This window comes from Palaemon carinicauda, chromosome 3 (genome assembly GCF_036898095.1).
Source record: "Palaemon carinicauda isolate YSFRI2023 chromosome 3, ASM3689809v2, whole genome shotgun sequence".
Classification (NCBI taxonomy): domain Eukaryota; kingdom Metazoa; phylum Arthropoda; class Malacostraca; order Decapoda; family Palaemonidae; genus Palaemon; species Palaemon carinicauda.
This window is the reverse complement of record NC_090727.1, coordinates 118,613,933-118,686,021: the sequence shown is the minus strand read 5'-3', so window position 1 is coordinate 118,686,021 and position 72,089 is coordinate 118,613,933. Positions and strand designations below refer to the sequence as shown.

Below are 72,089 nucleotides of genomic sequence, written 5' to 3'. Positions count from 1 at the left end.
AGGTCTAGGACTAGGAGGACAACAGACACCAGCAGTTGCACCCTCCACTGCACTTAACTTCACTGCACTTGCACTTGCACTTACACTTTCACCTTTTAATTGTTGCACATCTAACATCAACTGTGTCCTGTCCGCAGCCAAAGATTCAACTTTAGCGCCAAGAGCTTGAATCGCCACTAACATATCTTTTAGTGATGGTTCATTAGCAATTGCAATAGTGGGATCGGGATCTACCACTACAGGTGAAGGAATAGGATTAATGACATGGGAAGAAGAAATATCTCAAGATGAGCGAGAAGAACTATGCCTCAATCTATCCCTTTTGAGTTTACGTCTGTATCTATCAAACTCAATCCATTCATGCTCTGACAGTAAAACACATTCATCACAGCGATCACCTAAATCACACTCTTTACCTCTATAAGCAACACAGAGAGAATGGGGATCAAGAGAGGCTTTAGCCATTTGGGTCTTACACCCACTAGTCACACATAACCTAAAAGTTATAGGGGGGGGGGTGGCCATTTTGAAATTTTAAAGAGAATTCAGACAAGCAAAGGTCAAAAAATCTTCTAATCCAAACAAAATCAAGAAATATCCAAAGCGAGATCAATAACAAGCGGGAGTCAATAACCAAAGATTTGTACTTCACCAAAAAAACGATCAGTAATGACAGAGTAGAATTCACATGTCGCCGCTAGCGACGGCAGGGAATATATGAGGGTCACTGGAATGGTTCCCAGGTACCTCGCTAGGGTGCAGGGGTGGTATACCTGGCTATCCAACTGGCGGTTGGCGCGAGTTTCGAATTTTCTGCCGTTGACGTCGGGGATGTAAGCTATATATATAACTACCGGGTAAGTCTTGTGTTTAAAAGAAGTGTTTTAATTCTTTCATTCTACCTTATTTCGAGTATTGTTCTCCTGTCTGGTCTTCAGCTGCTGATTCTCATCTTAATTTGTTGGGCAGAAGCTTACTGTCTATTAAATTTCTTATTCCTGATCTAGATATTAATCTTTGGCACCGTTGTTCAATTAGTTCAATATGCATGTTGCATAAGATTTTTCATAACTCTGACCATCCTTTACATTCAGATCTTCCTGGACAATTCCATCCTGTTCATAATACTTGGCAGGCAGTTAATTCTAATAGCCAGGCCTTCTCCATCATGAAGCTCAATACTATACAGTATTTCAGAAGTTATATTCCAGCTGTGACCAGCTGTGACCAAGTTGTGGAATGATCTTCCTAATCGGGTAGTTGAATCAGTAGAGCTTCAAAAGTTCAAAGTTGCAGCAAATGTTTTTATGTTGAACAGGCTGACATAAGTCTTTTTATAGTTTATATATGACATATCTGTTTTGATGTTGTTACTGGTTTAGAATGATTTGTTAATTTGTTCTCACCATTTATTTATTTCCTTATTTCCTTTCCTCACTGGGCTATGTTTCCGTATTGGAGACCTTGGGCTTATAGCATCTTGCTTTTCCCACTAGGGTTGTAGCTTGGATAGTAAAAATAATAATAATAATATGATAACAGGATATCAATTGTTTTCTAGCTTGATACTGTAAACAGTTCCTATGCTCAGGGATAAAAAAATTAAGTTGCTTAGCCAGAAAGAAAGGGCTCACTTGACGGAAATTGTGATGAAATTAATATTTCTTTTACTAGACCATACTTACATTATAATTCATAATTTAATCTATAATTAAAATGATGTCTAATTACTATATGGCATACAATACGTAAAATGAAAGGCATCTCCAAGTGGATATACTCACATACATACTGTAGCTTTTGTCTTTGTATATCATTTGCATAAAAGAACGATCAAAGGTATTAGCTGGAATGAGTTGTCTCCAAATATTGAGCAAAGAACATTTCAAGGACTACCCAGTTATCACCAGTTCCGTGCTTTTCCAGTCTCAAGAACCTCGTAAATTCTTAAACACATTTGCAATATATTGAAATCTTGATAACTTGACTGATGTGTAATATCAGAATCGTAAACTATCGTCTCTACAGTTGTTATAGACCTTCAGCCTAGGGGATTGAAGGTAGACGAAGCAGGTACCAATAATTTCACACTTTGGCATATGGGGGATCACCTTAAACCAACAGAAATGGCAGTCTGCCAGGTTTTAAGGGGCCCAATGAACAGGCCTAAAATTGGGTCTGAAATAGATGAATAAGATACCAAATACTTTTGACACCACAGTGTATTTGCAAAGAAATTTGTATAAAAAATACAAAATACAGACATTTTTGCCATTGCTATAGGCCTGTCAGACTACTCTAAAAGGCCTAAAGTTTAGGGCTAGGTTAGACGAGAATGGGACCATGCAAAATTAGTTTCAAACAATCCGTTACATATTTAGAAACACAAAGTAGTTGGTATCAGAACTTTTATCCGTTCTATATGCGGTGTCAGACACCCCCCCCCCCCCCCGTTATGTAGCCCTAAGTCTGATGGTACAATTAGGCTAGCATAAATCCTGTAGATACCAGCTGAAAACGGATTTTGAGCGAAGCGAAAAATCTATTTTTGGGTGAGATAGCCATGTCGTCCTGATGGAAGGTTCCTTCAGTAGCTTCCTAGGGTATATTTAACTACAGTGGATATTCCCAGAAAATTAAATTAAAGGTTATCACAGAATTCTAACTTCTGGTGCGAGTACCCTAAAGGTTTCCCTCTAGGATATCGTATATCAGCAGGGGACGCATGTATTAACACGCCACATAGCTATCTGCACCCCATATAGAGTTAACGCTTCGATATGGGAAGGAGGCTAAGTAACTGCGGAGCCATTCCAAAGTTACTCTCATTTGTGGCTACTTTTGGTACTCGAGACGTAAACAAACGGGCGCCATTGCTAAATGACGTCACGTCCGTCTTCATCCTGAGCTCAGCTCCTACCAATCTCTGCGATACAGTAGGTCAGGGAGGGGCCTGAAAGGCTGAACTAGAATAGACGGGAGGGTCCATCAGGACGACATGGCTATCTCACCCAAAAATAGATTTTTTGCTTCGCTCAAAATCCGTTTTTTGGGCTCAAGCCATGTCGTCCTGATGGAAGTGTACCAGAGAATTAATGTATCGTGGATTTTTTCCCTTAATCCAAGTGCCAAGGGCTTCGAGCAATATTCCTATGGTCTGGAGACCGTAAAGACTATGACAATTTTAGTAATTGTCTTTACCAGAGATTCTATGATGAACTGGCTTCCTGCTCCCTTGGCAGGGAAGTCCTGGTGGACAAGAGGAATATCTCGAAGTGATCATTGAAGAACTACTCACCTGGTGGAGAGATCCTGCTGGTCTCGGAGACAGATCAAAGGTTAATATTCGAGTAGGAATATTATCAAGGCATAGATGAGTATATAATATAAATACTTATATTATTCATTAAATCAGACAGGAAAGGGGTAAATGAAACTATAACAATCGTATATTTCTTAATAAGGAATAGGAGCGAAAGGAGACGCACGTGGTGAATAAAATAGACATTTTATTTTTAAGATTGCAAGTCATTATAGTAGTAATTACAATAATGATTATAGAATTTATTTACAGTAATAATGAATAATGTACATAGAAAATGAAAGTCGGTGATCTTGAGTCTGAAAAGAAAATTTTGCTTTTAGAAACACAAGTTTCCAGGGGAATGCCAGTCTTTTTAAAGTTCAAAAAACACTTCATGCTCGAGAGCATATGGCACGCATGTAAAATTTCTATGACATTTCACCTTGATAAAGAACAGTCTATTAGAAACACTAAGTGTCCATTAAATCACTATGTATAACAATAGGGTCAACACAGGCACCCGTAGAGTTAGAGTCCCAAATAACTCACTGTTCTATGCAGATTTAAGCAGCAGGTTTCATTACACTACCTGCAGCTATCACAAAATGTTTTACTTCGTGCACCTGTTTTGCGTAGTGCTTGAAGAACACGCGCGATGATTTCCAGCCTGTAAAGCTCTTGAGGCTTTCGAAATCCATACTCTGGAAAAAATTCAGAGAAGAAGCGACTTTCCTTGGATCGTGACCTGCGGGTGTACTGTCAGGATCCGCTCTGCGAATGAAGTAGGTGATTTTCGCTCTTAGTTGTTTCAGTGACAGGTCGCTACCCGATGTTTCTCCTTTGAAGAGTTGTTCTCCACCGAAGTCTTAAGTTCTTCGAAGATAGACCTTAAGACTCTCCACTGGGCATAGAGAGACATTTTCTTTCAGGGGGCAGATTCTCCAGGGGCCCCATCTCTTGGTGGGTAATTCATTCTTGGCGAGAAACGTTGGATCGGGGAAGAGGGTAAGATCTCCCGTATCGGTGAATAGGATATGACCCTCTTCTCTTAATAATGCCACTATTTCACTGACTCGGGCTCCCGAGGCGAGAGCAAAAAGGAAGATAACTTTTTGAGTCAGGTCTTTCGGAGGGCACGAATCGTTGTCCAGGCTAGAAGCAAAATGGAGCACCTTGTCCAGGGACCAGGAGATAGGTTTTGGTGGAAGTGCTGGGCATAGTCTTGTGCATGCTTTTGGCAGTTTATTGAAGATGTCACTGGACAGATCAATCTGGAAGGCGTATAGGAGTGGTCTAGTCAAGGCTGATTTACAGGTGGAAATCGTGTTGGCCGCTAAGCCTTGTCCATGAAGGTGAATGAAGAAGGACATGCAAAAATCAATGGTGATCTCCGTAAGATTTTTTGCCTTGACGAAGGAAACCCACTTTTTCCAGGAAGATTTGTACTGCCTTCTGGTAGACTCTGTCTTGTACTCCTCGAGGAAGTCTAAGCTTTTCTTCGAGATCCCAAACCTTTTCTTTACGGCTAAGGAGAGAAAATCATGGGATGAAGGTCCGTGACTTTCAGTGATGAAGCGAAGACAGTCGACTTCTGTACTTGTTGAGAGAGAACTGGGCCCGGTAGGGGGATCAGGGTGGGCCGCAGCTCCAGGACCGGGGGATACCAATTGCTCCGGGGCCAATTGGGAGCCACTAGAGCCGCTGTCCCTTTGAAGGTTCTCAGTTTGGATAGGACTTTCAGCAAAAGGTTGGGTGGAGGGAACAGGTAGATCTTGGACCATCTGTTCCAATCCAGGGACATGGCCTCCACTGCTTCTGCCTTGCGGTCCTCGTACGGGGCCACATATTGAGGAAGTTGATTGTTGTCACTCGTCGCGAAGAGATCGATCTGAAGTTCCGGGACTTGGCGAGAGATGAAGGAGAATGATCTTGCGTCTAGAGACCATTCCGACTCTATTGGGCTTGTCCTTGATAGAGCGTCCGCTGTCACGTTGCGGAATCCTTGTAGGTGAACTGCAGACAGGTGCCATTTCTTCCTTTCTGCCAAAAGAAAAATAGGGAGAAGCACCTGATTTATCTGGGGCGATCTCGAGCCCTGACGATTGAGACATCTGACTACCACCGAGTTGTCCAGAGTCAGACGGATGTGGACCGAGGGAGGCGGGGAGAGTTTCTTCAGGGTGAGAAGAACCGCCATGGCCTCCAAGATGTTGATGTGAAATGTCTTGAATAGGGGAGACCATGTTCCTTGAACCTGCTGTTGGTGGGAATGACCTCCCCAACCCTCCAGTGAAGCGTCCGTGTGGATGTTGATCGATGGAAGCGGGTGTTGAAGAGGGATGGACCTTTTCAGGGCCTTTGCTTCTGACCACAGCTTTAAAAGTAAGCGAAGTCTGTTCGGAAGCCGTCTCTTGAGGTCTCTTCGAGCGATGGATGCGAATCGTCTCCGGACTCCCGCGGCATCCTTTAGCTGTGCGCGAAGCACTGGGTTTGTCACTGAGGCGAACTGTAGAGAGCCGAGAACTTGTTCCTGTTGGCGTCTTGAGATCCGTTTGGATTTTAGAAGCCTTCTGACAGACCCTGCTATTTCCTTCCTTTTCTTCGGTGGAATGGAAAGGCGGTGTGACTGAAGGTCCCAATGGATTCCCAACCATTGGAACTTCTGAGCTGGAGAGAGGCGAGATTTCTCAGCGTTTATCTTGAAACCCAGATGCTCTAGGAACTGGGTGACTTTGTTGCAGGCTCTCAGACAATCTTCGGGCGATGTCGACCAGACTAGCCAGTCGTCTAGGTAGGCCATCACTTGGACGCCCTGAAGACGTAGTTGTTGGACGATTGAGTCTGCCAGCTTGGTGAAGATTCGTGGAGCGACGTTGAGCCCGAAGGGCATGGCCCTGAAGGCGTAACTTTTCCTTTGGAGTCGAAATCCTAGGTAGGAGGAAGCGTAGTGATTCATTGGAATGTGCCAGTAGGCATCCGCCAGGTCTATGGAGACCGTGTAGGCCCTGTGAGGCAGAAGGGTCCTTATTTATTGCAGAGTCAGCATCTTGAATTTGTTGTTCGCAATGAACTTGTTGAGAGGGGACAAGTCTAGAATGACTCTGAGTTTGTCTGAGTCTTTCTTGGGAACACAAAAGAGTCTTCCTTGGAACCTGGTTGACTTTACCCTCTTGATCACCTTCTTGTTCAAGAGCTCCAGGACATATTCTTCCAGGAGGGGGGTGGACTGTTGGAAGAATTGCTGGAAGGATGGGGGTGGTTGAGTCCAGCTCCAGCCCAGTCCTTTCTTGATGTGTGCCCAAGGATCGAAGGTCCAACGATCCTGGAATTGGCGGAGTCTTCCTCCCACCGGAAGCACTTCATTGCTTCTGGTGTCCCGAGGGTTTGCCACCTTGGCCGCTAGCTCCCCTTCCTCCTCTGCCTCTAGAGGGACGGCGAGAAGAATCTCTGCCGGAGCCTCTGCCTGAGCCTCTACCTCTGGGATGAAAGGTAGTGGAATGCTGCTCATAGGCAGGGGTGAAGACCGGTGACTGCGACACCACCGGTTGGGGGACCAGTTGGAAGGTCTGCTGTGGCTGTGCAGCCACTTGGGGAGTAGCGGGACCCGGAAACTGACGTCTTAGTTGACGTTGCTGGGGCCTAGGCTTCGAGGATTTCCTCTTAGGCTGAGGGCCATCGTCCTGAGAGGACTTCCTCTTTCGGGACATGCCCCACTTGTGGAGAAGGTTCCGATTCTCCGTGGCGGCTTTGTCCACTATCTCTTTCACCAAGGTGGATGGGAAGAGATGTTTGCCCCAGATGTTGGAGGAAATCAGCCTCCGGGGTTCGTGTTTCACCGTTGCATTAGCAAACACAAATTCTCTACAGGCTCTGCGAGCCCTAGCGAAGCTGTACAAATCCTTGGTCACAGTCGCCAGGTGTGACTTTGCAAGGACCATATAAAAGTCCGGGACTCTGGTGTCCCCGGCCATGAGTTCTAGCTGTACCTGATGTGACAGCGAAGCAGCGAGTCTCTCCTTGGTATCCTGTTCCCTACGAAGGAGATGATCGTTCAGTCGTGGGAGGTCCTCGTTGAACTGACGACCGGCTACATCAGGTTCTACCTTCCCGACCGTAAAAGTAAGCTGGATGTCTTTCCAGTACCTGTCATCGGGGGAAGAGTGAGGGACAAGGATCTGCACTCCTCCAGTGCAGGGCAAGGTTTCCCTTCCTCCACAGCCTTCATGACCGCTTGGAAGGCCTTTTTCAACGAAGGGGAAGGTCGCAGTAGCTGGAGCAACAAAGGTTGGATGCTTTTTGCTCAGTGCTGGCATCTTGGAGTTGGTGAAACCACGACTCTTCACTGCATGAGCCAGCATAGCTTGGGCCTTTGTGAGATTGAACACTATCACCTCCTTAGGTTCGGTCTCTTCTTTTGAGGCTGGTTCGGACCTGAGTCGGATGTAACAGTTCGGATAAGCCTTGAAGTTCGGGAAGAACTCCACTTCTTCCAGAAGAATAGAGCTGACCCTTTCACTAATAAAGATTTTGCCAGTTGTGATTGGCATGTGCTCGGCGTATCTCCAAGGGTTAGCTTCCGAGCAGTGGGGGAGGTCCTTAACCGAAATCTTTTTCGGTTGCTTGAAGCCGACGAGAGTCGTCCGGAATTGTTCCTGAGTCTCACTCAGCTTCTTGTCCATGAGGGCTTCTAGCATCCTGAAGACCTCTTGAGTGGCCGATGGAAGAGGATCCAGGGTGGCGGAAGTTGATGGAACCGGTTCCTCGGATGTCACTGGGGCTATGGGGGGGGGGAGGGGGGGGGCTGGAGCGACCTCGTTCTCCGAATCAGGATATTCCACCTGATCTTCCTCATAGTCGAGCTCTTCGCCCATGAGGGTCTTCTCCGTACCTTCGGACACCTCCGACATACGTTCCACGCCGTCGGAATCGATGTGGCACGTACGCATTGACTGAGCCATGACGATGTCAGGTTCGACCACCAGTTGGACGGTGGGAATCTGTTCTTGAGGGATCACCGAGTCCTTGGATGCTTTCGGGAAAAGCAAGGCCCTTATATCTTCATTTGGAAGCTAAGGTCCAGAGGCATTCTTTTGGAAGCCTTGCACCCATTTGCGCAGCTTCTCTCTAGCAGTGTCCCTTACCTCCGTGGTAGGAGGATTATTGAACGCTTCATCGAGGAGACTCTTGCAGACTGAACAGTTCTGCGGATCTCAATATTTAAGGTCGCCTCTCTTTGCGGCGCAGGGGGCGTGGGTCCGGCACGCCTTGTGCCCATAGAAGTCCGGGCATTTAACTCCAGAGAAGTTGCTCTCACACTCCATATACTCCTCCTGTAAAAGAAAGAGATCATGAGTACATGGAAGGCATAAGAATGACTTACATTACTTTAGACTTAAGAATACTTAATTTATAAATAGCATATTAATTATATGTTCAAGATAGATGAGCAGGAAGGGAAGTAGATAGAAACATACTTGTGAATCCCGCCCAGCCGGTTACCGTAACCTTATCCGTAGACAATTCCTTAGGACCCGAGGGTTCCAAAGGAGGGAAAATCCGTATGGATGAGCCAAGCTAGGCCTCCTTAATAGAGGAATTGTCCGCAGAGTGTAAAAGGATCTGAGACCGCTCAGAGCCTAGTGAGGGAGAGGGGAAAATAGGATAAACCCCTTAGTAATACGTATGTTCCGGCAAGCGACTGCACTGAGATGCACAGAGTATGCTGGAAATGTTGTAATGTGCAACCATACAGCATAGCCACTATATTAGCTGGTATATCAATACCTATATGGAGGTGTCCAGGCTATCTGGCTGCATCAGATTGACTGCCGGCATGCCGGAGACCGGTCCTGCAGGTGGAAACATCAAGGAGGACACGCTGAGCGACCGAGATGGACAACACCACAGTGGCGACCGCCGGCACATCGGCGGATTGCCGGCAGGGGCGGCGGGCTCCGGCAGTCGGCGGCTGACGGCATGGTGACCCTTAGTTCAACTCATAAGATATATATATATATATATATATATATATATATATATATATATATATATATATATAGGGCGGATACCTAGAATGCCGGCAATCAATGCTGGCAGGCAGGGGGGGGTGGGCGGCAGTCGGCCGGCTGTCGCTAGGTAAACCAGGGGAAATATAAGGGGTGGGACGTCGGCGGTATGTCAACGGACGGCGGCAGCCTCCGGCAGGCGGTAGGCTGACGTCCTAGAGGGGAGGTATCTTATGAATAGAGGTCACCTGAGGTAGTGGCGGCTGTCGCTGGCACTAGAGGCGGCAAGGGACCGGCACCATAATTGAGAGAGAGAGAAAGGTAAGGAGTGAAGGGCAGGGTAATATCCTATATCCCGCCGGCATCCCTCCGGAGGGAGTGCACTCATGATAGGAGTAGGTACTCCTAACATCCGGCGGCAGTGGGCCGGCAGACGGCCGGGAGCCTGAGGTAACCCAAGGGAGGATAGAGAGCACTCAAAGAGGGGAAATCCTCCGCCGGCAGGACCGCCGCCGACAGGACCGCCGCCGACAACCACCCTTATAGAACGCTATGAAGGGTAAGTGTACCAGAGCGGCCAGTTCAGCAGAAGAACAAGGCTAGCCCTACCACTCCACCCAAGGGAGGAGTTGTAGGACCGAGGACAGGGGTGTGTAGGCAGGCCTACACCAAAGGGATAGAGTTGGGGGGGGAGTAGGGGTCTTTCTTAAAGTGGGTAGACTGTATGAGAGAGGCCACCAAGGCAAGGGAGAACACTCCCTAACCTAGGATAGGTAGCACAGATCAGGTACAGCACTGATTTACTGTCCTAAACTATAATAAGGCAGAATCTCCCCCCAGAGCCTAACCTAGATTAGGAGGACCATCTCCTAGGCTAGGAAGGCCTGGAAAGACACATCGCTAGTTGCAGGGAGGAAGGAGTAACCCAACCAAGTAAAACTGGGGAAGGGCAGAGCCCTTCCTAAGGTCTCAAGCACTACCCTACGGGGGGGTCATTCCCTTAGGGTAGGCTGAGAAGCGATAAATACTATGGGTGAAGTCAAGATTCTCCCCATTATAGAATAAAGGAGAATCAAGGTTACCCAGAGGGAATTACCCGTAGGTAAGGGGAATAGGAAGCATACAAGGGTTCCTACATTAGGTTAGGAGGGGGTTGGTACACGAACCAACACAGTCCCTTGTATGGTCCCCGAAGGCGAAAACACTTACATCACAGTAACTAGTATGTTTAAAAATGCCTAAATCTTCATAACTTAACTTAGGAACACTTATATATCATGCAGTAATATGAACACTAGGCTGTCAAGCCTAGGGGCTAGGCTAGCGATCTAGTATGTGGTCGGTCAACGACCGTTGTCTAACGAGCGCTAATACATGATATAATTACTTCCTAGCCATGAAGACTAAATAACTAATAATATTAATTAGTTAAAGGACTGGAGAGGGCTGTTCTGGCTAACTAAATAAGGCACGCGACATGAACAACGACGCCGTAATGGCGCGTCCGGTATCGGCACAGCTCCGCCACAAAACACAATATTTTACGAAAAGTAGAAGTTACTTTAAAGCCAGAGCTTATTTAAACAATACTAGGACCTGGTACTTAACTTTCCAGAAGAAGTCGAGGCTGAAGGCTAAGACATAACGGCGATGTAAGCAGATAAAGAAGCACTTGGGAAAAATCCGACTTAGCGTAGGAGCTACAGACGAAAGGATGAAGACGGACGTGACGTCATTTAGCAATGGCGCCCGTTTGTTTACGTCTCGAGTACCAAAAGTAGCCACGAATGAAAGTAACTTTGGAACGGCTCCGCAGTTACTCAGCTTCCTTCCCATATCGAAGCGTTAACTCTATATGGGGTGCAGATAGCTATGTGGTGGGTTAATACATGCGTCCCCTGCTGATATACGATATCCTAGAGGGAAACCTTTAGGGTACTCGCACCAGAAGTTAGAATTCTGTGATAACCTTTAGTTTAATTCTCTGGGAATATCCACTGTAGTTAAATATACCCTAGGAAGCTACTGAAGGAACCTTCCATCAGGACGACATGGCTTGAGCCCAAAAATGAACATTACATGATTCATCAATTATTTTAGAGTACAACTGGGTAAATTACAGATTTTTTTCATATTGCATTGGCCTTGACAGATGCATCTTTCTAGGACTAGTAAGAGAGTATTATAGAGCAGTAGTTGCAATTCTTAGTGTAAATCTGATATGAAGCTTAAGTTTAAATGATCTTGTGTTTAAAACAGTGTTCAAACCTGTTGTTCGAGTGCATGAGAGGTGTTTTCTGACCCATGCTCCCCCACCCATGCATTACAGTAATTGTCTCCGCCGCAGGTGACACACCTCTCTCTTTATTGGCAAGTCTCAATAATGAATGAATGATTTAAAGTTTTCAGGCATCCTGACATCTAAGGTCATTGACGCCGGTAACATTTAATTTATGTATACAAAAGTAAAAAAATGAAATAAAATAAAAAATTAAAGAGTATTCAATTAAAATCATAAAAATTGAATGTCATAAAAGTTAAATATTTTTCAGAAGACCTGCTTCTGAAAGAAATCTAAAAATGCCACTTGCATGGTAGGACACATCATTTCCAAGAATCTTGGCAAGGATGAACCTGCCACCCTCACCTCGAGCCTCAAACAAATATCTATTCCGCAAGATGTTATAATTGGGGCATTCGGTCAACAAATGCCTTACTGTTAGAGGTACTAAACAGTTGTCACAATACGGTTGGTGTTGGCCCTTCAGCAGAAACTCATGTGTCAACCGAGTGTGACCAATACGGAGACGACAAAGAGACGTCTCCCATTTTCGGGGCATCATATTATACCTCCAAGGAGATATGTCATTTGTTACTTCCCTCATTTTATTGCCATCTTGACTATCCCATTGCTGTTGTCATTTATTGCAAACCAATTTCTTGATGTCAGGTAAGAAATCATTACAGGGAATGGGATACATTCTTGGCAGCAACTCGGATGCAGCCTCCTTAGCCAGTGAATCTGCCTTCTCATTCCCGGACACACCTACATGTGCTGGAACCCAACAAAATTGAACTGTTATACCTCTCCGTCCAATAAGGAAAAGCCATTCTAAAATCTTTAAAACTAGAGGGTTATTAGAATTAAAAACTTCCATAGCTTGAAGGACACTCCTTGCATCACTAAAAATTGTAAAATTACCCTCCTTCTCCAACGCTATTTTCTCAATAGCAGTTAATATGCCATACAGTTCGGCAGTAAATATGGAAGCGGTCAGAGGAAGTGCACCTCTACAATTAAAACCATTACTATGTACTCCAAATCCAACGCCAGCATCAGATTTGGAGCCATCAGTATAGATAAAAGTTGATCCTCTATGTTCTTTAACATGTTCATTAAAAAGAGACCTGGCTTCTATGTCTGATATATTCTTCTTATCTCCAATAAAATATTTACAAAAAGATATCTCTGGTAACTTCCATGGAGGCGTTGATGATACCTTCAATGGAAGTACCTTATTTCTAATTGTATCCAGACTATTTAATAATTGTTTCACCCGAAAGCCATAAGGTTGAGGAGATTTTGGGTGCAACTCAAAGTATGATGCTTGTCTTACAAGGCTTGCAGTCTGAAAGGCTAGAGAGTTAGGGAGTCTTTGCAATCTAAACCAATACCGAAGAATGGAAGACATTCGGTAAAGGTCTAGAGGTAACTCTCCAGCATCAACAAGGAGACTTGGGATAGGCGAGGTTTTAAAAGCTCCAGTAGACAATCTAATACCTGCATGATGTATCGAGTCTAATATTTTTAACCGGCTTGGGGTGGCTGAAGAATATACCTCACAACCATAACTAATTTTGGAAAAAATCAAGGCCTTGTATAATTTTAAAATAGTATTGCGGTCTGCCCCCCATGATGTATGGGACAATACTTTTAAGATATTCAGAGCTTCAACACATTTAGCTTTTAGCGCTTTTAGGTGAGAAACCCATGTAAGTCTACAGTCAAATATCAAACCTAAAAATTGACCTTTAATGTATATATCCGGGTCTGGATGTACTCCCCGGATACGACAAAAATGGACAATGGTAGTTTTACTTGTCGAAAACTTAAATCCATTCATGTCAGCCCACTGGATAATTTTATCAATAGAGAGTTGGATTTTTCTCTCAACCATTGCCATTCTAGTGCCAGCAAATGATATTGAGAGATCATCCACAAATAATGTTGAGAGAACATCCTGGGGAATTGCTGAGGATATCCCATTAATTGCTAGTGCAAAAAGGGTTACACTCAGCACACTACCCTGAGGAACTCCTTCTTCCTGGCACTTACTCTCTGATAGAGCTTCCCCAACTCTCACTTGAAAAACTCTATGTGAAAGAAATGCCTGAATGAATAGTGGCAGCTCTCCTCTCAATCCGATTTCATGAACGGTTTTAAGTATACCATATCTCCATGTGGTATCATATGCCTTTTCAAGGTCAAAAAATACTGTAACATGGTGCTGTTTGGAAGCAAATGCTTCACAAATAGAAGACTCAAGTCGTATCAACACATCAGTCGTTGAGTGCATTTTTCGGAATCCACATTGAATCGGTGATAAAATACCTTTCTTTTCAAGGTACCATATCAGCCTTGCATTGACCATCTTCTCCATGATTTTACATAAACAAGATGTCAATGCAATAGGACGATAGTTTGCTGCTAAAAACTTGTCTTTACCGGGTTTTAAAAAGGCTAAAATAATGGCTAGTTCCCAAACACTTGGGTAACTATAATCATGCCATATTCTATTAATAATGCTTAAAATAAATAGCTTTGTATTAAAATATACATGTTTAATCATTGCATATGGAATTCCATCAGGTCCAGGGGCTGTTTCATTGCAATGAGCAAGTGCGGAATCAAATTCTCTTTCAGTGAAAGGAGAATTATAAGACTCTTCCCTTCTTGTTCCAAAATCTAAAATTTTCTTTTCTTCAACGCTCCTATACTGGTGACCAGGGGCTCCTACACACTTGCTGGATACATTTGAAAAACGACTAGCCAGGGCATTGCTAACATCATTTGCTTCAGTTACATACTGACCATTCACCTTCAACACTGGTGGTGGGTTGGGGGTGAATTTGCCAGCTATCTTTTTTACTTTCCTCCACACAGCAGATGGTGGTGTTCTACTGTTAATGGAGGAAACAAAAGACATCCATGACTGGCGCCTTGCTTCTTTCATGGCACGACGGAACTGTGCTCTACATTTCTTGTACATAATTAAATTCTCATCAGTTCGGAGTCTACGCAATCGTGTTAGAGATCTTCTTGTGGCTCTGTGGAGGGCAGTTAGTTCTGAAGACCACCACGGGACTGGTCGTCGTTTGAATAACCCTGTTGTTTTGGGAATTGAATTGACTCCTGCTGTATGGAGAGTTCCATTCAGTAAGTCTATGGCATCATCGATATTTTCAACCAGTTCAGCATCCCCCTCAATTTCGCTTAGCTCACGAAACTTTTCCCAGTCCGCCTTGTCAAGATTCCATCGGGGCGATCTCTGTAAAGGTGGACCATTGTTGGTGTTTATAATGATTGGTGCATGATCACTAGTATGCCAATCATCTAATGTCCTCCAATCAAAATCAAGAAGACAGTTAGAGCTTGCAATTGAAAGGTCAATGCATGACAAGGTACCTGTCTGAACATGGAAGTGTGTGGGCTCTCCTGTATTAAGGAGTCCCACATCCTCATTCTCCACAATTGATGAGATAATATTGCCCCTTGTGTTGGCCAAAACATCACCCCATAAAGGATTTCTACCATTCATATCTCCCAGTAAGAGAAATGGTTGAGGGAGTTGTTGAATGACCTCTGCTAAATCATCATATAAAATAATATAATTTGGAGGTAAGTACAGAGAGCAAATTGTATATTTTCTCCCTATATCAATTTGTACAACAACTGCCTGCAGGGTTGTACGTATAGACATAGGTATTTGGGGAACATCTCGACGAATGTACATGAGACTTCCGCCATGGCTCCCTGCTTGTTGATTATATGGTGTTCTATAGCTAACATACTCTCGAGGACTAGGAGTGTTAGAATCAAGCATACTTTCCTGTAGACATACAATTATGGGGGAATGCTCATGAATTAGGAGCTTAAGTTCTTCATATTTGGCCCTCAAACCCTGACAGTTCCATTGCAAAATGGAGGAGAAAACTATGGATTATTTCTGGAAGACATCTTGGATGAGGTCTTCCCATTAGCAGTTTTTAATCTAACATTATTACCTGTAGGTTTCTTCAGAGGTGGTCTTGTTATAATGGGTTTTATGTTTGTGTTTTTCTTTGTATCCTTTTGATCTATTTGTTGAGGTGGATGGTGGACCTCAACTTGAATTTCTGATTTATTCAGTTTATCTTCTGGTCCATTAGAAACATCAACAGACAAAACATCAAATTTATTTGATGTCATAACCTTGACGTTTCTAATGGAGGGTGGAGAGAGAGATGGAGGTCTCTCTCTTTTCCTATTTATCAGTGGTGAGGATTTACCAGGTTTTTGCACCTTCCCTACCACAGGTACACCTGGTAACTTTGTTTCGGGTGGAACTTCCATCAAATCAGGCAAGGACATGGCCTGAGAGAGGTTAGTACTATTGTTGGTAATGGGGGATGAAGTTTGTATAGAAGTGGGCAGTGTTGCAGTTTTAATACACAGTGGTAAAGCCTTGGAAGGCAATATGCTTACCTTGTCACGTAAAACTCTACTATCATTAGATGATGAATTTCCTTTTTGGGAATTACTGGCAGCACTATGTGAGTTCGATGTCTCCTGTGGTATATTTTCTCTTGATTTCAGTGCATTTGCATAGCTGTTTGGTTTTTTCAGTAGTCTTTTGGCATGTCCTACACTTATGTGTTCTACACTGGATTTGTTGAGGGCTGCTTCTTCAAACTTATAAATCTTGCAGCTCCTGTCAGTGGATTTATGGTTTGAATTGCAATTCAAACAGCTGGGCTCAAGTGTACACTCTCCATGATAGGGACTGGCACAGATGCTACACATTTTTTCATTTTTACAAACTTTAGAAGGATGTCCAAATCTGAAACATTTGAAGCATTGTAAGGGCTTTTGTTTAAAAGGTCGAACTTTTATTCTTTCATTTTCAATATCGATGTGGAAAGGCACATCAGCATCCTGGAAAGTAAGGATAATCATTGACGTCCCAGGAATCTTATGGACTTTCCACACTGTTAATGGGCACATGGCTAGTATTTCCTCTTCTGTAAATTCGTAAAGATCTTTATTGAAGACTACTCCCCTTCCGTAACTAAAGTTTAGGTGGGGTTTGACATCTAACATATCCTCATCACTGTTTGTCGTAAGGTTAGACAGTATTACCGATTGCGTGAATGATTTAGCATGGATTAGGAAGCTATTTTTCCCAAAGCGAGATATATCACCTGGTGCAATGGTTCCTACCTTTTTCTGAATTAGTTTGCTAATTTTAAAATAATTCCCATTACTCCCTTTAGGCTCGGCAACAAGCCACATTGGTGGTTTTGGCTTTCTTTGGGGGAGCATAGTTAAATCGATATCTTTCTCAAACCAGTCAGCAGGTCTATATACATCCAAACTGTTTGGTATCTTATCACATAGGGCACCCATGACATTTAGGTTATTAATTTTGATATCATTGATGTTACATATTGCATTGAATGCTTCTTCATGATTATTATAAGTTATCCATGAATGCCATTTTTCATTTTCAAGTTTCATTCTAATTTCTTTTATCACTCCATAGCATCTAAATGCTTTATATATCATATCATAATCAGTATTTATTGGAATTTGGGTAACATGAAGGATTCTTAGTTTCCCTTTGTTACCTGACTTAATTGGTTTTGAAACATTAGTAGAGGGGTCCTTTTTTGTTCCTAAGTCGTCAACAGAATTTTCCTTAATTGAATTAGCAGAGGTCGTCAACAGTGCCGGGGGAGAGTCAGCGTATCCAGGGGATGGGGGTTCATTGCTTAAAGAATCCATTAGATGAGAGAGAGAGAAAAGGGTTACTTAGATGTACCTGCTCGAGAATGTTAGGCCATCACATGCCAGATAGGAAATTTGCACTTTCCACTATCGGCACAATGAGAGTATACTTCCCAGATGGTCCACTCCATACCCTACCCGAAGGATAGCATCAAAACAGATATAGAGGCACAGGTGTAAGCTGAACCCGCCTGTTAGGACTGAGACCAAGAAATTTGTCCAGATATTTCATCACAAAACCAATGTATCTAGGGTGATATCCATTGTTTGTTACTATAATATTTATTTTAGTACTGACACAAATTACAGTCCAGTGATACAAACTAGATCACGAACTCTACTGGATATTCGTACCAAATTATCATTCATATCTATTTGTATGTCACCATAAGTTTCTTAACCTGGTTTTTCTTTTCCCCCACCAAAAATCAGTTTTTATTTTCCTCTACTTTTATTTGTTTAATTGTCATCCAATCCCTAACACTAGCAAGAACAGGGTTTAAAGTTTCAGCGTATCATTGATGTGCTTTACGGAGAAGTAAAATGTGCATCATTCACGAATAGCTTGAACTTCACTCCATGTCTCTGTAGTACTTTCGATAAACTTATAGTATAGATACAAAATAAAATTAGGCCTAGTACACTTCCACGAGGTAGGCCTACCCCCTTGCTTAATGGTTCACATGATAAGTATGAGTTTCCAGTTCATACAGTTTCTGTCAACAAAACGGATTTTGGGCAACGTAAAAAATCTATTTTCAGGTGAGAGTGCCATGTCGTCCTGATGGAAGGTTCCTTTAGGTAGCTTTCTAAGGGATATTTGCTTCAGTGATACTCCCAGAGAATTAAACCGAAGGTCTCCAGGATTCTAACTCCTGGCGCGAGTATCCAGCAAAGGATATTGCATAAAATCAGGGGATGTATACTAGATACGACACATAGCAATCTTCACCCTGAAAAGATTTAACTCTTTGATGTAAGGGGGAAGAGTGGCAAAAGATGGGGGTGCCATTCTAGGTACCCGGTGGACCTCCATCCCTACTACTACCGCGACTCCATTCCTTTTTTTGTCGTTAAGCAGAAATGGCCGCAGATAAAGTAATTTTGGGAGGGGTCAGCAAAAAGGTTGGGTCCATCAGGACGACTTGGCACTCTAACCCAAAAATAGATTTTTCACTTTCCTCAAAATCCGTTTTTAGGGCTCAGGCCATGTCGTCCTGATGGAAGCATACCAGAGAATTAACTTGAAATTACTAAAGCTGTGGGTTTGTGTATGTGCCTTCTACCTTGAATGGATTTCCTTATCTGGTCTACTAGACCTGTCTGTGAAATTCCAGGTAACTGTCCGTTCCACTAAGCCTGGAGATGGTTTAGTGCTTCCTGCCCCCTGCAGGGAAAGTGTCGACATCGACAATAAAGATTCAAGGTTTGTGTTTCCGTAGGAACAAAAGGGAAAACTTTAGAGCTTACCTTTTACTTACCATGGAAATCTTGATTTTAAGTTCTATGCCTTTATATTGATTAAATAAAACTCTAGAAGGTTTTATTTGTCTGTGACTGAGGTAGCAGTAATAAGACGCAAATACGTTTTCGTATTTTTGTTTTGCAACTAAATTATCAAATGTAGTTACAATAGAGTATGAATCTGATCCAGCATTAAAACACATCAGGGTCCATATTTTCTCCTGTAGAAAAAATACATAATTTCATTATCGGAATAATGCCACTCAATGGAGATGTGAAACCAAATCTGTCTGACTAGTTCAGATTTTTGGAAATGCATAAACACTGTGATCCAAACGTTCACTCGGCACTGGTGTTATTGATCAGATATGCACCTATATGGAACAGTATGTTAATCATTGTTATAATTTGCACTAGAAGGTAAGTATACCCATGCACCCGATGCACAAGTCCCAAAACAGTCCACTGTTCATTGCAGTACTAGACGACGGGCTTAATGACACTACCCACTGTGACCACAAAATGTTTTATTTCATGTACTTGCTTCGCATAGTGTTTGTAAAAGACCCTGAGCGGAGTCTTTCATAGTCCATATGTTGAAAGAAGTTCAACGAAGAAGCAACTTTCCTCGGATCGTGACCTGCGGGTGTACTGTCAGGATCCACTCTGCGGATAAAGTAGGTGAGCTTCGCTCCCAGTTGTCTTAGGGATAGGCTTGATCCTGAAGTTTTGCCTCTGAAGAGCTGTCCTCCCTTGAAGTCTGAAGTTCTTTGAAGATAGACCTTAAGACACTCAGTGGGCAGATTCTCCAAGGACCCCACCTCTTGGTGGGTAGCTCATTCTTGGCAAGAAAGGCAGGATCAGGAAAGAGGTTCAGTTCACCTGTGTCTAGGAGCTGAATATGGCCTTCGTTTCTGGATAAGGCCACTATTTCACTAACTCTAGCCCCTGAGGCTATTGCAAACAGAAAAATGACTTTCTGTGTTAGATCCTTTAGAGTACAATCCTCATTGTTTAGGTTCAAAGCATAGTGCAAGACTTTGTCCAAGGACTATGTGATGGGCTTTGTTGGGGTTACAAAAACACCGCATTCAATGGCATAAGAAGGCTAAACTCCACTAAACTCAATGAAATACAGTACTTTAAAATCATTTGGATCAGTCAGTAATAACCTAACCGTTAGTAACCTGTAAAAAGATGTATACGTAGAGCAAACAGTAAAAACAGTAAAACAAAAAATATGGAACCATACCTTTGGAGTGAGGCGATGTCCGAGAGCGAAGGGGTGGGGCTGTAGAAGAGGATGACAAACGGCAGAAAACATAAACACAACTTTACAAAACATTAATAAATGGCAGAAAACATTATCACTTAATTTTAGGAAACATATTTACAAATGGCAGATAATATATTAACACTACGATAAACTTCAAATTAAATTTTTTTTGTCTTTTTCTAATTATTGGATTTTATTACTTTATGTTTTGTATTTTCTAAATTTAACTACACATTTTCTTTATCACTGCCACTTTTCTTTCTTTTTGGCTCACTTTGAGCTTCCTCTTGACCTACTGGTATCGAAGGCCTCATTTTAAAAAGGTATCCAAGGAAGCTTATTTCTGCCAGCTTCTTAAAATTTCCCTGAAATGAGTCAGGATTGTTCCAATCTAAGACGGATTTCGGCCATATTCATTCGCAAACACACTTAACCACATGACATCCTCGAATTTCTTGATTATTTCCATCTTTGTCTCCATAGAAAGTATCATCCTCTTATTTCCCTGCACATCAGAAACTTTCTCCAGACCCATCGCTTATACAGTAAAATAGAGTAATATTGCAACACGATACAGTAAAACAGTCATGAAAGTTAAATTACAAATACATAGTTAATGCGTACGATAGCACTTCCGAAACAATATTGCCGAGGAATGCCAATGTGCACATGCATGATGAGATACAGTACAGTAGATGCTGACTAATAGGAGAGCAGGATCTTATGGCTATAACTAGCATCTGAGTAGAAAGATAACCAATGGGAACACGGGAGGATGGTGGCGAGTTTACAGGCTGGAGGCGTGCAAATTTTAAAATCAGTACCTCCTTTCATTGCACAAAAAATTATTTGCGATGTGATTCGTGAAATTCTTCGCATCTCGTTTCACAGTGAAAATTTTGTAAGCATATTCTTTCGTGTCGAGAGGTATGACTGTATTATGAGATAAACAACCAATATTAGAACTGGATAAATTTTCCCCATTCAAGACTTTGATTGCAGAAGTGGGTTCATATTATGTATCCCTGGAATGAATGAACTGGAGAAACAAAGCAAGGCGTCAAGTAAACTTATGTGAAAAGATGATTGACTGCAACAGGTTTTTTGGGGTGGACATGTGTTTCATACTTCTAAGTAAATCTAACAACGTTAGGCAGTCCTGGGATTACTAAAGAAATTGATGAATCGTGCTATATAAAGACAATGCATGCCTGCAAGAGACCTGTTGAACTCCTACCTGCAGGAATTCATGTGGCATGACAAATTTTCTAAAAATGCTTTTGGAACGTTATGTAAACACATTGCTGCACAATATCTTTTGTAATGAGTACACGTCTTGGGTTTTACCGTACGGCTTAATAAATTAACTTCCTTCTATGATTTAATTCTAATAGCCAGGCCTTTTCCATCATAAGACTCAATACTACGCAGTACTCTAGAAGTTTTATTCCAGCTGTTACCAAGTTGTGGAATGATCTTCCTAATCGGGTTGTTGAATCAGTAGAACTTCAAAAGTTCAAAGTTGGAGCAAATGCTTTAGTTGACCAGGCGGACATGTCTTTTTATAGTTTATATAAGACATATTTGTTTTTGACGTTATTAATAGTTTATATATGACATATCTGTTATGACGTTGTTACTTTTTTTAGAATGATTTACTGTTAATTTGTTCTCTTCAGTTATTTATTTCCTTATTTCCTTTCCTCACTGGGCTATTTTTCCCTATTTCCATATTCGTGTCCCTAGCGGAGGACCAACCTCATACAGAATATCTGCAAAAGGGGCAATTTTATATTCTATTTTGTTCTTAAAGAATTATAGACAATTATCAGCCAGTTCTTGATTGCTATACTCATCCCGGAGCCTTTCTTTTAAAATGTACATTTACCATTAGTCCATTTAGAAGATGATATAACTCATTTGTTTCTGCTGGTGCTTACCAGATTGTTTTTTATGGTATTTAGGTTTCTTCCTCCTTAATAAGTGATTATATTGGCACTTTGCTATTTTGTATTCCCTCCATGCAGTCAGTTGTTAACAGACTCCTCTTCTCCTCTTTATGTCTTTTTTCTCTTTTTCTCTAGTCCCCGACCCCACATTTTACAAAGCAGATCTGTCCTAACAATTATAGACTTTTCCATCGATAGTAACATGTCATCAATTCCTTTTTATTCACCTTATTGTATACAGACATAAGGCAATCAACACATGCAGAGCCCAAGAGAGGGTTAACAAGAATACAGGGGATATGTAATAAACGGATTTTGAGCAAAGCGAAAAATCTATTTTTGGGTGATATCGCCATGTCGTCCTGATGGAAGGTTCCTTTAGGTAGCTTTCAAAGGGATATTTGGCTACAGTGAAACTCCCAGAGAATTGACCACAGGTCTCCAGAATTCTAACTCCTGGCGCGAGTATCCTTAATATAGCTTTTAAGGATATCGCATTATATCAGGGGACGTATTTCTTCATACAACACATAGCAATCTTCACCCCGAATATTTTTTTTGCCTTGAGGGGGAAGAGTGGAGAGTTTGAAGGGGAGCCGTTATCAAGGTTAAATGGTGGATCCCCTCCCCGTACTACTATGGCGTAACTATTCCTTGTTGCATTTAAGCATGGATAGCCGCAGATAGAGTAGTTTCGGGTGGGGTCTTTCGTTACATAGTTGTGTACTCCTTTTCGAAAGAAGGGAGGGTTCATCAGGACGACATGGCAATATCACCCAAAAATAGATTTTTTGCTTTGCTCAAAATCTGTTTTTTGGGCTCAGCCATGTCGTCCTGATGGAAGTATACCAGAGAATTACTTGAAAGTACTATATCTGTGGATTTGTATAAGTGTCTTTACTTTAAATAAGTTCCTTATATGGTCTCCTAGACCTTTATATGTGACATTACCGTTATTTGTCATATCCAGTAAGCTTGGAACTAGCTTAGGGCTTCCCGCCCCCTGCAGGGAAAGTGTCAACTTCGACTATAAGGATTCAAAGATTTTATCTCCATAGGGACGGACAGTAAATCTCAGAGATTACCTTTTATCCCTTGGAAATCTGTACTCTGATTTCAAGTTGGTCCCTTCTAGGGTTTAATTAAAACTCTAGTATGCAGTACTTTATTCATCTGTAACTGAGATAGCAGCAATAAGACGCAAATATGTTCAGTATTTTACCTTGTAAATAGATTATCAATTGTAGTTACAATCAGGTATGAATCTGATCCGGCATTGAAAACACATCAGGGTCCATATTTTCTCCTTTTGGGAAAAATATGTAGTTTCATCGAAATGACGCCACTCAATGGAGATGTGAAACCAAATCTGACTGATTTGTACAGATTTTGGAAATGCCTGAACACCGCGACGCAACGTTCACTCGGCACTGGTGTTATCGGTCAGATATGCACCTATATGGAGCAGTGTGTTAATCATCGTTGTGATTTGCACTTGAGGGTAAATGTACCCATGCACCCGATGCACTGGAGAGTCCCAAAGCAGTTCACTGTTCGTTGCAGGCTTAGACGACGGGTTTCTAAAACTACCCGCCGCTACCACAACATGTCTTATTTATGTACTTGCTTCGTATAGTATTGGAAGAAGTTACGTGGAGAAGCAATTTTCTTAGGATCATGAACTGCGGGTGAGCTGTCAGGATCCGCTCTGCGAATAAGTAGGTGAGCATTGCTCTCAGTTAATTTAGGGATAGATTTTGATCCTGAGGTTTCGCCTTGGAAGAGCTGTCCATCCTTGAAGTCTGAAGTTCTATGAAGATACACCTTAAGACACACTAATGGGTATAGGGAGACATCTTCCTTCAGTGGGCAGATTCTCCAAAAACCCCACCTTTTGGTGGGCAGCTCGTTTTTTGAGAGAAAGTAGGATCCGGGAAAGGATTCAGTTCTCCCTCTTCTGTGAACTGAATATGGCCTGCATCCCTGATAGGCCAATATTTCACTAACTCTAGTCCCTGAGGCTATTGCGAACAGAAAATTGAGTTTCTGTGTTAGCTCTTCTAGAGTACAATCCTCATTCTTCAGGTTTGAAGCATAGTGCAAGACTTGACCAACGCCCATATAATGAGCTTTGGAGGTGTTGACAGCTTGGGTCTAGTGCATGCTTTGGTACTTTAAAAGGAGTTCGCTTATGAGGTTCGTCTCAAAGGCATATAGAAGAGGTCTAGTCAGGGCCGACTTACACGTGGTTATCGTGGCGGAAGTCAGGCATCGTCCAAGTAGGTGAAAGAGGAAAGGGAGACAGAAACGTGTTGAAATTTTTGTTGGTCCCTTTGTTTTCACGAGGGTTACCTCTTTCTTTCAAGACAATCCACATTGTCTCCTGGTTGGGCTTGACTTGTACTCTACGATGAAGTCGGCCACATTCTTCAAGATCCCAACCTTTTGTTCGCTGTTAGGGCAAAAAAATCATGAGATAGAGGTTGTTGGTTCTCGAGGATGAAATGTAACAGCCGACTTCTACACCAGTTTGGATAAAACTGGTTACGGCAGAGGACTTTTAGCAGGAGATTGGTTGGTGGAAACAGATAAGTTAGATTCCATCCATTCCAGTCGAGAGACATGACGTCTATTGCTTCCGCTTAAAATTCTCGTAAGGGGCTACATAACGAGGTAGTTTCTGGTTGTCTCTCGTTGTGAAGAGGTCGATCTGCAGTTCCGGGACTTTATCGAAAATAAAGGAGAATGATTCAGCATCTAGGGACCATTCTGTCTCTATCGGCTTTCGTCTGGATAGAGCATTCGCCGTCACATCGCGGAACCTTTGAAGGTGAACTGCTTGATAAATGCGATCTTCTCTTCCTGGCCAGGCGGAAGAGGGCTAACATCACGTAGTTGATGTGAGATGAACTCGAGCCTTGTCGATTAGACATATTACTATCACCTCGTTGTTGAGAGCCAATCTGATGTGGACTGTTTTGCAAGGGGATAGTCTCCTCAACGTCAGGAGGACTGTCATAGCCTCCAAGATGTTGATGCGTATCACCACTGATGTTTGTGGTGGTTGCAAAAAAATTGTCTGTGCTAGGCTCTTATTCGTTGACCACGGCCTTAATGGCGTGCGCAATCAGGTCGGTGTCAACCTTGATGATCTCTGCGAGCGTTTGATACGTATCTTCTCCAGAATCCTGGCGCATCCTTTGGCTGTGCTTCTAGCATCTGGTCTGCCACTACTGCGAACCGGAGAGAGCCCAGTGCTCTTTCCTGTTGGCATTTTGAGATCCTCTTGTGTTGGATTAGTCTCTTGACAGATGCTACTATTTCTCTCCTCTTCTTTAATAGAATGGAAAGGTGGTGTGACTGCAAGTTCCTATGGATTCCTAACAACTGAAACTTGTGAGCTGGAGAAAGGCGAAACTTCTAGCGATAGACCTTGAGACACAGGTGTTCCAGGAACTGGATCACCCATCCGGCCGCTTGCAGGCAAGTAACCTTGGATGCTGCCCGCACCCGCCAATCGACCAGTTATGCTACTACCTGTACTCCTTCGGAGCGTAGGTGCTGGACGATCGTGTCCGTTAGCATTGCGAATGCCTTTGGGGCTACATGTAAGCAAGAGCTGTGGTGTTGTCTGAGTTGACCTCCACAATCTTCCCAGACACCAAGTCCTTGAAGGCCTTTAGCCCCAGAAAAATGGCCATCAGCTCCTTGTTGTTGATGTGCCATCCCAGCTGAATTCCTTCCCAATAGCCTGAGACCTCCTTGCTTCCTAGTGTTGCCCTCCAGCCTGACTCTGATGCGTCTGAAAACAACACTAGGTCTGGGTTCTTCTTGTGTAAGGAGATCCCTTCCCCTAACAAGGTTGGGTCCAGCCACCACTTCAGAAGATTCTTGACTTCTGTTGGAATGGGGAAGGAAAAGGAGTCTTCCTGCATCTTTCTGTTCCACGTCTTCGAAAGAAAGTGCTGAAGAGGTCTTAGGTGGAGTCTCCCCAGAGAGACAAACTGTTCGAGGGAGGATAGAGTCCCCAGCAAACTCATCCACTCCTTCACTGTGCACCTCTTCTTGTCCAGGAAAGTTCTGACTTTTACAAGACACTTGGTCTGTCTTTCCAGAGAGGGAGAAGCCTGAAAAAGAACTGAATTCAGAACTATCCCCAAATAGAGAATAGTCTGATTCGGTCTGATCTGAGACTTCTCCCTGTTGATGACCAGGCCTAGATCTTGAGCCATCATAAAAGTCTTCCGTAAATCCTCCAGACATTTCTCCCTCGATCGTGAACGAATCAGCCAATCGTCCAGATAGAAAGATATCCTTATCCCCTCCTGATGCAGCCAACCTGACACATTCGCCATTATCCTGGTGAAGACGTTGAGGAGCCGTGCTGAGACCGAAGCAAAGAGCTCTGAATTGGAAGCACTTGAACTGCATTACAAATCTCAGGTACTTCCTTGAAGTCGGATGGATGGGGACATGGAAATATGCGTCCTGCAAGTCGAGGGACACCATCCAGTCCCCTGGACGTACTGACGCCAGCACCGACTGAGTCGTCTCCATGGAGAACTTTGTCTTCTCCACAAATACGTTGAGAGCGCTGACATCCAGGACGGGTCTCCACCCACCCAAGTTCTTGGGGACCAGAAACAGGCGATTGTAAAAGCCTGGGGAGGATAGATCCCAAACCGGTTCTATCGCCCCTTTGTCTAGCATTTGGTCGACAAGGTCTATTAGGGCCTTCTGTTTCCCCGGATCGAGTACCGGGCTACTAAGGCCAGCGGAGCATCTGCGAGAGGAGGTTTTTTCAGAAAGGGGATCTTGTATCCTTCCTTGATGACTGAGAGGGACCAGGTGTCTGCCTCTCTCCTCTTCCAAGACTGCCAAAAACCTGACAGTCTTGCGCCTACTGTCTGGAGGAGACGAACTTCATTTTCTGGAGCGAGGTCTGAAAGAACCCCTGGTAGATCTTGGTCCTGATTCTTGCCTTCTCCCTCTAAAATCTGGTCTTGAAGTAGTCCTGCCCCGAAAGGGCTGCTGGAATCTCCTTTCCTCCCGTTTCGAAGAAGAAGGAGGGGCTGCCAAGGGCTTACGAGCAGAACGAGATAAAAGGTCTTGGGTGGCTTTTTGGGCCAGAGAAAGCGTAATGTCATTAACCAGGGACTCGGGAAAAAGATGTTGAGAGAGGGGGGCATAAAGAAGCTCAGACTTTTGTGCAGTGGTAACAGACCTAGAAGCAAAAGAGCAAAGCAGAGCTCTCTTCTTTAGGACCCCAGCTGAGAACAGCGCCGCCAACTCATTCGCCCCATCTCTGAGGGCCTTATCCATACAGGACATAATACTGGTAAGGTCCCTAGATCCTTCCATCTGGTCAGTTTTCCTTGCAAGAGTCCCAAGCGACCAGTCTAGGAAACTAAAAACCTCAAAGGCTCTAAAAATACCTTTGACGAGATGATCCAGCTCCGACATCGACCACATGACCTTGGCTGAGTTGAGAGCATGCCTTCTAGCAGAGTCCACTAAACCAGAGAAGTCCCCCTTGGAGGAGGAAGGCACTCTCAGACCCAAAGGTTCTCCAGTTGCATACCACATACCCGCTTTTGAAGCAAGACGAGCTGGTGGAAACGAGAAGGAAGTCCTAACTGTTTGTCTCCGCTCCTTCATCCAGTCATCAATCTTCGTGAGATCCTTCTTTGCAGAGATAGACAGTTTCATCTTGATGAAGACCGACTGTTTCTTGGCCTTCTTTCTGTTAAATTGGGACTGAGGAGATTGAGGGGCAGAAGGTTGGAATTCCTCTCCAAAAAGTTCAAGAAGGGAGCGAGAGAGAACTTTGTAATCTCCCGCAGCGTCGGCAGGATTATCATCGTCATCAGAAACATCCTCGAGGTCCTGATCCACATCTGCAATATCCTTCAGAACCCGACAAGGGCATATCAAAGGCATCATCCTGCAAAAGACGGGTTGCATCCTGGAATCCAGCGCTAGAAGAATCCTTGGGACGAGAGGCAGTATCGTCCCGAAGAGGCAGGGTGGTATCGCCCTGGGACCGAGAACGAGAGGCAGAGTCGTTCTGATGTCGAGAGTGAGAGGCGGTATCGTCGTGGCGGCGAGAACGAGAGGCGGTATCGTCGTGAACGAGAGGCGGTATCGTCGTGGCGTCGAGAACTAGGGTCGGTATCGTCGTGGCGTCGTGAACGAGAGGAGGTATCATCGTGGCGAAGTGAACGAGAGGAGGTATCGTCGTGGCGAAGCGAACGAGAGGAGGTATCGTCGTGGCAAAGCGAACGAGAGGAGGTATCGTGCTGGTATCGTGAACGGGAGGCGGTATCGTCTTGGCATCGAGAACAAGAAGCAGCATCGTTCGATAAGGTATCGTCCCGATATCGAGAACGAGAAACTGTATCGTCCTGGTATCGAGAAGAAGTATCGCCTGGCGAAAGCACACATTCCTCGTCCTGGCGTAGAGAAGGAGAAGTTTTCTTTAAAAGAAGAACTCCGTTCTCTCTTAGAAGCAGACTTCTTAATCGGTAACGAGTCGTCTTTACGTCTGTCAGACTGGGCGTGAGGGCGGCTAAAGGCTTGCACTAAAGTCATAAGTTGTTCCTGCATGACAGACATAAAGGATTTAGCAACATCAGCTGGGTCTTGCGGCCCCGAAGGGGAGGGCTGACGAATAACACTCGTAGAAGGGGGAGGATCTTCAGCAGTAGGCTTCGCCCTTTTCACAGGCACGGAGTCGAAATCATCCTACGACGGACAAGGTTCATAACTGCTAGAACCGGGAGAGAAAGAACGAGACCGTTCGTCGCGGTTCCATCTCCTCTTAGTAGGTCTTGAAGCTTCAAACTTCCATTTACGTCTGGACGAATTCGGAGAAGAAAACAACACATCCGACACGTCTTTCCCATGACGGTCAAGAGCAGCCTGGGAATCGACAACAGGACTGTCTGAGGCGACGGCTGACCGAGGGTACGTACCTCTCACCCCCTTTCGGTCATCGACGTACCTTCTCCCTTGGTCCTGGGAGCTTGGTAGAGGTCTAGGCCTAGGGTAATGACAGGTTCGGTCAGTCGCCACCTCCACTGCACTAACACAAGCACTTTCACTTTCCTTACCTTTAAAGGCCTCCAGTTGTTCTTTAATGGCCTTCAACTCGGCCGCCAGGCTAGCGTACCGAGGGTCATCCGTAGATACGGAACCTGTAGGAGGTGCAGGAGTTACTACCTCAAGGGAAGGATCAACTTCCAAAGAGGAATCAATTATAGGTTCAATAGATAAATCTACACTAAGTTCGTCTTCCTTACCACTAACAGACTTAGACTTAGACCTAGAAGCTCTCCTAACTCTATCGAGCTCTAGCTTACGCACATAGCGCTTCATAATCAGCCAATCTTTCTCATCCAAAACCTTACATTCCCCGCACCTATTATCAAGGGCACAAACAAAACCCCTACAATTAGAACAAACGGTGTGAGGGTCTACCGCCATTTTCGGTAGTCTCACCTTACATTCCTCATTCGCACAGATACGGTAATGACTCTTTTCACTCATAATGAAAAACAGCAAAAAAGCTAAGAGAAAACAAAAAACACGATCGCCAAAACCCCAAATCAGAGTACTTCACCAAAAAAGCAGACTGGTACACCGAGCAGGGAAAGCGAAGAAAAACTCTTAATGACGGACCAACGTGTTGTCGATCCGGCCGGCAGAGATGAACTGAAGAACAGAAAACGGGAATGATTCCTCCTACCACCCTTTAACGGGTGTTACCACCCAACCACCACAAGGCGGTTGCCTTGTTTAGAAAAATTCTGCCGAAATAGAGATTATTAGCTATGTATATATAACTGCTAGGTAAGTTCTATTCATAAAAATACAAATTATCTACGAATTTGTCATTTGTTCCGTAACTGACATACAAGCCACGCTATTTAATAGGGATGACTCACCCATTAGGAAGGTTGGACGTCCCAGCCAGTACTGGCTTTTTGGCTTTGCCTGGGGGCTCGTTATTTGAGTGTGTAAGCACCCAAGAAATAAGGAGTCCCTGCACCTCGTAGAGAACCTTGCTACGCAAGGAGTGCGGCCTACGCAAGCTGTGTGTGAAGGTATAACGAAGTGTGACTCGTCCTAGGAAGTTGATCTGAAGTTCTTTAGATGGAAACTTTAGACTAGGACTTTCCCAATACCACCACGTCAGGGTATGGGGACGGGACAGTATTAACTTAATACTAGGAACATAAGGAAACATGGTTTACCTGCAATGGTTTGAGGTCAGCTATGCAAAGAACCTAGGATGCTGCTTTCCCTAAGAGAGGGGATGATGAAGAAAAGAATAAGGGCCAGACAAACCTTTTCATTCATGCAGACTAAAACCGGGTAACAATGCCCTCAACCTTCTGCAACTTGTCCAATAAGGAGCTTGAGGTTTTAAACCAGCTCTTGTGCAGCCACCACAGGGCCGATAGAGAACGTATCGAGCCTCCTGTGGGTCACGTCTTGCAGGTAGTGGGCTGTGAAGGTTGTCTGACGCTTCCACACCCCAGCTTGAAGGAACTGCGTCACTGAAAAATTCTTTTTGAAGGCCAGAGACGTAGCTACGCCCGACATCATGTGCTCTAGGGCGACGTGACGGAGGAGGGTCTGGATTCAGGGACAGATGAATCACCCTACGAATCCATGCCGAGATGGTGTTCTTGGTGACCCTCCTCTTAGTCCTCCCTGTGCTAACGAATAACGCTGGCACATGAGGACGGACTGCAGCCGTTCTTTTAAGATATAGCCTCGAACTCCTTACTGGGCATAGTAGGAGATGGTCTGGGTCATCTGTTACAGAACGGAGACTAGAAATCTGGAAGGAGTCGAACTGAGGGTCCGCTACTCCCGGATTCTGAGTCTTAGCAATAAACTCAGAGGACGAATCTGAACGTTACCTCCCACCATCCCCTTGAATGGGTGATGTCATACGAGAGACCATGAAATTCGCTAACACGCTTGGCAGAAGCCAAAAGCTAGTAGGAACACCGTCTTCCAAGTTAGGTGGCGATCTGAAGCCTGGCGTAATGGTTCATAGGGAGGTCTCTTAAGAGACCTGAGAACTCGAACCACGTTCCATGAAGGAGGTCTCACTTCCGACTGAGGGCAGGTAAGTTCATAACTTCGTATGAGTAGGGAAAGTTAGAGCGAAGAAGAAATGTCCATTCCTTTTAGCCTGAAGGCTAGACTTAAGGCTGAGCGATAGCCTTTCACTGCCAAGACTGAAAGACGCATTTCTTCCCGCAAATACACGAAGAACTCCGCTATTGTTGGAATAGTGGCATCGAGTGGAGAGATACCCATTCCACGACACCGACCACAGAAGACTTTCCACTTTGCCTGGTAGACAGCTGCGGATGACTTTCACAGATGTCCAGACATCCTGACCGCAACTTGTTGCGAAAATACTCTCTCAGCGAGGAGATGCTGGATAGTCTCCAGGCGTGAAGTTGTAGCGAAGCTACGGCTTTGTGGAAGATGTTGGCATGTGGTTGTCTGAGTAGATTGCGTCGTGGAGGGACCTCTCCCGGTAGCTCCGTTAGGAGTTGCTGAAGGTCCGGAAACCATTCCGTGTGATGCCATAGCGGAGCTATGAGGGTCTTCGAAAGATTGACCGATATTCTGGTCTTCTTAAGCACCCTCCTCATCAGACAGAACGGGGGAAAGGCGTAAACGTCGATGTCGTCCCACCGTTGTTGGAAGGCATCTTGCCAGAGAGCCTTGGGATCCGGGACTGGGGAGCAGTACAGCGGAAGCTTGAAGTTCAGAGCTGTTGCGAACAGATCCACAGTCGGAGAACCCCACAAAGTCAGATCTTTGTTGGCTACTAGATGATCCAAAGACCACTCGGTACTCACTATCTGAGACGCTCTGCTCAGATTGTCGGCGAGCACATTCCTCTTGCCTGGAATGAAACGTGCCGATAGTGGAATCGAGTGGACTTAGGTCCATCTCATTATCTCTACTGCAAGATGGATAGCTGCTTCGAAAAGGTACCTCCTTGTTTGTTGATGTAAGCCACTACTGTGGTGTTATTGCTCATCACCACCACAGAGTGACCAGCCAGGTATTGTTGAAGGGCCAAAAAGACGGCCTCCATCTCTAGAAAATTTATATGGAAGCACTTTTCCGATTCTGACCACAGTCCTGAGGTCGTGTGGTGCAGTACGTGGGCCTCCCACCCTTTCTTTGAGGCGTCCGAAAACAGCATCAAATCCGGGGGGAGGACGAGAAGATCCACTCCTCTTCGTAGGTTCTCGTCTGTCACCCACCACTGGAGGTCCGTCCGTTCCGCAGGAATCATAGGGATCATGACGTCCGGGGAATCGTAGCCTTGATTCCATCGGGACTTGAGTCACCACTCGAGGGATCTCATCCTGAGGCGACTGTTGGGAAATAGACGAGCCAAAGATGAAAGGTGACCGAGGAGACGTAACCACGATTGGGCTGGAAGTTCTTCTCGTTTTAGAAAAGGGCTTGCGACCTTCCTCAGCCTTGCTATCCTGTCGTCTGATGGGAAGGCTTTGTGGAGATTGGTGTCTATAATCATGCCTAGGTATACCAGTCTTTGAGTGGGAAGCAGAGAGGACTTCTCGAGATTTACCATGATCCCCAGATCTTGGCAAAGTCCCAGAAGTTTGTCCCGGTGTTGAAGGAGGGATGACAACGAGTCTGCTAGGATCAGCCAGTCGTCCAGATAACGGAGGAGACGGATGCTGATCCTGTGTGCCCACGAAGATATTAGGGTGAACACTCTGGTGAAAACCTGTGGTGCTGTGGAGAGATCAAAACACACCACCTTGAACTGGTACTCCTTGTTGTCTACGCTGAATCTTAAGTGCTTCCTTGAAGACGGATGGACTGGGATCTGGAAGTACACGTCCTTCAGATCCAGTGTACACATGAAGTCTTGCAGTCTCACTGCTGGTCTGACCGTGTCTGCGGTCTCCATGCTGAACGGAGTTTGTTTGACAAACTTGTTCAGAGCCGAGAGGTCGATGACTGGTCTCCAGCCTCCAGACGCCTTCTTTACAAGAAAGAGTCGACTGAAGAACCCTGGGGACCTGTCGAGGACCTCTTGGAGAGCACCCTTCTTCAACAGGGTCTGTACTTCTGCCCGAAGGGCTTGCCTCCTTGCTGATCCCATGGCAAGGGAGCTCAACGACACTGGATTCGTCGTCAGGGGAGGTAGAGATGTTCTGAACGGGACGTGATATCCCTGACTGATTACGGAAATTGTCCAGGAATTGACACCGAGTTGCTGCCACCTGTCTGCGCAACTTTGTAGGTGTCCCCCCACTGGTGGACATGAAGGGGGACTGCCAATCCTAGCGTTTGCAGCCTCGGCTGCTCCCTCTACGATTCTTACCTCCCCTGGAGGACTTTTTGCCTTCCCTGGCCTTGACAGGAAAGGGCTTAGACACCACTGTCTTCCCTGCTACCGTCGGTTTCGTGGTCTTGGTAGGACGGGACTGTTGGGGTGCTGGAGGCTTATAGGGCTTGGATGTCAAAGCCCTATGCAGGAGGGAGTCTTGGTGGGACTTCCTCTACCTCTCAGAAGTCTGTTCCACATCCTTAGGCTCAAACAGGTTCGTTCCTTCCAAGGAAGAATGCCTGAGCCTATTTATCTCGGTGCTAGGGACCTTCTGATGGAACCTCTCAGCCACCGCATCCCGACGTTTCAGGATGGTGTTCGCCCACAAGTTCGAGACTTGGTGGGCCAGAAACTCGATTATGCGAGTGCCTGAGAGGAGGAACATCTCCATAGCTTTCCTGGTACGTTCTTTGGAGAAGTCCTCAGAGCGTATCAGGATACCTAAGGTCCCTAACCAGATATCCAGCCACTAAGTGGCTTGCCTAGCACACTTCGTAACCTTCTCCTGGTTAAGGATCTCTGTTGCCAAGAATGAGACCTGCCGGTTGGAGAGTCTCTCAAGAGGGACTCCCCTGGTAAGCTCTTCCAAAGAATGGTGGAGAGGAAGAGCTAAACAAGGCTCCTCCAAGATCTATATGTACTGTACCTCCTCTGCTGTACGCGAGGAGGTGGGAGAAGCTTGTTGCCGGCAGTGGAGCAGTTGGGGGAGGCCAACTCAGAGAGCTGGACAGCGATCTTGTCCCTGGTACTCTTAACCCCCTGAGACCAGGGCAGAGCAGTACTGGCCTTAGAAGGTTCTTGAGTGTCAAATACGCGGTCCAAGACCGTGTCTTTGCCCTCTCGAGGAGGAATCTCTGGGTCGGCAAACCCATTGAGAGCCCTCATAAAAGTCGGGATCTGCCAAAATGCATGCTCTGACTCTTGTATTTCTCCTCTGGATGTCGGACTTGCAGCGAAGTCTCCTGTCCCCAAAGGCTCTTCTTGGGGAGATTCGCGGACGTTCTCCAAGTGGCTAGCTGGCTCTGTCCTAAGTCTCGTCGAGGATTTTGGCACTGTCTTTGACTCCTTCGACTCCTTCCTGGGAAGGATGTAGGACTCTAACATAGACAGAGGCAAGTTCTTCTCCTCCCCTACCCGGGAAGACTTTTCAACGCGAGGTGGGGTTTCCCTCATTGGTGCAATGGGGAAATGTCTCACCTCACGTGACTCCCCTGAGGAGGGGAAATCCTCATCTGACAGGGAGGGAGAAAAAGTCTGGGGGCGGGGGAAGGAACCTGCCTCGAAGGCTTACGAGGAAACAGATTAGCTCTTGGAGGAGAAGTCACCGCGTCCGAAACTCCTCTTTTTCTCTTCATAGGGGTAGACGCAGCCAAGGATCTGTGGCCCAACTCAGAGAGAACAGGCTTGAAAGCCTGTATAACCGCTCTGATTAGTGCACCGAACCATGGCTGTTGACTGACAGCTGCGCTGTCAGACACTCCCTCTGGAGGGACAGGGATCGATGGATCCCTATGAGGAGTTTCCATAGGGGGGTTCACCTGGAAAGAAGAAAAAGGGTTCCTGGACCTTTCTGGATGCTTCCTTTCCATCGCAGTGCGCGCTGTTCTGCGCTTGCGAGGAGGGGAATGCTGCGATGGCGACCCTGCCATGCGTTGTCCAGCAGCCTCGCGCGCGGGGACGCGTGATGGTGCTCGCACAATGGCGAATACCCGGGGTTGCGCGCGGGAGACTGCTGATGCGCGTGCGCGCAAGGGCGAACATTCACCCGCACGCGCGCAGTCAGTCTCCTGCGCACTCTCCTGTGAGCCCACAGCCTCCCGCATGCGCTCCTACGCGCCATCACTTGCCTGCGCGCACTTGCCTGCGCGGCCTGCGCAGGCAAGTGATGGCGCGTAGGAGCGCGTGGGGGAGGCTGTGGGCTCACAGGAGAGTGCGCAGGAGACTGACTGTGCGCGTGCGGGCGAATGTTCGCGCGCCCCTGCGGGCGAATGTTCGCGCGCCCCTGCGGGCGAATGTTCGCGTGTCCGTGCGGGCAAATGTTCGCGCGCCCGTGCGGGCGAATGTTCGCGCGCCCGTGCGGGTGAATGTTCGCGCGCCCGTGCGGGCGAATGTTCGCGCGCCTGTGCGGGCGAATGTTTGCGCGCCCGTGCGGGTGAATGTTCACACGCGCGTGGGCGCGCAGGCTCAGGTCGTTGGGCACGTGGGCGTGCGGGCGAAAGTTCGCGCACCCCAGAAGATGTCGTAGGGCGCGCGCAGGAGAGATACCCCTGGTGCGCGGGCGTCAGTCAGAGCCTGTGCGCGTGGGTGCGCGTCAGTATGGTGGCGCGTAACTGTAGAGAGAATTGGTGCGTTAGCGCGGGCGTGCGTATCCTCGTGAGCGCGAGCAGGTGAATGCGTGCGACTGCGTGATGGCGAGGGATGGCGCGCTGGAGACAGCAGTCGGGGCGTTAGCGAGCGCTGGTGTGTAAGCAAAGTCTTTGACTTCCCTACAGCTCCCAGATCCGAAGATCGTGGGCGCGCAGGAGAGATAGTTGTACGTGAGCACTGGCACGCAGGAGATCGCTGACGTGTAGGAGAGCGCTGGCGGGTGCTGACGAGTAGGAGAGCGCTGGCGCGCAGGAGATTCCTGGCGCGACGGAGGTTGATGGTGCGCAGTGGCGCGCTACCTCAGGCAAAGCCTGGCGCATAGGAGAACGTTGGCGCGCATGCCCATCATGGCATGTAAAGGACGTATGCGCGCGATGGCTCGTACGCCCTTGATGCCCCGTAATAGGGATCGATGCCTGACGAGCATGGTAGTCAGGTTTCGTGGGCGCGTAAAGCGCATCAGCTTCCAGGAACGGCGACGGCAGGTCAGCAGGTCTGTCGGGTGTAAGGTAGGCGAGCCTTTTGAAAGGACGACCTTCCACCGAAGGGGATCGCAAACGATCCGCTGAGAGGTCCAGGACCATAGCAGGAACAGTCGGTGAACGCTGCCGAGGTTCCTCTGCGACAGACTGCAAAGATGATGATGAACCAAAGAGGCGCCTCCTCACCGCAGGTGAAGGAAGGCCTCTCTGGCGAAGAGGAAGGCGAGCCTTGCGACGGATGCGCCCTCTGGGGGCCATTGGGTCAGCAAGCTGACCTTCTGCAGTCCTCCGAAGAGGAGTCTCTGTAAGTGAACTCCCCCGAGGGAGGGAAACACCAGCAGGAGAGACTGTTGGACTTAGTTTCTCCCTTGTAGGTTGATCAGACACGGGAGAAACTAAGCCTTCAGCTACTGCGGGATGTGAAGAGGCAGAGGTATTAGGAGATACTGAATTGAATACCTCTGACACCACAACGTCAACAATTGACAGAGGATCAACATCTGCCAAAGTCGGCGATTGCTTGACAGCGGCACCCAATCGGATGTAGTCAAGAAGTGCTTCCTTGGAGGGGAAACCCTCGAGCCCCAAGGAAGACCAAAGCTGAAAAAGATTGGTTAATGACAAATCCTCCCCCGGGGAAGAGGTGGAGCTGCCTCGCTAGGGGAGGCAACGCCATCTCTCGAACCCCGAGCTTGGAAAACAGAACCATGGTCTACGCTACCACTCGACAGTCTCTCGAAAGAGACCGATCGAGTGGGAGCTTCGGAGGAGGTTTGGGCAACGGAAAAAGAGTCCTTGGGTTTTTCTCCTTTCAAAGAAACCTTTGAAGGAGAAATATCCCGTCTGGACTTTTTCTTACGTCGCCGAGAAAACCTCTCCCACTGGGAGGTAGATCACTCCCTACACTCACCACACTTATTATTACTATGACACCGTTGACCTCTACAGTAAGACCAAAGGGTGTGAGGGTCTGTCTCGACCGCCGACATAAATGTTCTGCAGGGGCGGTCGGGTAATCCAGGACAGGTGCGCATAATCGCAGAGGCCAACTTCACACAAAAACCTGATAAAGAAAAAGCAAAAAGGCATTAATGGCTGCCAAGAGAGAGGCGAGGATGAGAGAGGACACATCCGTCTACCATCCGAGCCGAGAGCAAAGTGAGCTCAAGCAAAGGTGTGTGTGAGGGGGGGGGGGGTTAGCAAGCTACCCTCCCCTACCCCCACTAACTAGCGGTGTGGATAGTAAACCCTCGTTAAATTTTAATGGCTCGTCATTTCAGCTACGCCGAAAGTAATACCCCTATTAAATAGCGTGGTTTGTATGTCAGTTACGAAACAAACCCTTTCATTCAGCTATAAGCCACATTGGTGGTTTTGGCTTTCTCTGGGAAGGCATAACTAAATCCGAGTCTTTTTCCAACCAATCGGCAGGCCTATATACAACCAAGTCCTTTGGTACCTTATCGCAGAGAGCAGCTGCTACATTCAAGTTATTAATTTTAATATTATTCATGTTACAGCACTCAAAACTTCATCATAACTACTATAAGATATCCATGAATGCCATTTTTCATCTTCAAGTTTCATCCTTATTTCTTTTATACATCCATAGCACTCAAATGCTTTATATAGATCATCATAGTTCGTCTCTATTTAAATTTGGGTAACAAGAAGGATGCGAAGTTTCCTCGTGTTACCCAAATTACTCGATTTTGAACTATCAGTAGAATGGTCCTTTCCCGTTCCAAGGTCATCAACAGAACTTTCCCTATTTAAATTAGCAGAGGTCGTCAACAGTGCCGGGGGGGGGGGGGGGGGGGAGGAAGCAGCAGCATATCCAGGGGATGGGGAGTCAGTGCTTGAAGGGTCCATCTTTAAGAGTGGGATTTTCTTTTTGTTTTTTGTTGGCTGTTTTATTGGTTTACCTCCTTGAGAATGTTAAGAAAGAATCATAAGTTGGAAATGAAATTTGCATTCTTCACCATCGGCACAATGAGAGTATACTTCCAAGATGGTCCACTCCATACCCTACCCGAAGGATAGCATCAAAACAGATATAGAGGCACAGGTGTAAGCTAAACCTGCCTGTTAGGACTGAGACCAAGAAAATATGGAATCATCCTCCACATATCTGTAATAATGGGCTTTCGGCCAGAAGCCAAGAGTCCCACCTCTAGGATTGGATCCCCCTGGATTCCGATGACCCAACCCTTGAGAGTAGTTCTGCCAAAAAGGTCCAAACCATCTTCGGGATGGCTAAGGTCATCCAATACTCTCATATATAGCTTTGAATGCAAATACTTCCCAACCGTGATCCTTTCTCCTATTCATCTAAGCAGGCAGTAATAACGAATGTGGAAATATCCACGGCAATTAAATAAAATAAAAATAAATAAATAAATGAACAAATAATATACATATATATATATATATATATATATATATATATATATATATATATATATATATACACACACATATATATGCATACATCTATATATATATATATATATATATATATATATATATATATATATATATATATATATATATATATATATATATATATATATGTATATATATATACATATATATATATATATATATATATATATATATATATACTTAGGAAAATAATATTTATAGAGTTAGAACAGCAAGACAAAAGAAAGTTGATAAAATTAGAAGGTCAAAGTAATATTGAGCAGAAGAAATCAGAGGAAAGGGAGAGAAATATAGATTCGAACTTGGGGAGAAATTTCCCCAAGTTCGAGAGCCCTCTTGCCCGTCACAGTTCTTCAACAATATGAAGAAACCATATGACTGCGTCAAGGCATTCTCTCGTTAAGAGGGTCTTGAGATGAGAATAGCTTTTGAGAACGAAAAGCCCAATGCTCCCCTAACTAGTTCCCTCTTGGAATATGAAAGAAAGCATGTGTATTGGGGTAATTTTTGCTATCTTACCCTCGTCATAATTATTTAGCCATGTTTCAAAAATCGCTAATATGTCAAAACCTTTGCTCTACCTCCAACATATTGAATATCTACATAGCCGTAGTTTATGACGTCCTTTATATCCACGATTCGTTTCTCTGCTAGTCTAATCAATTCCATATCCAAATTTTTGCAATTTTTCTAATTACACTGTACAATATCTTTTCTTTTAACTTGGAGCTATTTATACAGTTTACCTCTTGAGAGTTACATCCCATAGTATCGTGATTTCCTACACATTTTTTACACACTTTACCATCAGTCTTGAACTTGGCAGTCTTTTACAAAAGGTCCAGACCTTTGACAGTGGAAGCAGATGACCGTGTGGTGCCTATCAGAATGCTATTCAGTATGTGCCCCATCGTAACATAGCTTAGTCTCCCTTATCGTTAATCTCCTTTCGAACAAAAAGATCACATTTTAGCATGAAGTGGGCGGTCCTACCCGACACAGGTTTCTTGAATAAGACATCTTTTCTACAATCTGAATCGGATAGAAAAAGAGGTGCCGTTATAGTATGTGGCCTACCTTTCGAGTGTGGCCTACGGAATTTTGTCTCTGATATAGTATGTGGCCTACATACTGTTATTGCTTCTTTTGGTGGTTAAAGTAAGGTAGTTGATAAACTGATGGTTTGGTAAGTCATTGTTTACATTTTGTTTGTATTTCTCCATTTAGTAAGTCATTGTTTACATTTTGTTTGTATTTCTCCATTTAGTAAGTTATTGTTTACATTTTCCTTTTAGATCTAAACGAAAAAACAACTTAGTTATTTAACGGAAGCCTTCGAAGATGTTACTCAGAGAATTTTACTTAACAGTTGCTGCCAGTGATGAAAGTGCAACGTTGTATTTACAAGAGAAGGGTATCATACAAGTTCAAGATTCATGTGAGAAATGTGATGGTCCTATGAGGCTTACTAATAAAAAATCCCGTGGACAAGATAGAATGGTTTGGCGATGCAAAAGAAAAGGATGCCAGGCAACCAGATCTACTCGAACTGGCAACAATTTTTTCACATATACAGATCTGAATTGCAAGTTAAATAGTTGCCTTTCATTGTGCAAAATTATGGAATTAGTGTATCTATGGACTCTTTCCATGGACGTGGATACAGTGCAAACTATTACAGGAAGGTCTCCTACGACAATAGTGGACTGGTTTAATTACTGCCGCGAAGTGTGTTCAGCAAAAGTTTCTGTTTTAAAAAGAGGTCAAATGAAGGGCACTGAATCTTCACCAGTACAAATAGATGAAGCGCGCTTCGCTGGTCGCAGAAAATACAATAGGGGTCGCATGTTAGACGGAGATCATGCACCAGAAGAAGATGATGAAGAAACTGTTGAGAACAATCGCAATCATGGTCGGAGAATTGATGGGCCATGGGTGTTCGGTTTGATACAAGGACGAGATGTGAGGTACTTTTATGTGGAGAAACGAAATGTTGAAACTCTAATACCAATAATCCAAAGGGAGGTGGAAGTTGGTTCAGTGATCCACTCTGACGAGTGGCCTGCTTATTCCCGACTTCAGCATTTAGGATTTGTACACGAGACTGTTAACCACCAGCGCCATTACGTTGACCAAGCTACTGGTGCTCATACTCAAAGAATTGAAAGATCTTGGCTGGAAAGTAAATACAGCATATTGAAGAAAAAGCGTGGAGTCCCAATCCATCCCTTCCAAGGGCATCTTGATGAATACTGCTGGCGATTTTCAAAGGGTGCTGATGCTGACTTATTTATATGCATACTTGAGGATATCAGAGAAATTCTTAATACTTGAAAACTGAATAAAATTTCATTTAGCATTTTATGTATATGCATATGTTTTTGTTTTTAGATTATTCTTTTAAAATTGTATTTTTAGAAAATTTTAATACTTGAAAACTGAGTAAAATTTATTTTAGTATTTTATGTATATGCATATGTTTTTGTTTTTAGATTATTCTTTTAAAATTGTATTGTTAGATATTAAACAATTGTGAAAAATAATTGATTTCATTACATATATATACAAACTCTTCCTAAGGTAGGACACATTCAAACCGGCTTAGGTAGGACACATTCAAACCGGCTTAGGTAGGACACATTCAAACCGGCTTAGGTAGGACACATTCAAACCGGGTAGGCCACATACTATAACAGATCCAAAAAGGTAGGCCACATACTATAACGGCACCGAAAAAGATTTCTACGATTTAAAGTATTTACTACATCGTCTTCACCAATGAATTCACTACATACCAATATTTTATGTTTTAGTTTTCGGTATCAGCAACCATTGCTCGTCTCTAATCCTGCCAGCAGCGTAATTTACACAATATTACCATATGAAGTAGATCTCGTATTAAGAATTGGTTTATCTTCTAGTGCTTTTCAACCTCATTTTCCTCTCAGTGATTTTAGCTGAAGCTTCAGTTGATCTCATTATCAATCGATTTTTTCACTAGCCTTTTCAAGCATACTGTAGGCCATTTTCTCATTTTTTGGAGCCGGAAGTGTAATCGTAATTTATCAACTCCTCTTCACTCGATTATAAACTTTCTCCGTGAGATTATCTATTTTTGGGTCTTTATCCTGAGTAGATCTAATCCGCATCGTCAACAGCGACTCTCCTGATGTGGGTTTTCATCAACTACAGTAAGCAATTCTGATCTGAAGGTCTTCTCCCATTTGCGTGATTTTTGTCTTTGTAATTTCCACTTCTCCCTCTGCAAGTTTTATAAATTCAGGAAAAACTCATATTTTGTTTATATGTTCACCACTGACGTTAATATCTATATAGACACACTTCCTGGGAAAATAAACATGTCAAAGATTGCATCTCATCCACTCTTGTCCTTTCCCTTTCCCGATCTATACGAGAGGCAATGTCCCAGTCATGATGTAGTTTTGTTTTTACACAACTATTTCGAAGTCTTTATCTAGGAAAGTAGCTGATAAGATAAGTAACCATCAAAGATAAAGAATCTATATTCAAATTCATAATACTAAACAACAAAAGTAGCTGCCATAGTATGCGTTCTAGTTTGGTGCCTCATTACATGATTGAACTAGAGGGACACTCAGTAAAGTGCAGACTTCTGCCGCGGCAGCTTTTTCTCGACCTTGACCTTTGACCTTAACATGTATTAATTGGCGTGGATTTTCATACACTCAAATATTACCCAAGTTTGAAGTCTCTGTGATAATGTCCAAACTTATGGCTGATTACGTGATATGGATGTTCTGCTCGTTCGTGACATTGACCTTTGACCTTCCAAAATTTGATGATTACCAGCTCTTAACATAACAGTTTAAAATCCCAGAAAGTTTCATTACTTTTTAATTTAATTTGTGGCCGTATGGTTGATGACCAGAATTTGACATTTTGCTTGACCTTGACCATGGGCTCGACCTTGACCTTTAACCTTAGCATGTATGAATTAGCATGGATTTTCATACGCTCAAATATAAACCAAGTTTGAAGTCGCTGTGACAACGTATTGCTGATTAGGTGAATTGGACATTTTGCTTGACCGTGACCTTAACCTTCCAAAATTTAATCATTTTCAGCTTTTTACACAAAAGTTAATCCCTGCAAGTTTCATTACTCTACGATTAAAATTGTGGCCAGGAAAGTGTTCACAAACACACCCACAAACAGGGGGAAAATATAAACTCCATCCAACTTCGTTGGCGGAGGTAATGAATAAGCATATCGTCATTCAAATGCGTCAAACGGGTTTCGTTGTCAGTGTCACGTATCACCGTACATCCGGTTACTATATAAATTACGGTTATTATTAAATCGTCGAGTATGGAATTCCACGGGATAAAATCTAGTTGAAATACTGTATATAATTAATAAATACCCGCACTTCGAATAATGGAAATACGTACAGGACTGTATTTAATGACTAAGTGCAATTAGTGGAAATCTCCTCAATTGTACCGTGAAGTTATAAATGGGTTGGAGAACAAGATGGAAGAGAGGGAGAGGGAGTGAGGTAAAGTAAGATTCTAAAAAGTGGGTGCAGTTAACGGTCAAAGATACGCTACAAAGAGCCTTAGCAATGCCTACATTGCATTTCATGCGATTTCCTGTTGGCACTAACACCGATAAGGAGGAACAACTTCGAATATGAAAGCTATTTCCCTTTAGAGAAAAGGGAAATATTGAAATGAAAAAAAGATTATAAAAGTTTTGAGGGAAGAGTATGGATTAAGTGACTCAGCATACTATGAAGAGACGAAAAAGTTCAAGACTGGACTATAATCCAGTGTTGAATCAGACCTAAAAGCAGGCAAAACAAAAAGATGACAGAATTAAAATACATACTATTAAAAGATGACATTTCCCAAACTATAAATGAAAACAATGTTCACTTACATCACATTAAACATTATGATGATGACTATAATCTTGAAAAAAAAAATAATAATTTATCGACTGGAGCTCTAAATTATAGAATGCACACACAATGGAAGCTCAGTATTTTACTGATATTGAATAATAATAATAATAATAATAATAATAATAATAATAATAATAATAATAATAATAATAATAATAATAATAAAACTTGCAACAGGAGTTAGAAGACAAAAAAAAAAAAAGACGAGTTTAAAATTTTAGTTACGAGACTGAGAACTTGAAAGGATCTTCACCAATACGTTTACCAAGATAAAGATAGAACTATTTGCAAAGATATATCCAGTTCAATTGTGTTAATGAAAATAAAGGGAGAGCAATTTGAAATAAAAAAAAAAACTTAGCACAGACTATAAAAGAAGACTTGACGTAAACGAAAAACAGCTGAGCGTATAAAAAGAAAATTAAAAGGCAAATAATATAGAAGAAAGCTTAACGTAAACCTATGAAAAACAACTTAAACCAAGACATTAAAAGACAACGTAAGTTAAAGAAAGGAAACTTGCCATACCACAAAAAAAAGGTTAACATAAAAAAAAATTAACGTAAAAAAAACGAAAAGAAGACAATGCGAACCAAAAGAAACAACGTAAAAAAATGAGACTTAAACCCCATAAATAAGATTTAAAAACCAAGCAGAAGACAACATAACGAAAGAACGAGAGTCAGCAAAAAAAGACAATAAAAGAAAACGTTATGTAAACATCAAACAGCATAATCTGCACAAAAGAATAATTAATGATCTTGTGTATAAAAAATAATTGACGACGGTTTCATTCACCATCAACTAGCCACAGCCTTCAATGTCGAAGATATAATTTTGACCTGTTTATATTATACAATATGAACGAATAAAACAATCTAATTATAGATGTAAATAAAATAAGTAAAACAAAATAGTCGCTCAAGATATTTATTAATAAATTTTCATGTAAAAAATGATTGAAATAAAATAACAGGAATGGCCACATGCACAAAAACTAAAATACAATATCCGCTTCATAGAATGATGTATCTTCGAGTGAAAAAAAAAATTAACACCAAGACAGGAATTTGGCGAGATACCCCGAGTGCCATACAAAGCGATAAGACGTAAGCGAGCATTGCAGAGGGAACGTTCACCCGTTTTCCTTCAAGGACAGGAAGTTTTAGTTCTACATTCGTACCACAATTCGACTAACCTTACGATTATCCATGGGGAGGAAACGAAAGCGAGTTGCTTCCTCGACAGATAAAAACCTTTCATCAGCGAATCCTGTATCACTTGGTGTCACGCTCCCATAGGAACGGTGACTAAAGATATCGAAAGAATTATTTTACAAAAAGAGCACACACACATTGGACACAACTATACCGAGATGTTCCATTATCAACACCAGACAGAATCTGGGCAATACCTCTTTGGATCAGACTGTGCAACTCTACACACGGAAGAGTCTTCGTTTCTTTTACCTCTACAAAACGACCCACCTCTCACTCCAAGTGGCCTCCAACAACCAAATGCTCTTTCAAGTGATTTGAATTCATTTTGCAGTAACTTGTCCTTCCAAGACATCATGGAAGCGACTGGATTCGACTCTGACTCTAACTCTCTCGACTCTCTGATTCAGAGTTTGTGGCCAGACGCTTCAGAAACCGATGAGTCCTGTTGCAGTGCTCCTTCGCCAGCAGAAAACTCATGTGAAGCAGCAACTCCCAATTCATCGACGGGATATGCATACGCACAAGACGTGGTGAGTTTACTTCGCACTTCCTAGACGTAGTAAGGGTACACCCCTTGAACCTTCTTGTGAATTCTTTTCAATGTAAGAATATCTAATGCTGAAAAAAATCATATGGCTAACATTCTGTTAAAAACATAAATCACTCATAACAACGATCCCCATTTCCATCGAATAGCAGTTCTTCTTATAACATTAAAGATCCCCTTTCATTATTCAACATCCTTAACTATTAACAATTTCTCCATTCAGCATTCTTTACTTATAATTCCACGCAAAGTCACACATTCTCAAAACTGTTTCAGATATTGGCAATGGATTCCCAGCAAGAACTTCAATGTCACACCACCACTACTTATAGCGACATGTACAACCATACAGATGACTTTTCCCCTTCTGCTAACTTATCAATGGGAAATCTGACAAACAATTTATCTGTGCGGCCTACGACGATACTGCCTCTACAATGCACCGGAAATGTTGATACAAAAATACCCATGCCCGAGATGCCGGCAAACATTTATAACGGATACAGTGTCCCAGACGTGACCGTATTTATTGATCCCTGGGCAGCAAATGACAACTACTCATCAGGCTATGGCCATTATAATGTCTTTAATTCCCTCGATTTAGGAGACAGAGACCACAACTGTAAAAACATGACTTCGCCACAAGACTCCTCGCCTGAAAACCCTCACAGACGTCCAGGGCAACACAGAAATTGTCGAGTGTTCCTCCCTGAAGGAGAAGATAAAATCAAACACATTAGACAGCTGGCGAACACCAGAGCTAAGGAACATAATGCTAGGAAAAAAAATGAGAGATTAACAGCAGCAGCTAATTTACAAACAGAAGAGAAAAGAAAACAGTTGCTACAGCAGAAGTACCTACAGCTGTTGCAGGAGTATCGAAAGGGGCTCAGCGTGAAAGCGCAGATCCAAAGGGACTGCAGCCAATGCAATTTTCTCTCCGGACAAAGCAATACTGATTTTTCTCAATGATGAGAAAATGAAGAATAAAGCACATAATGCATGCTCATATCTACATCAAAATCTATTTCAGGGAATCATTTGTATTATGAGTTGTAATTCTTATTATATGAATGTTTTAATATACAGTATTACTTTCAAAAAATATCTTATCTATTTTTATAACATTTAATAAAATGGGACCGTAACCAAAATGTGTTCATCATTATTCATACACTTCTTGAAAAAAACCTTACTCCAATATCAATTCAATTTTACCATCATTCGAAAAATACATGAAATACAGAAAATAATGTGACATTTTAGCACAACGGAGGAGGCCAACTAGAATGAGAGCTGGATTGGTTAAATGGTATTAGTATATTTGAATGGCAGGGCCTCAATATCTAAGAAGAAAAGTGTCCATGAAAGATAAAAAGTAAAAGTTGTGTATGTGATAGACAATGGTAGGGGAGAGTTGTCAAAGCTATTGTAACGAGCCTAATGTGTTAGTATATACGAAGGGATTAATGTTAATATCATGGATTTTTTCTGCTTAGAGGTTTATCCATCGATTCACAGTTACAACAGTGAGGGCACCAGGCCACGGACCACTTTTCACCGGACGGTGGCTGCCACTGTTTTGTGGGGAAAATGAAACTCGTAAGTTTTTATGTATGTCAATGTTTCGTGGTTCAACCGTCCACTGATAATTGGCATATAAAAATTTTAAATTTTTCAAAATTTGTACACACACATTATTTATATATATGTATATATATATATATATATATATATATATATATATATATACACACACATATATATATACATATATATACATACACACACACACACACACATATATATATATATATATATATATATATATACACACACATATATATATATACATACACACACATATATATATATATATATATATATATATATACACACACATATATATATATATATATATGTATATATATATATATATATATGTATATATATACATATCTATACACACACACACACATATATATATATATATATATATACTATATCTATCTATCTATATATATATTATAAATATATACATATATATATATATATATATATATATATATATATATATGTATATATTATATATACATATATATATATATGTATATTATATATACATATATATATGTATATTATATATACATATATATATATATATATATATATATGAGAGAAAGAATTCTATAAAAGTGGTACAACTGTACATCTCAGAAATATGAAAAAAATGGCGACGAAAGAATGGTCGAATGTTACTAGCAAAGAAGTTAGTTTCAAGAACATGAAGATATTGACAAATAAAAGACAATTAAGATTAAAAGGTCCATATATGAAAAGTCATTCATTACCTGACACTTAAATGACTTGCATTCCCGCAATGGCGCACACTATCAGAGGACGAGCGTGAGGATTTTGTGAAGAGAGTGGGAGTGCTTGCCATGTTGTACAGAGAATTTTGAAATGTTGAAAAATTTGGCATGCATAAATATTCGGGTTATGTGCGTGCCACTTCTGTGAATCAAATGTGAGCACTCGTGCAAACTCGGTACAAACACTGCTGATGGTGTGTGTCAATGCATGCCACGCGAATATACTTATACTAGCTAACATATCCTGTGCGCGTTGTGGACACACCAGTTTGCACTGCCTTCATACATTCAAACTCATGGTCGAGCAGTTGTTAGGGTATTGACACAAGCTGTTCACAAGATCATGGTATGTCCAACTGATGCATATCGTCACTCCTCGCTTTACTAAAACTTGTCAGCGAGCAGGTTACTTATTCAAAATTGCTGTGGCTTCCTATATTGGAATATTCAACGGGTTGTTTTGCCTCTCAAGAAGAAAGCCAGCAAAGGAAGGGGAAGATCAGTTAAGAAAAGACAGGAAGAGGACAGGACAGAAGTTTAAAGGCCATTCATTGGCAAAGGCAAGCAGGACAATACCCTAGAGACTATCCATACATCATATGATCACCCCCCTCTCCACCCAAGCTAGGACCAGGTAATGGCTGCTGATTACTCACCGGATAGACCTATAGTCTTCCCCAAACCCCCATTCTTAGTTCACATAGATGGTATGAAACTAACAAGTTTCAGTGGGACTCGAACCCCCATCTGGCGATCACCAAGTAGAGACGTTATCAACAGGGCACAACAAATTTCAGATAGGGCTAGGGATCTAGCTCCTCCATTCCTTATGTGTGGATGTTGTTCCAAAGATGCGACAAAGTTATTTCAAAGACTCAAATAAAACTGTCAATTAAAGAGGATGCCACAGAAAAACAAAAGAAAAGAATCAAAAGTATCTAAGAGAAATTTTTACTTATAAGAGGACAGATGAGGGTGCCAGAAAATTAGCAGAATACATCAAAGACTACCCACAGTTGTATGACAACGAGATAGGACTAGTTCATTTGGATTGCCAAATCCCAGTTATGGATAAAGGTTGAAGAATAACAGGAACCTCCCCACTCTCTTATGCATTTTTCCATTTTTTTCACCGCTGATTGAATTTCTGAATGAATCATGATGATTTATTGTCTGAACTGTTGTGATAATGTCACTGAATTTACTTCACAAAATGATCATTTTACTGTATTTAAAAATTTTCTTACACCTATTTTCCAGGTGCTCAGTAAAAGAAGTCCTGGGAGAAAATGAGAACCAGAGTGGGTAAAATAGTGAAGAAGGAAAAGATAATGGTACAGGGCACCCTGAGTGTAAATGACCAGGAGATCAGGAAACCTAGAGTTTCCTAGCCCAGCATATTGTTCGTGGGAACACAAACCCTAAAAGGAAGTCAGTATTATAATCTACTATATAACATATAAACTTCATCTTTGAATTAAAATTTTGATTTGCAGATATCCCTATTAATCTGTGTATTTCTATTGCATCCGAAATAGTTTCAATTTGTTCTACATTTGTACTTTATCAGTCTCATTTCCTATTCTCTTTTTTTATTTAGTTTAATGTTAAGGGGTCCATATAGACAGTAATTGGGACTAACGAGGAAGAGCTGGATGATGACCACCAACCATATTGTGACGAATGTTTGGTGCCATTGACAGTGAGGCATTTGTTAACCGAATGTCCTACATATAGTAGTGAGAGAAATAGATACATGTCTGAGGCTCGAAATAGCACACCTCGCCATGATAGTGGTATTTTTAGCTTCGTTTCAAAAGCTGGTCTTCTGAAAGATATTTAACTTTTAAAAAGACATCTTTGCTTTTACGAATATTCTTTTATTTTTTTTTATTCACAATAAAGTAATTAACGATATTGGCATCAATGACCTTAAATGTCAGGATGCCGGAAAACCTAAAATCAAACAATCAATCACTATCTACCAAATCTATCACTGCCAGTATTTCCAGTATGGCTGCTCCTTTCATCACTCAAAGTGAACTCAGTGAAGCTGTCAGAGAGGTGAGAATTAAAATGAAATACCACGAGTACAATGCTGAGGGACCCCTTGTAATTATAATACAAGAAGCCTACTTTTAGTGGTTTCTTCATACCAACATGCTTCCCATCCAGGGCCCCCAGGCATTTGTGGTAATTCCATCTGGAGCTTGTAAACCTCAATGAAGGCTTTACACACCTCTTGTATGAACTTAAAGTAGTACTTGATTTTGCTTTAAAGCTGTACTGTTGACTTGGATAGGAATTTCCAGTGGCTGGGAAGCAGAAAGTGTCAGCCAGCTTGATTCCAGCATCATGCAGTTCTCTTATAAATGTGGTCTGTTTCTAAAGGTGAGGAGTTAACTTCTTCATCACATATTGGAAGAGGTCAGGCGTAATTCTTGCAGCCTCTGGGATCTTTCTTGTGGGGTTCTGTCAACAGCTGATCATAACATAATGTCCAGACTTCTGTCTCTGGTCAACCATTCCCTAACCCACACTGCCCTTCCTTTTCTTGTTCTAATTGGGATTGTATCTTTTTCTGTTTTGTGCTTTTCCTCTTGGTCTTAATGGATTTTATCCTGCTCTTCAAAAAGTAATAGTCCTGAAGCTGCCAGATATAAACACCTTCTCTGTTATGTAACAGGGTCTCCTGTATTCAGCAAGCTGCATCATCAAAAACAAACAGAGAAATGAAGCTAGCTGGGAAATATCACTATATACTGTATATATATATATATATATATATATATATATATATATATATATATATATAATATATATATATATATATATATATATATATATATATAATTTTATTTATATAAATCATATTGACAAGTAGGAAAATATGTGACCTAAAACTGCCATGGCGACTTCAAACATGCCCTAAGTTGGGGCTATGAGGTAAAAAAAAAAAAAAAAGTGGGAACTATGCATGTTGCGCCATTGTGTGTCAATATACAGTATACCAATGAAGCGCATTTTTGCACATGCATTACATAGACAGTATGCAACTTATAAATGTGTAATGTGCCAACAGGGTGCAAACAATTCTTTACGCTCTACTGCGTACCCCTGAAATAGCACACCTTGCCACAAGGCATCCAGAGGACAAAATCTGTGCAAATGTCAAGGTGGCACTGCAAAGTGTACGTCCATAGGCACACTTCCTACTAAGAGTTTTAAGTTGATCCTCATGATCTGTGCTTTTAAACCAAGATAAGAAGTGATTACTAAGCAAAACTTCTCATCTAACTTGCATAATCAGCGATACCAAAATCTGTTTCCTGCAAAAATAACAATGTCGCATAATATAAGCCCCTATATTTCTGTCACCTTTAAAAGAGATGACTTCAATGGAGGCGTGTTTTATCCACCACCACTTTTCCATTCAGACAATATCCAATCTAATTCAACTGCAACTAGTGAAACATTCCAAGAAGACCTTCACGAGATTGAAGTTACTAACTATGACGATATCTATATTCAATGACATATCCTATCAGGACATCTTGGTAGAGATCATGTTCACAGATTAAATTCTTTCAAATCTCTAGCAAATGTAATTCCAGACAGTACTGCACTGCATCCGTGTTTGTGGTAAGAAACTCTTCTAGGAGAAGGACACCCGGAAATTAAATCATTGTTCTCTAGTTTTGGGTAGTGTCATAGCCTCTGCCTTCCACTGGCTTGGGGTAGAGTTCTCTTACTTCCGAGTACACTCGGGCACACTATTCTATCTTATTTCTTTTCTTCTTGTTGTGTTTTGAAGTTTTTATAATTTATATTTGAAAGATTTTTTTCAATGTTCTTACTGTTCTTTAAATAACTCATTTATATGTTCATTACTTCTCTTGTAGTTTGTTTATTTTCTTATCTTTCCTCACTGGACTATTTTCCCTGCTGGGGCCCTTGGGCTTATAGCATGCTGCTTTCCCAACTAGGGTTTTAGCTTAGCTAGTAATAATAATAATAATAATATTAAGAATAATGATGATGATAATAATAATAATAATAATAATAATAATAATAATAATAATAATGTTGATCATATTAATCAATTCACTAATATATAGCGAACGGATCATCCTGAGTGCACGATATCATCCAGAGAAATGCGAGATTCCAATTGATGCAAAAGTCAGAGACAAGTTTTTTTTTTTTTTTGATAATCAATTTTTGATAATTCTTGATACATTCTAAACATATATAATAATAGCAATATGTTACAACAACCCAGCATATTACAATTAGACAACAGAAGCTGTTTCACACTTGTAAGATACATTGGAGACAGAAGCTGTTTCACACTTGTAAGATACATTGGAGACAGAAGCTGTTTCACACTTGTAAGGTACATTGGAGATATGTTTGGCCAAATTATTGCTAACCTCAGTTGCTCCAGTCATATAGTAACCATTTGCCTTCAACACTGGTGGTCGGTTGGGGAAAATTTGCCTGATATCTTTTTTACTTTCCTCCGTACAGAAGATGGTGGTGTCCTACTGTTGACTGAGGAAACAAATGATATCCAAGACTGATGCCTAGTTTCTTGCACAACAGAACTGTCGTTTACATTTCTTGTATATAATCAAATTTTCCTATGTACAGCAGCTATACAATCAAGTCAAAGATTTTCTTGTGACTCTGTCCAAGACCATTAGTTCTGTAGACTACCAGGGGACTGGTAGCTATTTGAATAACCCTGTGCTTTTGAGAATAAAATTGACATGATTCAGAAAATCTATGGCATCATCAACACTTTTAATCTGTTCTGAATTCACTTCAATTTTGCTTAGCTCTTAAAATCTATCCTAGTCTGCCTTGTCAAGGTTCCATTGTATCGATCTCTGTAAGGGTGGATTATTTTGATTTTTATAATAACTGTTGCATGATTACTAGTATGCCAATCATCTTACATTCTCGAATCAAATTCAAGAAGGCAGTTAGAGCTAGCAATTGAAAGGTCAATGCATGACAATGTGCCCGTCTGAACATGAAAGTGTGGGGGCTCTCCAACATTACAGAGTCCCACATCTTCTTTTTCCAGAATTGATGATACAATGTTGCCCTTTGTGTTTCCTAAAACGTTTCCCCATAAAGGATATCTACCATTCAAATCTCCCATTAAGAGAAAAGATTGAGGAAGTTGTTGAATCCCCTTTACTAAATATATTATAAGAGATGTTGTCATTTGGAAGCATGTAGAGAGAGCAAATTGTGTATTTTCTCCCTATATCAATTTGTACAACCTCTGCCTGCCGATGGGTATGGATAGACAACGATATTTGGAGAACATCTCAACGAACGTATATAAGATTTCATGTGGTGTCCTATCGCTAACATACTCTCGAGAACAAGGAGTATTAGCATCGAGCTTGCTCTCCTGTACACATACAATCATAGGAGAGTGCTCATGATTGAGGAACTTAAGTTCTTCATATTTGGACCTTAAACCTTGAAAATTCCATTTCAAAATGGAGGAAAAAACTATGGTTTATTTTCTGGAAGACATCTTGGATGAAGTTTTTCCGATGGCAATTTTTAATCTAACATTTGCCTTTTTCTTCCTTTCCTTTAATCTAAGTGTTGAGGGAGATTGTGGACCTCAACTTAAATTTTTTATTCATTTATGGTGACTTCCCGTTCATCAGACACATCAACAGACAAAACATCATATTCTTTTCAAATTATAACTTTAATGCTTCTTATGGGAGGGGGAGAGATGGAGGTCTATCTCTTTTTCGATTAATAGGTGGTTTGCTAACAATTTTTGCACCTTCCCCAGTACAGATACAACTGGTAACTAAATTTTAAGTGGAACCTCCACCAAATCAGGCAAGGACACAACCTGAGAGAGGTTTGAATTAATGTCTGTAACGGGGGACGAAGGATAAACATAGATGGGCAATGTCCAATGTTAATAAACTGTGGCAAGTCTCAGAAGGCAACATGCTTACCTTGTCCTGTAGCATTTTATCATTAGATGATGTATTTCTTTTCAAAGAACTATTGGCAGTACTAGGTGGGTTTGATGTCTCTTGTGCTAAATTTCCTATTGATTTTAATGCCTTTTCATAGTTGCTTGATTTATTCAGTAGTCTTTTAGCATGTCCAAAACTCTGTATTCTACACTGGATTTGAGAGCAGCTTCTTCCAACGTATATAGCTCGTAGCTCCTATCAGTGGATTGGATTAATGATTTCAGTTGCAGTTTAAACACCTGGCCTCAAGTGTATCCTCTCTATGGTAAGATTTGGAACCAAGGGTACACGTTTTCCTTTTTTTTTTCCTCCCCCCTCCAAACTTTAGAAGAGTATCCAAATTTGAAAGGTCGAACTTTAATCCTTCCATTTTCAACAACAATGTGGAAAGGTACATCAGCATCCTGGAAAATAAGGATAATGACTAATGTTCCAGGAATTTCATCCAATTTTCACTCTTAATGAAACATGGCCAGTATCTACTCTTCTGTAAATTCATACAGGTCTTGTGTCAATGCTACTCCCCCCCCCCCCCCCCCATAGCTAAAAATTATGTGGGAGTTGACATCTAACGTAATATTACTACTTATTTTTGGGTCAGACAGTATTACAGACTATGCTCATGATTTGGCATGGATGAGGTAATTATTTTTTTTCCAAAATGCGACATATCTCCATATGCAATGGTTCCTACTTTTTAAAAATTATTTTACATATTTTGAAATAATTCCTTGTAACCCACTTTGGTTCAGCAACATGCCATGTTTGTGGTTCTGGCTTTATCTGGGAAAGCATAACTAAATCAACAAATTTTTAAACCACTCGGCTTGGTACCTTAGCAAAAAGAACACCCATAACATTGGTGTTATTGATTTTAATATAATTAATGTTACATATTACATTACATACTTCGTCATGAATCCCATTTTTCATCTTCAAGTTTCATCCTTATTTCTTTTATCAATCCATAGCTCTCAAATGCTTTATATAGCTTATAATTTGTTTTTTAATGGAATTTGGGTAACATGAAGGATTTGTCGTTTCCTTGTGCTACCCAAATTACTTAGTATTGGAACATCAGTAGAGGGATCCTTTTTAGTTTCTAAGTCATCAACAGAATTTTCCTCAATTACATTAGCAGAGGTCGTCAACAGTGCCGGGAAAGTCAGCACACCCAGGGGATGGAAGGTCATTATTCAACGAATCCATTAGTTTATTCATTGTTGGTTGGCTTCTTGTTAGGTTTATCTGCATGAGAATACTATTAAAGTAGCATGCGTTGGTGAGGAAATTTTCCTTCTCCACCATCTGCACAGTGAGAGAATACGTCCAAAATAGTCCAGTCTATACCCTACCAAAGGGATAGCACCAAAACAGATATAGAAGCACAGGAGTAAGCTAAACCTGCCTGTTAGTACCGAGACAAAGAAAATATGAAATTATCCTCCCCATATCTGTAATGATAGGCTTCCGGCCAGAAGCCAAGAGTCCTAACTGAAGGATTGGATAGCCCAGGTTCTGATGACCCAACCCTTGAGAATAGTTCTGTCATAAAAGGTCCAAACCCTAATCAGGATGGCCGAGATCATCTGATAATCTCACTTAAAGCTTTGAATGCAAATACCTTCCAACCGTGATCCTTGCTCCCATTTATCTAAGCAGGCAGTAGTAAGACAGAGAGAGAGAGAGAGAGAGAGAGAGAGAGAGAGAGAGAGAGAGAGAGAGAGAGAGAGAGAGAGATATATATATATATATATATATATATATATATATATATATATATATATATAAATGTATGTATATTATATAGTGTATATATATACATATACACATATGCATATATATATATATATATACATACATACATATATATACATACATGCATACATACATACATACATACATATATATATATATATATATATATATATATATATATATATATATATACATATATATTATATGATATGATTCCCGGGTCTGAGCACCCAAAATATATCATACTATTATATTGATGGTTCCTGGTTCTGGGCACCAAAATATATTACATGATATGACTCCTGAAGTCAGGGCATTAAAAATTTACTATACTATGGCTCGTGACTGGGAACCAAACATATAATATTATGTATACTACGACTGGCTAGTTAATCAACCTCTCGAATTCCAAATTACCTTGTTTGCTTTTAAATCAAAACTATTACACTTTAAAACATTAATACAAGAATTCCGAGACTGTTAAATAATTCGCAGACAGCAATATATAAAAAACTGAATATCCAAAGGTCTCTTAAGAACACTCAAAACCAAACTGGGTAATTACTCTCAGGTACGGTATTATTAACACTTATTTTACTCACTGTGGTTCTTAACAAGAATCGAGCAGAATCTGAGTCTCAAATAATGATGATTGGAATAACACACTCTTTACAAAAATAAATATATTCTATATAAATTACAACACTTTTTTGAAAGAATTTACATAAAATAATTCACTGGAAAATAATTAAGTGAACAAAACTTAGAATATGACAAAATGTTACGATCTGAAATTATATAAGAAATTGACTTGAGCTATTATATCTTTGTAAAACTTGGCCAAAGAAAAGAAATAATGCAATGAAAATTAAAAAATGCTTGAAGTAATTCTGAATAATGCAATATTAAAGTTTGACACTTAATGAATAATACATAACCTGATCACGTAACAAAATCTATCTTCCCTACAGGGTCGTTTACAAAAATTTTATACAATGCCAATACTCACCCTAATACAATGAATTAAAAAATCACCTTTTAGTATTGCGTAACACATGATTTGCTTTGGGGCACAGATTCACTTAGGAGAGGACACACTGACACATTAAACACTTTCGACAAATCCATTGGATTAATTGCGGGAAAGAGAAGGAGAGGGGAAGAAGGCTATTTCAGGTTGCGATTTTCAACTCGATCTAACAGTAAGGTTGGCCATCTTTATATATGACACCTGACTAATTCCAGAAGGTTCCAAATTATTTGCGAAGCGTAGCCTCTGCTTAAGGGCGTCAGAGTTTCCAACTAGATAAAAATGTCAAGAGGCGAATCAAGGGGGGTTTCAGGCAACTCTCAGATGCACATTAACGCACCCGTGAGATGACTCTCCCAGTTAGCTCCGCCTACCTATTGTCCCCGAAATAAAAAAAAAAAAAGATGAAATCCTCTCGCCGGGCATCGCAAAGTTACGAAAGCATATGTCACTGAACATTCTCTCTCTAACATGACGCAATATTTCACCCGGATCCTCACCCGGATCGGATCCGTGTCCCCCTCTCCACCATTTATTACAAAAAAAAATTGGTTTTACTACTGTTCATTATCATACTGTGCCCTTAACAGTAGTGATATGCAATTTATAGTTTCCTAATCATACTGTCCCTATTGGTTGTAAGCAACACCGTATCTTCCATCATAACAGGGATGTGTAACCACTGCAGGACTCCTACCTGGTTGACAATTCTTTTTCATCACCGCTATCAGCTCCTTAACAAACAATACAAATAGGAGACATGAGGTTAGAGAACCTTGCCTGACACCTATTGTAACAGTCATAACTGCAGCACTCATAGCACTCTCTGTCACTCTATACATTGCTATTATTGCTGCCAACATCATCATACCACAACAAAGCTTCTTTAGTACTGCAAACAATTGTTGTCCAGGTATTAAAGTGTAAGCTTCAGAAAAATCAATAAACGTTGCAAAAAGTTTAAGTTTCTTCCTCTTAGCAGTATCGGTAAGAAGGAGTAGAGTAACGATGTGTTCAAGACAACCATGGCTTTTTTGTTCACCTGTCTGCTCCCTGAAAGGTTTGAACCATTTTTTCTAGCCGATCACATAACACAATATCGTATAATTTTGCTATACAATTTATTACAAGGATATCTCTATAATTATTTGGGTCTCGCCTATTTCCCTTCTTAAAAATGGTAAATATTTTTGCCCTCGTTCATGCACTAGGATACAAACCAGAAAAGACAATGTTAAATAATGTTGTAATTGCAAGAATCCATTGTGCTGGGAGTAGAGTTAATAAACCTTGGGAGAGCTCGTCTGGTTCGCATGCTTTGTCAGGCTTCATTTTCCTTACTTGTTCATGCACCTGTGCAGGCGAAATGGTAGCATTCCTGACATCAAAGACTAATTACAGGAGCATCACACATTGAGAAGGTTACAGTTTCATGAGAAATGGGTCAATGAAGATTACGCTTCATAAGCAGTGAGGACAAAATGTTTCACTTTGCCAGCCACAGGAAGCTTCACAAATAACAACACTAAGAATATGTATGAAGGGACAGGAAGTGGTCAGGTGATGCTGAACATGTGAGCTTGGGTAAATTTGAACAGATTGACGGATATTAACCGAGATAAATGGAAGATTGACTGTAGGGCAGTATTTGGAAAATTTGGAATCAGTCATGTTTGCCGATATTGCAAATGTAGTATCACTTCCTCAAAATGCCATAACTTTTTTCTTTTGTAAGATGTCGAACATTTTTCAGAATCCGTATATTAAATCAAAATATGGCTATGGGGAGGATGGAAAAGCGTAAAATGAGTAAGATAACAAAATGACTGATGTATTGTATTGAACACAGGTGTAACTTTGTGCATTGTTTGTTCTTTTTTTTTTCAACATTCCTTTTTTATGTATACCAGTAACTATCTACAGTAGATTGAATAAGATTTAATACTTTACGAGCATATTTGTTTTTTTATACTTGGGTATAATCATTTTTGATAAAATTATGTTAAAACATATGTGATGTGTATACAACAACCCTCAATTAGAGAAAATATTAATCAAATACTTAGATCTTCGTAAAACTCTTAAAAAGAACGGATATAGCGAAACTCGGGTAAGAAAATGAAGTCAGCCCTGCTCTTTTAAGCTGCGCATGAACAGACCTGCTCTTTCTGTAGGTCTTGGGTCTGGCACATGGACTATATTTTGTAGTTTTCGTGGGGGGAGTGGTTTTACCACAATCAAGAAAAGGAGCAATAGCAGTGTTGCCTTATTATCGGGAGTGGAAAGAAATTATTGTCCGCAATAGTACAAACAAAAAATCTCATTTATGTTACAAAGCACATCGGATATCAGGAAAATTATATTCTGGTAATATAATTTTGAATTGAAATCATTAAAAAACCTTTTGAAGTATTTTTCTTAACTTAAATAGTTTATTTAATGAACTACTTAATTTAGACTAAGACTTAGTTTAGATCACACTTTTTCTCCTACTCAAAATCTTCTGTTCTTTAACTGGTCCCTTTGCCTCACAGGGTATGGCTACTGCAAAACTATTACCTCCTCAAAGTGCCAGCGATTTTTAATTAATGGTCCATCCCCACCTGTATTATTTTGCCGTGTCCACAAGGTCGAACTATGTCCGAAGACACAATGACAATGCCTGTAAATGGTAATTTAAGCCTACAAAACCATGAATTGTCTGTGTTTGCTGTTAAAGAGGGCGGCACACACAGTCCTGTCTTTGTGCTGACTGAATATGAAACGACGATGCTGCCAGACACAGAATCAGTGTTGTCTGTTTCTAACGTGACTGACTTAAGACCGTTTTTTATTTCATCTCAGATTTATTACCGTACATCATATCTTACTCAAACACGTATTGGTCTCGGGATAACATTATTGAATTAATTGAATGATTGCACGAACATGAATGTTTGCTGAAAGTAATTAGTGTTTCTTATAGGAATAGAAACACGTGCTGAAGCCCTAGAAAAGATAACCGATTAGATTACTAGTAAAAGCTTCCAAGTTTTGACAAGTGATGTGAAAAAATAGACAATCTCAGAAACCAATATCGTAGGGAAATTAGGGAAATAAAAATGTCAAAGTCGGAACGTGGAATAGATGGTATCTATACAGCAAAGTGTTTTGATTACCTATTTTCAATAAATGACGGCGATACCACAGGACCATCTGTGTCGGATATGCCAAGCAGCCATAACCAATATGAGACAAGCTATACAATCAAAACCACATCTAGAGGCATCATTTCGATTTTTAGCAATCAGCTGCTCGTACACGCAACTCGAAATTTGATACGAAATTTCAAATCTTTTTTCCATCATTATACCAGAGCTGTGTAAGGATATTTATGAAGCTTTGAAGGAGGACTATATAGAGGCGAGATATTGTTGCGTGGTGTAATAACAGAGAAAAACTTAATGCAATGCAGTCAATTGTGATATTATGAGAATTTTGTTATATCAAAATTAACAGCATCAGCAATCACCCACTAGAGTAACTAACTGATGTACAATCACCTTTCGCAAAAACTGATAGTTGAAGTACACATAGATCCAAAGGTCCGCCGACACAGGCGGAATCCTTCGTCAGAGGTCTCTGGTGTTACCATGACAAAACAACTAAAGGGTTGTCCTTCTTACTGTTTTTAAGGAAATGGGCGGAGCCTTGTCCAACCTCAGCGAACGCTTAAAAATATTACAAATCTTGATGACATAATTTCATACTATGGAATCTTTTGACTCGATTATCCACTGCAAATATACATTACTCACATACTATATATATATATATATATATATATATATATATATATATATATATATATATATATATATATATATTGGGAGGAGTCCAGTAGACACTTTCAATGGAAGGGTTACTTGGTTGGGGATGATTATCCCTTTCTCCGGCCAGACCGACACTCAGGAATCGACTAGGTCACTTATGTTTTAGGAGAGAGAGAGAGAGAGAGAGAGAGAGAGAGAGAGAGAGAGAGAGAGAGAGAGAGAGAGAGAGAGAGAGAACTTCTGGTCCTTTTGGACAAATCTCTACCTAGTAATCAGTTAGACGGGGATTCGAGACCCGCTCAACCTCGACGGTTTCTAGTATTAGTCTGCGGCATAAACCATCCTTCTAAGCAAGGGCAGCGGGGTCGGGTTGGGAGAGCCTATAGCTCGACATGCTGAATCATTAGCAGCCATTGCCTGGCCTTGAGGGCTAATCATGTGTAGAGCTGCAGATGGTCAGCCTCTAGGACATTGTTCGATCTCTTTCTCCCATTCATGAGCGACTTTTAAATCTGTTATCGCGGAACACACATAGATATCAAATAAATCTCTAGTGAGTCCGAGATAACAATTTTCGAATGCTCATAAGTCAAAACGTTTCCGGAGGCTCAAAACGTTTACTCCTCACATTTCGTTCGTTTTCATTCAGTTTTTTTTTCTTCCAGTGGAAGGAAAAAAAAAGGGTGTACAACCCGAACGAGATTTTTGACATAATTACTATTTAAGTTATTATATTCTAAATAGTCAACATATTTTACATACTTTTATCGTACTTAAAATAGAAAAATTTTCCTTTATCACAATTTAGAAAAAGCATGAAAGTGCATTTTCAAGTCGTCAGCCTTTTTCAGTAAAGCAAACAAACACTCATTCTATGAGAAAGCCTTCAATAGCTGATAAGATTTTGAAGAAGGATTACTACAAATTGTATTCTACAATACATAATGAAGGAATACCACATTTCAAGTAAATCTAACATCAATTTGAGATTCTTGATTAACAACTACTTTACACTTGAGTGCTTATTTATTAACATTTACAATTGGGTGATTGGTGATAAATTCCGAAGAACCTCTCTACAACATGATAATGAGTGGAATGATCTTCCTAATCAGGTAGTTGAATCGGCAAAACTTCAAAAGTTCAAACTTGCAGCATATGTTCTAATGTTGAACAAGATGACATAAGTTTCTTACTATAGTAAATAAATAAAAGATCTGTTTTAATGTTGTTACTGTTCTTCAAATATTTTATTGTAATTATTTATTACTTATCATATAGTTTACTTATTTCCTAACTTCCTTTCCTCACTGGGCTATTTGTCCCTGATGGAGCCCTTGGGCATATAGCAACCTGTGTTTCAAACTAGGGTTGTAGCTTAGCTGGTAATGATAATAACGTTACAATTGGCTATATGAACCCCCGCCCACAACACATCACCAGGTATATTGATATTCGTATAAGGGAAGTCTACAATACTTGATCCCAACGGAACTTGGTCTACTGCTGAACGCAAAGGAGGTTTCGTCAGCCGCCAGGCGATACGTTTGCTGAAATTCTGCGGAAACGTTGGCACGGGAGAAGTCGTCCCGCCTGACCCAAACCGATCATGTCGCTCACCAGTCAAAATCTTGTTTATCGGCTCTCTAGTATATAATGCATCTTCATCGGTCCTTCTGTATCACACAAAGTTATCACTTGCACGTGGAAGCACCGTTCTCGCTTAGAACAGTTCAGTGTAGGCGTGGCTTCAAATGCGAAATTATTCTACGGTATATTTTGGGCTAATTATTTCCTTAGCGTGCAAAAACCGATTTGCTATTCTATAAGCCAAAGACGCTGCTCTACTTGTACACGACCAAGTAAAAGTGAACGAAAGCACAATGCTGTCCCCTACTCGCCAATATCAGCATCGCCAATTGGAAAAAGGAGAAGAAGAGAGCTTCAGTAAACAGCAATCACTGGGAAGCGAGATGCAGCAACTGCAAAATGACCTTCAAAACATTTATTCAGGATTCTCCCCAGAGGACGTCCGGGATGAATTCGAGAGGACCACACACCTCCCCATAGATCTAATAGCGGACAGTTTGTGGAGGGAGGAAGGGAAACCGCAAGCAGAAACACAGCAGTTACAAACCATGCTCTCTAGAGACAACGAAATCATTGTAAGGATATGCTGATCGTTATTTTCTCTCTCTCTCTCTCTCTCTCTCTCTCTCTCTCTCTCTCTCTCTCTCTCTCTCTCTCTCTCTCTCTCAAGAAAGATTTCCATACTCATGAAATGAATTGAAGAAATTAGCTCTTATCCTATTTTAATTGTCCTGATTTCTCGCACCATTTTATGCAAAACTATAAGAAATACCCATAAGGACATCCCATACCCTTACCTCTGATGGTTGCCAGATGCGCCCTCTCCAATATCTTCTATCAAAACCATTCTCTTCCACCAAACCTCCATTTTCTCCATATTATCCTTCGTAATATCTCGCCATCTAATTCTCTACCTCCCTCTCGTTCTTCTCCCCTTAACAGATTCCTCCCGAACCCTCGTCACCCTTTCCCCACCATTCGTCCTCATTAACAATAATCCATCTTCTATACCACTGTGCCTTTGTATTGATTTAACCATACACAGTACAAATGAGGCATTTTGTATCTACTGTCGAATATCTCACATAAATTGGTCATAAATCTATTCATGACAAGACTGGATTGGATTTGGGGTAATTAAAGTAATTATTGCATGCATTCTTTAACTAAATGTACAAACAAAAAACCAGACACAGACACAGACACACACGCACACACACAAACACACACACACACACACACACACATATATATATATATATATATATATATATATATATATATATATATATATATATATATATATATATATATATAAATTCCGTTAAAAGTAATAAAAAAGGTTTTCATCGTGTGTAATTTAACATTTTTCTTTTCCCATTTGAAAAGCTGCCACCTTACCCCTTAAAGTATTGGTTTTCCCTAATGGCTTTATTACAGAAATATCTCTAAAAAAAATTATCAGTGTCTTGCTACTTGTTAAAATTAACAATTTATAACATTTTGGAACATATTGACTGATTAATTGATTTAAAGTTTTCTGGCATCCTGACAACATTGAAATGCACTGTCAACCAGGAGAGTCTTCTGAATTGTTTTAGTAAAGAATAGACATATAACAATGAAAATTAAAAAGTATTTTCATTATTTTCCAATTTACCTATATAAAAACTAGATTGCACAACAGCATAAAACAACCTTAATTCTTTAGTTATTCCTCACAAACAAATGTATAATAATAGTTAGTAAAGTACAGTTTGTTTTAAGGTACACTTGATAAGAAGTGTTCATTAATAATCTAGTCCAGACAAAATAAAGACTTTATATCCCTTTTCTCCATCGTGTTTTCAGAACTGGGACATGGAGACCATAACTGCAGCACTTCAGGCACAAGAGTATCAGAACTTCCAGACACAAGATTCACGCGAAATCCTATTACAAGACTCTCAAGACGATTATCCACAAGAACCAATGGAATCTTTCCTGCAAGAAACACAAACACCCCTCGCCCAAGACTCTCAGCTGCCGCATCCAACCCAGTATGTTATGGAAGACGCTTATAATCTGCAGTCCGGGTCCACCCAATGGCTTTGCGAGGGAGGACCCAGTCACCAGTATAACATTCCATGGAAATTCGATCACCCGAAAAACACTAGTTCCACTGAATACCACACGACCCCTGCTCAAGATCCCACACTTACTAATGCAAATGCTTATGCAGTTAGCGAGGCTCCGATATTTGATACACAATATGCAGAAAACTGTGTCCTAGCACTTGAGATTCCTCATTCAGCAGATGATACTCTGACGAACCAAATGCCTTACGCACCAAATGATACTTCCAATCAAAATAGCGTTTATTCTGCGGACAGTGTCCTGGCATCGGAGATGCCTTATGAAATAGTAGGTGATGTGGTATCAGGAATGAATTATTCTGAGAACTATGCTCCTATTCCCGAGACAACTTATACTTCAAATGGCACCTTGACACTTGACACGCCGCATTCACCTAATGGTTCTCTATTCTATGGAATCCCCCAGGCAGCGAATAATGCCATCTCCTCTGATAGCACAGAAAATGAAACCGAAATCACTTTGGAAAATTCTCAACACTCACTCCCTACAAGTATAATCCAACATGATAAACATGGCTCAGATTTTAGTAACAACCAAAAACCGAAATATTTCAGGGCAAAAACGCCAAGTGGCTACTTGATACTAAAGGCAGTGCCTTTCCAAGTTGACTCTTCAGCATCCCCACAGAACACGGATCTCCTGAATGACACGCCAAGTAATGATGGAGCATTTCCAAGTAATGAAGTCCATTTACTGAAAAAGTATATACGCTTCGAGGGAAGATCACTTGACCCTTCTTTGGGAGATTCTTCAAATGTGGAGAAAAGCCAAGACGCCGCCCAGTCTTTCCAAACGACACTCCCCCTTCAGCAAAACACCCAAGGCTTTAACGAAGCTCTTCAAGGGGCAAACCTACCTCAACAGAAATCTCAGGACTTGAGCAAATCTCTACAAAGGACACGTCTCCCTCATCAACATCGAAAACCTCGTGTCTATCTCCCTTCTAGTGAGGCAAAGAAACAGTACCAGAGAGAATTGGCTAAGGAAAGATCTAAAGATTACGCCAAGAAACAGGAAGAAAGCAACAGGATGCTCATGTGTCAAGAACAAAAACAAAAAGCAATAAATACTCACCTCACAGATCTGTGTCACAATCTCGAATCAATGAGATTGAATTGTCACACCATATATCAACAATACAGAGAAAAGATGCCTCCTTCCTCCAGGCAAGAATTGGACAGATTTATGATGTCCGACAACAGATTTGATCAAGTGCCTCAATGAAGCTCGGAGCTTTGAGGGTGCTCTAAAAGTGACCTCACACATTAAATAGAATGACCAAAGATACAGTGAAAATTTTGGACATAAGAAAACGAAGGAAACTGGGGATGTCCGAAGAAAATAATCCTTTTCCTTGGGTGTTAGGTACATTCCTCATATAGTTGCATAATAATATATTTCTATTACAAATATTTATATACAATCAAAATAACTACAAGTGGTAGTCAGAATCCGGTTTATTTTGTTTATATAATCATAATAAAAAGTAAAACCATCAATAGTTTTATTGGTCAAAATATCACACGCATAAAGTACAGTTATATTCCACAGTCCGTCGACACCTGGATGTCTCTAGTGTCATCATTACAAAACAGATGAACAGCTGCCGTTCTTACTCTCTCCAACCTCGAAAAAGAGATACAAACAATTACTATTCTAGTTGCTATATTTCCTGTTGTGGGATCATTGCAAGTCTCGACTATCAGCAACAACCACAGTAGACACACACACACACACAAAAATTCACGAACTTGTGATGCTTTCATTTTCCCAAAATGTATCTTCCTAATTTAAAAAAAAAAATAAATAAAAAAAACTCTGTGTAAGTAGCATAAGCACTAAGTAAATTCCCTATGCTATTATCATGACTATAGACTATCAATAATTATATCATTGCTAATAGCTTATATAAGAAAGTTTAAACAGCTTACAAATCACTATTATTATCATTTTTATTATCAAAGGGATGAAGATTTGCAAGCTCCATGAGTCAAATTTGAATCCTACAGAGGTTACTGGAATAGATTTGGGGCAATATATATATATATATATATATATATATATATATATATATATATATATATATATATATATATATACACACACACACACATATATATATATATATATATATATATATATGTATACATATATATACATATATATATATATACATATATGTATACATATATATACATATATATATATATACATATATATATATATATATATATATATATATATATATATATATATATATATATATATTACTTGCTAATCTACAACCCTAGTAGGAAAAGCAGGATGCTATGAGCTCCAACAGGGAAAGTAGCCCAGTGAGGAAAGGAAACAAGAAGGATATAAGAGAAGTAATTAATAATTAAAATAAAATATTTTAAGAACAGTAACAACATCAAAATAAATATTTCCTATATACTCTATAAAAAAAATAAAAAAAAACAAGAAGAGAAACAAGACAGAACAGCGTGCCCGAGTGTACCCTCAAGCAAAAGAACTCCAACCCAAGACAGTGGAAGGCCATGGTACAGAGGCTATGGCACTACCCAAGACTAGAGAACAGTGGTTTGATATTAGAGTGTTCTTTCTCTAGAAGAACTGCTTACCATAGCTAGAGTCTCTTCTACCCTTACCAAGATTAAAGTAGTCACTAAACAACTGCAGTGCAGTAGTTACCCCACTGAGAGAAGAATTGTTTGATAATCTAAGTGTTGTCAGGTGTATGAAGACAGAGGAGAATATGTAAAGAATAGGCCAGACTATTCAGTGAATGTGTATGCAAAGGGAAATTGAACCGTAACCAGAGAGAAGGATCCAATGTAGTACAGTCTGGCCAGTCAAAGGACCCAATAACTTTCTAGCGGTAGTATCTCAACGGGTGGCTGGTGCTCTGGCCAACCTTCTACCTACAGACATTACATTTTATTGATGAAAATTAAGTTAGAAATTTAAATTTATGATAAATATTTATATTTAATCTATTAACCCTGTGCTTCTTAATAACATTCAAATTTTAGAAACAGAAATATTCTCAGAATCAGATAAAATGTCAGGTAGTTTTCTGACGAAAACATAAATCAATGTGCGTTTTGAAAACGGTACATTCATAAAATGTATGTTGAATGATTTAATATGTGAAACCCTCACGGCACTTGGGGTCAGTTTAGTGAAGTATGCACATTAAAAATCCATGCGTCAATTTCGTATGACCAATACGTAATCTTGCAAAAATTACCTCCGTCCAACCATTACTCTGGCATGATGATGCCAATGATTTTATTTGCTTTATTATCACCAACATCGTTGGCCATTTTGCAACTACGTAATGTTTCATGATTGTTGTTATATAATCTTCAACAGATAATTTAATGTTTTTTAGTGGAAAATCTATTACTAATCTAACAGCAGTATCGGCCTTTTCATTATCAACAACCCCAACATGACCGGAAATCCACCATATTACAACATTAACCCCTTGGGAATAGAATTTGTTAAGGAGTCCTTTGATTTTCAATACTTTGGTTCTTATGCTGGTAACCTTTTAGGTCTTCTATGGTACTTTTTTAATCAGTATAAATCACAAATTTATGGCTCGCTCTATCCATCTGGTTTTTAGTTTTGTTTTTACAAAGTTGTCGACCATATTATCAATTTCATGTATATTTGTTTTAACTTTACGAAATTCAGAAATGAAGCAATAATTGCAGCCGCATAATATTTTGTGGACAACTTTATTTTCTATTGTCATTAATATTTTAAAACCATCTCTTTATCAGAGATCGGAGATGGATTCACTTCTTTGAATAGTACATTATTTATTGACTTTCCTTTACCTTATTTCCCTTTATCAAATGTCTGGTAGCTTGGTTGAGAGTTGAGGCATTGTTTCCGTTTATGCAACAGTTCGATTTGCTACACCAGCCACCAAATCTTTCATTAAAGTAATTTCAGAAGTCTCTTGAGGCTCACTTACACATTCTTCATTATTTGCATTTTTTTTTTTTCAAGATTTCTGTTTTCAGTAGCCGATTTTCTCTCTCAGATTTAGATTGTAGGGTTACATCAACCATCTCTACCTTACAAGGACCTTCTGTATTAAATGTGGCTTGTGTGTGTCAAACTTCTGTACAGGAAACTGATCTTATTACTTACAGTATATAAATGATTTTGAGTTCCAGTGCATTTAGCATTTTCACTTACTCTGTTAGTACACATGTGTATAACTGAACTTTTAGACCAATGGCAGAGGTAATAGAATGCAAGGGTTTTGTGTGTCTTGGAGCACTTGAGTTGGATTTATCATTATTCTGGGAATTACGACCTGTGTAAGAAGAGGTAGTTTTGGAACTAAGTCGAATCATGTAGATTGGACAATGCTTGAGTAAGTCAATCCTTAGACATTACTAACCAAAAAGTTGTTTTTTCTGACTACATCACAGATAGTATTCGTTATTTGCAGTTTCAATGATAGTTTATTTCAGTCGATATTAAGAACACTCTAGTGAATTTGGTGAGCGAGCTCCTTCACAAAGATAACAAAATTCATCTTCGAAACATTCTAACCAGGTTAGAGCGGGACTCCAACCCCAGTCTGGCGATTACCGGGCAGGAACCTTTCCAATAAGACATCAGAACCCAAGTAAGATGCAAAATCAGTTAACAGCATTGATTGTGTATCATTTCCAGCTCTGCATGAGTCGAGTATGACTCATTGGGCTAGTTAATCTCCCCCCTTTAATGATGATAATAATTTCCAGCCTTTACTAGCAAACAATGATAATATCTTCAAATTACCTTGAGGAAATGAGCCAGTTTTTTTTTTTTTTTTTTTTTTTTTTTTTTGCAGACGCGCATAGCCCTTAATCATAATGCTATGCCCTTCCTTGTAAGAAGTGATATGCCAGACTGGTTCGATTATGACTCTTAGAGAAGATTCTGTCTCATTCCCTTGGAGATCGGTATCGATGAGCACAAAGTCAAATTCAGAGTTTGTAATATTTTTGCTGTTATACATCTTCACATAACTAGATAGGCTAGGGACTTGCTTATTTCTAACTTATAAGCATGCATCTTCAGCCATGAAAGGGTCTTCGAAAGTATCAAATTAAAACATTCCGTTTATGGTTCGAATAACATATTTCAAATTTTTTCTCATTATTAGAATGTTTTACTTTAATCCTTTCAATATTTCTCTTTTAGAATGTTTTACTTTAATCCTTTCAATATTTCTAAGTTGTACTCTAATCTTTTCAATTTGTCCAGGTTTTGCTTTAATTATTTCAATTTGTCCAGGTTTTACTTTCATCCTTTCAATTTGTCCCACTTTTACTCTAATAATTTCAAATTGTTCCAGTTTTACTTTAATCCTTTCAATTTGTTCCAGTTTTACTTTAATCCTTTCAATTTCTCCTAGTTTTATTTAAATCCATTATATTTTTCCAAAATGATTTAAAAGTGTACATACTACCTTAAAACTCATACTGGGGGAAACATCCACACAAAAGGGAACCTTCATATTTTAATTTTTATCCCCAACATTTCTAGCCCCTTCAGGTCCTGGGAAAAAGGGAACACAAGGTTTTAGTGGGCTAACACTGGACATTTGATTTATTTATGGAGAGATCCTTTCCATAGCCAAGGTCGTCACCAGAATTTTCCTTATTCAAACTAGCAGAGATCGTCAACATTATCTGTGGTTCGCCATTCGATCCAGGGGTATGGGAAACTTCAATATTACTCATTATATTTTATTCGGGGGAGGGAAGGGAATAATAATAAAAATAAAACAAATGGAAAAAAATAAGTTTAAGGGAATGCAAATATTAGACTGACATCCTAAAAGAGATCCAACAACTTTTCATGGAATTAATTCCACCAACAGTGACACTTATGAGAGCTGCCTCCCAATTGTACACTCCCTATCTAACACGATGGGATGGTTCCACTATGATTACAGTGGCTCAGTGTACGCTAAACCTGCTTTAAGGGACCGAGAGCATTTCTAGAATATAATCATCATCCACTTTAATCAAAGTGGCAGGCAAACTGGATAGAATGCCGAGAATCCTATCTGTATGAAACCGGTTCAGCCACGGAATTCCAGGGCCAAATTTAAGCACGGGAATAGTTTTGTGTATAAATATAGGAATGCTGACACTCCTTTGGTCCAAACCTTATCGGGAAGTTGGCAAGACCAAGAGATCCCAAAATTGATTTTAAAAATATCCAATCCCAGCAATGGTATATCTTTCAAAACTCTAGGCTGTAAAAAATTGAAGAGTTTGGACATGTAGGTGGAACACAGTTGATGACATATGAAGGAGGTTGCAATAATAATAAGCAATAGAAAAAGCATGAGAGAACTTTCGAGTCACACTGACGAAGAAATTTTTCACCAGGTAAATAGCCCTTTCCCCCCATCAAAAGGCTTCAACATGGAAATGATTTACAGTGTTGAAAGCTGTTTGACTACTTCAAGGATTCTCTTGTTAAGAGGGCAAACAGGCTTAACTCTGTATGATAAAGTCCCTATTCAGAGCTTCCCTTTAACATAAGTAAGTATTAGTTACCCCACTTCACTTGCATAACCGAAGTCTTCCCTACATTAGGAAAACTTCTAAAACGGACTATACATAATTTGAAGTTCTATGGACTTCAAATTTCTAGCTCTATGTTAAAGGATTAGCAACCTGTATTAAACAAATAGCCACATAACCAATACATCAGTCATACTTTGCATGGGCATAAAGAAGGATTTGTTAGACACATGCCATAGGTAATAATTTCCCCAAGATTTTTCCAACCATTAAGTTATTTTATGTAAAGTGCAACTAACACTTTTATAAAATTTTACCAATGCTTGATTAAAAAAATTGTCTGGTTTCTATTTACCTTTGAAATGACTGAATAGTTTGAGAAATGCCGGTTCTTTTGTCTTAATCGTTACTCAAGTCATGAAGCTTATTCTGGGCTATTTAATCCTGATCACCAATGGTAATGAAGCTGAATTTACCCATGAACACTGGAAGAATGAAGAAATAGATCCCATATAATGATAGAGTTTGAAGTTCCAATTCAAGTCAAAAGAATTATGTAGTTTATGTTATTTTTCTATATCATTATATTGCTTTCTTATATAAATATTTACTTTTTATATATCAGTATTATGATATATTTTATTTCCGTACTTGCATCCATGCTTAATTGATGAGTTATTCCTTCTAAATCCAGTAATCTTGTCTATCTTATTGAATCTAGTTTTCGATACCATGTCTGAGCAAATGGAAAATTTCTCTGGTTATAACTAATCGTACAAGGATTATTGTCTTTTTGTAATTTGCCCTTTTATATGATCTATCCAAAGGTGGCATGAGGAAGGGTCCAAAAATACCAGGGCCCATGGTGGACGACCAAAAGTAACCACTCCTCACGAAGACCAAGCCACTACACAGTAGACCCATCACAGGGAAGTACCTTACTTCAGCCATTCAAATACTCAGGCCTTCATTTTTGGTACAATATCCTTAGAAGACTGTCTCTGTTTCTGTAACATCTTGTGTTACGCACCAGCCAGGAAAGAAGTGTTCAACTGCACTGCTTGAGAACATAAAATGGAGTTCCCTACAGTATCCAGTGGAAGAGTTATATTTTGGTAGAGTGTAATTTTCACTGATGAACATTTTTTTTTTCGTCAGTGAAACAAACAAGGTTTACAATGTTCCTCATATTCAGGTATTCTCCCGTATCTTCGTTCCCTTTCTTGATGGGAATTAACCGTTCAGGGGCTTTATAAATGTTCTTTATTTCATTCAAAGTCCAAAATAAGTCTTGTAATCAACCATTCAAGAACTTGAGATTTAGACCATGATGTATAGTTATTCACAATA

At 41.0% G+C, this 72,089-nt stretch overlaps 3 protein-coding genes across 3 annotated transcripts; all 3 read left to right on the top strand.

Moving 5' to 3' along the window:
* Positions 1 to 40,045: 40,045 nt before the first annotated feature.
* LOC137633643 (uncharacterized) lies at positions 40,046 to 41,080 on the top strand. Its single transcript, XM_068365899.1, has one exon. It carries the CDS (start codon positions 40,088 to 40,090, stop codon positions 41,078 to 41,080), a length of 993 nt encoding a protein of 330 aa, XP_068222000.1. The 5' UTR covers positions 40,046 to 40,087.
* A 3,812-nt stretch (positions 41,081 to 44,892) lies between these two features.
* Positions 44,893 to 46,488, top strand: LOC137637819 (uncharacterized). Its single transcript, XM_068369931.1, has 2 exons — positions 44,893 to 45,444; positions 45,738 to 46,488. The coding sequence occupies exons 1-2, from the start codon at positions 45,070 to 45,072 to the stop codon at positions 46,431 to 46,433; spliced, it is 1,071 nt and encodes a 356-aa protein (XP_068226032.1). The 5' UTR covers positions 44,893 to 45,069; the 3' UTR covers positions 46,434 to 46,488.
* Positions 46,489 to 62,026: 15,538 nt separating this feature from the next.
* LOC137637818 (uncharacterized) lies at positions 62,027 to 65,660 on the top strand. Its single transcript, XM_068369930.1, has 2 exons — positions 62,027 to 62,624; positions 63,901 to 65,660. The coding sequence occupies exons 1-2, from the start codon at positions 62,343 to 62,345 to the stop codon at positions 65,407 to 65,409; spliced, it is 1,791 nt and encodes a 596-aa protein (XP_068226031.1). The 5' UTR covers positions 62,027 to 62,342; the 3' UTR covers positions 65,410 to 65,660.
* The last annotated feature ends 6,429 nt before the right edge of the window (positions 65,661 to 72,089 follow it).

What these genes read in the sequence shown, in the direction of transcription:
- LOC137637818 (XM_068369930.1), top strand. Translation starts at nt 62,343, where the DNA reads ATGCTGTCCCCTACTCGCCAATATCAGCATCGCCAATTGGAAAAAGGA. An exon ending in CTAGAGACAACGAAATCATT is followed by an intron (nt 62,625 to 63,900) that starts GTAAGGATATGC and finishes TCGTGTTTTCAG; the next exon opens with AACTGGGACATGGAGACCAT.
- LOC137633643 (XM_068365899.1), top strand. Translation starts at nt 40,088, where the DNA reads ATGTTACTCAGAGAATTTTACTTAACAGTTGCTGCCAGTGATGAAAGT.
- LOC137637819 (XM_068369931.1), top strand. Translation starts at nt 45,070, where the DNA reads ATGTTCCATTATCAACACCAGACAGAATCTGGGCAATACCTCTTTGGA. An exon ending in ATGCATACGCACAAGACGTG is followed by an intron (nt 45,445 to 45,737) that starts GTGAGTTTACTT and finishes AAACTGTTTCAG; the next exon opens with ATATTGGCAATGGATTCCCA.